The sequence below is a fragment of the Xyrauchen texanus genome, chromosome 26, assembly GCF_025860055.1.
Source record: "Xyrauchen texanus isolate HMW12.3.18 chromosome 26, RBS_HiC_50CHRs, whole genome shotgun sequence".
Taxonomy (NCBI): domain Eukaryota; kingdom Metazoa; phylum Chordata; class Actinopteri; order Cypriniformes; family Catostomidae; genus Xyrauchen; species Xyrauchen texanus.
This window is the reverse complement of record NC_068301.1, coordinates 31,718,438-31,790,526: the sequence shown is the minus strand read 5'-3', so window position 1 is coordinate 31,790,526 and position 72,089 is coordinate 31,718,438. Positions and strand designations below refer to the sequence as shown.

Genomic DNA, 72,089 nt, shown 5'->3' with positions numbered 1-72,089 from the left:
TCCGAGGACTGGTTTGTCACGATAGATCTAAAAGACGCCTATTTTCATGTATCCATCCTTCCATGTCACAGGAGGTTCCTGAGGTTCGCTTCGGGGCGAAGCTTACCAATATCGGGTTCTTCCGTTCGGCCTAGCACTATCTCCCCGCACATTCACCAAATGTATGGATGCAGCTCTTGCTCCACTGAGACTTCAGGGCATCCGTATACTGAATTATATCGACGACTGGCTCATTCTGGCCCAGTCTCGAGAAATGGCGGTTCGGCATCGAGATGTCGTTCTTGGCCACATTCGAAGTTTGGGGTTGAGACTCAACACAAAAAAGAGTGTGTTACAACCATCCCAGTGCACAACGTTTCTGGGCGTTGTGTGGAACTCTGTTACGATGCAGGCACGCATATTTCCTGCACGTATCGAGTCCCTTATGGCGATGGTGTCCGGGTTAAAGCTAGGCCAGGCCATCACTGTAAAGCAATTTCAAAGACTGCTGGGCCTCATGGCAGCGGCATCCAACATTGTACCGTTGGGCCTTCTACACATGAGGCCCCTCCAGTGGTGGCTGAAAGCCAAGGGGTTTTCCCCCAGCGGGAATCCATTTCGTATAATCAGAGTAACGCGCAGGTGCCTTCGTTCTCTGCTAATATGGAAGAAACCTTGGTTCCTGTCCCAAGGGCCAGTGTTGGGAGCGTCATGTCGCCGGAAAACCGTTTCGACAGACGCCTCCCTCACTGGCTGGGGCGTGGTCATGGACGGCCGCTTTGCCAGGGGTCTGTGGCAGGACCATCATCATTCTTGGCACATAAACTGTCTAGAGATGTTGGCTGTGTTCAGGGCTCTGAGGAGCTTCCTTCCAGACATCAAGGGTTACCATGTCCTAGTACGTTCGGACAATACATCAGTGGTAGCTTATCTGAACCGACAAGGAGGACTCAGATCGTGCCCTCTGTGCAGACTGGCGCATCAGATAATTCTTTGGTCCCAAGGGAAAATACTGTCTATCAGAGCAATGTATATTCCGGGGGTTCCGAATCAGGGAGCAGACATCCTGTCGAGGCAGGGGCTGAGGCCCGGGGAATGGAGACTTCATCCAGAGGTGGTGAAGTTGATATGGGACAAATTTGGACCATCAGAAGTGGATCTGTTCGCGTCTCGAGAGACGTCCCACTGTCCACTTTGGTTCTCCCTCTCACATCCAGCCCCACTGGGGTTGGACGCCATGGTACAGGCTTGGCCGAGGCTTCGCCTGTACGCATTTCCCCCGATCGCTCTGCTCCCGGGAGTCCTGGAAAGGGTCCGCCAAGAGGGCATCAGTCCACTTCTGGTTGCCCCCATGTGGCCGGCCCGAGTATGGTTCTCAGACATAATTTCACTCCTGATAGCTCCGCCATGGCAGATTCCTCTGAGGAGGGATCTGTTGTCTCAGGCGGGGGGCACAGTCTTCCACCCTCGTCCAGAGCTGTGGAAACTGTGGGTCTGGTCCCTGAGGGGGTTCAGTACCTAAATGCTGGTCTATCAGCGGGGGTGGTTGAAACCATACTTAGCTATAGGGCTCCGTCTACTAGGAGATTATATGGCCTCAAGTGGAATGTGTTCTCCACTTGGTGTAGAGAACATGAAGTAGATCCAGTTAACTGCCCGGTGGCTTCAGTTCTGGAGTTTCTTCAAGATCGTTTCTCTGCGGGTCTCTCCCCTTCCACACTCAAGGTGTACGTGGCTGCCATTTCGGCGTTCCATGCACCACTGAGTGATGGGCCTCTGGGGAGGCACCAGCTGGTCATTCGTTTTCTCCGTGGTACATGGAGGATGAGACCGACAACCAGGTCCAGGGTTCCTGCCTGGGACCTGGCGGTGGTTCTCGAAGGGTTATCCCTGGCCCCCTTCGAACCCCTTCAGTCGGCTTCGCCCAAGGACCTGACGTTCAAGATGGCTTTTCTCTTAGCTATTACCTCTCTAAAGAGGGTGGGTGATCTTCAAGCCCTGGCAGTGATGTCAGCTTGCTTGGAGTTTGCCCCTGGCGGAGTTAAAGCCATTTTACACCCGAGACCTGGCTATATGCCTAAGGTGCCGTCTAACACGGCACGGTCTACGGTCCTGCAGGCTTTTCATCCTCCACCTCATGTGTCGGCAGAAGAAGAGAGGCTCCATTTGCTCTGCCCTGTCAGAGCTTTGAGCGTTTACCTCGAGAGGTCCTCTTCTTGGAGGAGGTCGGACCCACTGTTAGTGTGTTTTGGGTCACCTAAGAAGGGGCTCCCTGCCTCGAAACAAACCATTAGTAATTGGATTGTTCAGGCTATTATCTCGGCCTACAAGGTGCGCAATTTGCCTTCACCTTTGGCCGTGAGGGCTCATTCAACTAGAGGCATGGCGTCCTCTAGGGCTCTCTTATCGGGAGTACCCCTCCAGGAGATCTGTGAGGCAGCCGGTTGGGCTACCCCGCACACTTTCATCAGGTTTTACAGTCTGCACCTCCCTAGTACGCCTGGCGCACGTGTGCTCTCGTCCTAGCTGAGTGCCTGAGTTCAGTTTCACCCTAGGGCAGGCCTTTTTTCGGTGCGTGGCCTAGTGGGCATTCGTTCCCCAAAGAGTCGTTTTCAACGACGCAGTGCGAAGTTCCCTCGGAAGGGAACGTCTCGGGTTATGACTATAACCCTTGTTCCCTGAGAAGGGAACGAGACACTGCGTCGTCCTGCCACGCCCCTCAAGGCCTGAGAGCGGCTTGCTTCATCGCTAGGCTAATGTGTATGTGTGCCGGCGTCACTTTTATGCATCCGGTTATGCCGTCACATGTTACGTCATGACGCAACACCAATCAAGATTGGAATAGTTTCATTCATACTTCAGAGGCGCACGCTAAGGAGCGTTCCCCAAAGAGTCGTTTTCAACGACGCAGTGTCTCGTTCCCTTCTCAGGGAACAAGGGTTATAGTCATAACCCGAGACGTTTCTTCTATTCATCATAATGAGACAATAATGCACTTGTACCAATTATGTTATGCAATGGACATATAGTAACATTAACTACTGCATGCCATTAGTATTTTTAAATGTATTCAAGGCATTCTTTAGTGTTATACATTTTTGTGTGTATTTGGTTTAGATTAGCAACTTAATGAAATTATTATTAGATAAACAACATCTTTTTAGTTCTTTTTGATTTAAAGAAAATAATATTTTGGATTCTGAGGGAACCATACAAAATACATATTCCTAAATTTCATAAAAAATAACTTCATTTGAAAACACACCTGATAAATACTTTGTGGCAGCATGTCAGAATCATAACTCAAATGACTAATTTCTTAAAAGGAAAGCAAGAATAAACTCCTTATTTTAATGGGAAGCAGGTCACATGTTGTGACTTTGAACAGAATATGGAAATGTTCTGGCCTGATTTTAATATTTCAAATCAAATAAAATAAAATCCCTTTATTGTCACACAACCATATGCACAAGTGTAACAGTGGGTGAAAGTCTTGTGTGCAGTTCCGAGCAACATAGCAGTCATGACAGTGACGAGACATATACCAATTACAATAAACAACATACACAAAACAATTTACAAATCAAATGTACACATACTTACACAACACAATAATAATATACAATGTACAGTAAACAATACACACAATACAGAATACACGTACAATTAAAAAAAATATATATATAAAGTGTATAAAAAATATACTGTAGGTTGTATTGCAAGAGAATATAATTTATATAATTTATGACAGTCCAGTATGAGATTAATAAAATGCAGTGCTGATTATTGATCATGAGAGATCAATCGTTCAAAAGTCTGATTGCTTGGGGGAAGAAGCTGTCATGGAGTCGGCTGGTGCGGGTCCTGATGCTGTGATACCGCCTGCCTGATGGTAGCAGAGAGCAGACCATGGCTAAGGTGGCTGGAGTCTCCGATGATCCTCCAAGCTTTTTTCACACACCACCTGGTATATATATCCTGGAGGGAGGGAAGCTCACCTCCGATGATGTTCCTGGCAGTTCGCACCCCCCTTTGCAGGGCTTTGCGGTTGTGGGCGGTGCTATTGCCGTACCAGGCAGTGATGCAGCCAGTCAGGATGCTCTCTACAGTGCTGGTGTAGAACCGTGTGAGGATGTGGTGGTTCATTTCAAACTTCCTCAGCCGTCTCAGGAAGAAGAGGCTCTGGTGAGCCTTCTTCACAACGGCCTCAGTGTGGATGGACCACGTGAGTTCCTCAGTGATGTGGACACCGAGGAACTTGAAGCTGCTGACTCTCTCCACCAGTGCTCCATTAATGGTGATGGGGCTGTGTTCTCTGTCTTTCTTCCTGAAATCCACCACAAGCTCCTTGGTTTTACTGACGTTGAGGGAGATGTTGTGCTCCTGACACCAGCGTGTCAGAGTGTGCACCTCCTCTCTGTAGGCTTTTTCATCATTGTCAGTGATCAGACCTACCACCGTCGTATCGTCAGCAAATGTAATGATGGCATTGGAGCTATGTGTTGCCACACAGCCATGTGTGTACAAGAAATACAATCAGAGTGTGCTGAGAACACGGCCCTGCGGTGCTCTAGTGTTGAGGGTCAGTGATGAGGAGATGTTGCTGCCCATTCTGACCACCTGACTTCTGCCTGACAGGAAGTCCAGGATCCAGCTGCACAGCGAGCTGTTTAAGTCCAGATTCTGGAGTTTCTCATCAAGCTTGGAGGGCACTATGGTGTTGAATGCTGAGCTGTAGTCTACAAACAGCATTCTCGCATATGTGTTCCTTTTTTCCAGGTGGAAGAGAGCAGTGTGTATTGTAGATGCAATGGCATCATCAGTGGAGCTGTCATGGCGGTACACAAACTGCAATGGGTCCAGTGAGGTGGGCAGCACAGAGCAGATGTGATCTCTGATTAGCCTCTCAAAGCATTTGCTGATGATGGGGGTCAGAGCAACATGACGGCAGTCATTTAAGCAAGTGATTTTGGCTTGCTTCGGTACAGGCACAATGGTTGACGTTTTGAAGCATGTGGGGACTACAGATAAGGAGAGGGACAGGTTGAAAATGTCCGTAAATACACCAGCCAGTTGGTTCGCGCACACTCTGATTACGTGGCCCGGAATGCCGTCTGGACCTGCTGCTTTACGGATGTTCACCATTCGGAAGGATTGGGTTACATCTGCAACAGAGACGGAGAGTGAACTAACTTCTGTTGCGTCGGCCGCGAGTGCTCTCTCAGCGAGGGCAGTGTTGTTTCCCTCGAAACGAGCATAAAAGTTATTTAGCTCATCCGGGTGAGAGGCAGTAGTGTTCACGGCGGATTTTTGATTCCCTTTGTAGTCCGTGATGATAATAATTCCCTGCCTCATGCTTCTAGAATCGGTGGTGTTGAACTGTCTTTCAATATTGTGCCTGTACTGGCGTTTAGCTGCACTGATAGTCTTGCGGAGGGCATAACTGGCTTGTTTACGCTCCTCCGTATTCCCGGAATTAAAAGCAGAGTGCCGCACATTAAGTGCCGCGCAAACATCGCCGTTAACCCATGGTTTCTGGTTGGGGTAGATCCGTATTGTTTTGGTCGGGACAATGTCCTCTACGCACTTCCTGATGAAACACATTACACTATCAGCGTAAACCTTGATGTCTTCATAAGAGGCGGACCTGAACATCTCCCAGTCCGCGTGATAAAAACAGTCTTGTAGCGTAGAGTCTGATTGGTCCGACCAGCACTGGATCGTTCTGAGGGTGGGTGCTTCCTTTTTTAGTTTCTGCCTGTAAGCGGGCAGAAGCAGAACGGAAGAGTGGTCTGATTTGCCAAATGGTGGGTGGGGGAGGGATTTGTAGCCATCATGGAAAGGAGAATAGCAATGGTCCAAAACCCAGTCCCCTCATTTGTTGAAGCTGATGTGTTGGTGGTATTTTGGTGCGATTGTTTTCAAATTGGCTTTGTTAAAGTCCCGGTTACAATGAACGTGGCCTCAGGGTGCGGCCTCTGAGTTTCCAGCTCACTTATACTCCCATACAGTTCCTTGAGAGCCCGGTCTGTGTTGGCTTGTGGGGGGGATGTACACAGCTGTGATAATGACCACTGTGAATTCCCTCGGTAGCCAGAATGGTCAACACGGAAGCATGAGAATTACCAGATCAGGAGAGCAGAAAGACTTGATAAAATGTACGTTCCTCTGATCACACCAGGATTAATTTGACATAGATAATAACTGATATCAAATATGTTTGATGCAAAATTACAGAACTTTGTTTATTAACATTGTGATAAAACTTGATATTATTTGATATATTATATTATTTAATCAAGAACGGCCACTCAAAGAAAACTATTCTCATCTTGAATCTGATCTGCGGCTCTTTTGGCAGTCCCTGTTTTCGAATATGTAAACTAAATATATTTGCTCTTTGGTGCTTTGAACTAAAAGTTGATAAAGATAAAGATAATTGTGAAGAGAGTCTGTTATAATATTTAGATCAGAAAATTTCAAATGGACCTGCTCTTCCTGATCAGTTTGTTCATGGTTTTTGGAATTGCTTGAGCTACAATTGCTCCATCAGCAGACCCCAGTGCTACAACAAAGAACATTACAATACAAATTGTGACAGGTTATTTTTTATGTTGGTTGGAAAATACCTTTCCTTTATAGGTGGCAGAATAGGCTGCAAACTAGACCAAACTGTATGTCATAACAAATTGGCTATGCAAGTTTAGTATCCAACAATAGCATTTTTATGAAATGAGCCCAACTGAAAAATCCAGCTTAAACCAGCATGGAATTCCTTGCTGGTCCCGACTGGTTTATGCTAGTAAGTACTGGTCATGTGCTGGTCTAGCTGTTAGACCAGTATAGTCAAGCTGTTTTCCAGGACAGCCTAGCTGGTAAAGCTGTTCAACCAGTGCACCAGCATTCAAACCACCACATTTGCTGGGCAACCAGCACATCAGCATCCCATGCTGGTCAACCAGTACATTAGCTTTCAAAACACAGCATATTCTTGTCAACCAACATACCAGCATTCCATGCTGGTCATTCAGCTCATCAGCATTCAAAACACATCATATGTTGGTCATCCAGCACATAAGCATCCAATGCTGGTCAACCAGTACACAAACTGTAACAAAGCTGGCAATGACAGGCAGACGAAGATGATGATGATGATGATGATGATGATGTGAAGAACCCAAGTAGAGTTTATTTACAAAGTGCTATCTAACAAATGTGAATCCAAAACATACTAAACAAAAAATAAACATAAACATGAACATGAACTTGACTTTACTAGACTAGACTAGACTAGACTAGACTAGACTGACTACATTACACTAAACAATACCTGACCCTAAACAATGGCAAACATTGGGGCTAAATACACAGACATGGGTGACAAGTAATCAAGGCAACCAATCACAAGACCGAATTAATAAAAAGACAATGAAACATGAAAAAATAACATAACAGAACTGATAACAAGCTCGGTGACCATGACGGGGAACTCTGGCACGGCGGACATGACGGGGAACTATGGCACGGCGGACATGATGGGGAACTATGGCACGGCGGACATGACGGTGGATTTTTCTGACATGGCAGTCACTGTAGGAGTGCATAGTTCCTCCTCAGCCACTCCTACAGTGAAATATGAACCTCTCAATTGCAGGACTAAATCAATGAACTGAGCCAGATTTAGGGTAATTCAACCATCAGGCATCAGGGAGAAGACCAGCTCATTCAGCCCAAAATGGAAAAAGTCCTTGAGGGCAATATCATTAAAGTCAACCCTACAGGCCAGAGTACAGAATTCCTCTACATATTCTTCCAAGGGACAGCTCCCCTGACGTAGGCAAAGGAGCTGAACTGCTGGGTTCAGAGTTGGTAAGGTACTCTATAACAAAGCTGGCAAGATGGTGATGATGTGAAGAAGTTTATATACAAAGTTCTGTGCAACAAACTTGAATCCAAAACATAACAAACAAAACATGAACTTGCCTTGCCTTGACTACATTACACAAAACAATATCTGACCCTAAACAATGGCAAACATCAGCGTACCATGCTGGACAACCAGCTCACCATCATTCAAAACACAACATATGCTGTCAACCAGTACACCAGTATTCCAAACAAAACATGTTATTGTCAACCAGCAAACCAGCAATCCATACTGGTCAACCAGCTAATCGGCATTCAGATCACAACATATGCTGTTCATACAGAATATCAGCATCCAACGCTGGCCAACCAGTGCACCTGCATTCAAAACACAATATATTCTGATCAACCATCAAATCAGCATCCCATGCTGGTCAACCAGTACACCAGCATTCAAAACACAACATATTCTGGTCAACCAGCAAACCAGCATTTAAAACACAATATGTACTGGACAGCCAGCACAACAGCATTTAAACACAAGTACTGTCTCTTTTCTTGCCAACCAACAAATCAGCAATCCATGTTGGGGACTAGCACACCAGCAACCTGTGCCGGGGACCAGAAAGCAGCATCTCATGCTGGGGACCAGCAAACCAGCTTACCATGCTGGGACCAACACGTAAAACTCAATTAAATCTTGTGACCAGCAATGTGTTTTTTTCCCCAGCAGATATATATAGCTGATAACTTATGCAAATTGGCATACCCCCGTCTGTCTGGGGAAAAAAGTTGTGTTTACAAATGAAAAAAATTGCTTTTTAGGAAGAAATGTTTACTGCATTTTACCAATATTTTCAGGTTAGATGTGCTTAGTACCCAGTAACAAGAATTTATTTAAGCAGAATTGTATGTAACATGTCTGTGAGGGACCACTAGCAAATGGACCCTACCATGCTGGGATCAACATGTAAAACATATCTGTAGAGAGCAGGGCGTGGCCAAGCGTGGGGGGGGGGGTTATCTCAATCAGCCGGTAGAGAGCTAAAGACGAGCCAGAGCCACAGTTGGAGAGAGAGATAGATGGAGCTGTGTGTATGTGTGTCTGTGTTAACAGGACTTAAAGCAAACCTTTAAAGTAACTGCTGAAAAGTGAAACTGTGAGTATTTATTTAATGAGCTGAAAAGACAATTAGTTTTGTATATGTTAGACTTGTTTGTTGCACTGAAAATTGCTGGCATTAAAAGAGACTTACGTTTGGGTTGTTCACCCAGCTCCCGCTTCCTCCTTCAACAAGAAAGACAGAGGTCTGTTACAATACTTTACCTACCTTCACCAGGACCAACAATGCAGTTCAGCATGGTGGTGTGTCTTTATCATTTGTTTTATTTTTTATGTTTTTAATATAGACAGATGTTCTCTGTCCTATTTCTACTCAAGAGGACAATTGCAGATGGAGTACCTAGCACTTCAGACCAAAATAAACAGTCAGTTAATTGTGCTTTAGTGATTTTTTTTGTTGGTTGTGTGGTCTAAGACAGGATTATACAAAGAAATATGAAAAATGTACTTTCATTTGATGCCTTTAAACAAACTAACTATGAAGCGTTAGCCATTCAAGTGACATATTAACAGTTTAAAAGCTTCTTAGTTCTTAAGAGGCTGTGAACACATTGTGTTCAAGCAGAAGGGGTGTCAGCAGACAAAAATGAATAACATCATGTAGTGTAATTATGATACACTGGATGGAAACAATATTACACACTAATGGAACCATCAATTCTGCAGGCCTGGAACAAAAAGCTACACTTTTCCGCATAATCTCTCTGATATCTGCAATCGGATCTTGGAAATTATCTGGCTATTTAGCACACCCCAACAATTTCACTAGGTTTTTCAAAGATGTGGCCCAAGCTATAAAACTAATTCAACAATATATTTTGATTGGGTTCGGATGCACTGACATTTGTTTTTTCTCATTAAGTGAACTGACATCCCTTGTTCAAATATGAAAGCCTTACAGCCACAGTCTGCCATGTAAATAAATGACAAAAACCATTAAGAGGATCTACAGTATGTAACCAGTACTTGATCTGATGCTTATAAGTTGCTAGTCTTGCACCAAGGAGTTGTAATGACTATCTTCATTGCATATGTGATGTCTGCATTAGGTTATGAGAATTCTATCTACTCCCCAGCAATGTGCACCTTATTTTTCTAACCAAGGACCATCACAGTTATAATTTACACTGCACAAATCACATGAAGAGATGGATACACAAACGCTCATCATAAATGTGAGATGGGTTGGGAGAATTAAATTACGTAGAAGCTCAGCAGCAAACTGGATTAAATGCAGAAGGTCATTACGTGACTAAATCACAGTGCTTAGACTTAACAAATAAGGCTGTAACCCGTACAGAAATAATATCTGTTAAGGCCCTAGTAAAAAGTGTAGAGTAAAAAGAAATGTACAGCTTTCAATGCCTCTGCTCATTGATAGCCCATTTCATCTTCTAACTGAATTTAATGCTGCTCAAAATGTGAAATCTCTTGAGAAGGATAAGGACATGATAATTTAAAGTGCGTCAAAAGGTTTCCCACTTCCTGTCCAATCTATCACTGACATATGCTGTGCATATCTCTGCATCCCTCCTCTCAAGCACAAGCCAAAGAAAATCGTGATTTACAACCGTGATTTATCAGAGCAGCCATGTTAATTAACAAACAAGGTGATGTGTGGTCAAGGTTGCATTCACTTGGCATTATTTTAACCTGCTGATTCCAGGAAGAGAAATGTGACAGATTCATTATTTGGAAAGTGTTTTTTATACCCCTGACAAACTAAGACTCAAAGACGGGGTGCTGTTACATACCTTTATAAACAGAGTAGCCTATGGACAGGTTTGGGGAGTAATGAAATACATGAAACGGGATTACGTATTTAAAATACAAAATATAAGTAACTGTATTCCACTACAGTTACAATTTAAATCGTTGGTAATTAAAATACAGTTACATTCAAAAAGTATTTTGATTACTGAACAGATTACTTTGCATTTTATTTAAAATGTAGTCGTTTCAAATGGAAAACATTTATACATATAAATGATGCGATCCAAAGTGCATTTGAACAGCGGTGAAACACTTTCTTATGATGTTACATTCATACGAGCAGACAGAGAAGTACATTTGGAGTAAGTTTGGAGCAGAAGAAATAGAAATAAACTTTGTGTAAATTGTCAGCTTTATGCTAAGCTAAAATGCTATTTCTAGCCATTTTACATGCACATGTTACAGACATGATCATATTTTTTTAGACAGAGAACTACTGGCCTTGATCTGAGATGTAAATAGGTAAGAGGTTGATCAGCGTTCATAGTCTGTGTTCATCACAACGCATACACCACCACATACTTACGATAATGTTAGGAAATGGAAACTGAGTATTCAACCCAATACATATTAGTGTGGATGTGGCCTTGTTCAAGAACGTACTGTTATATTATTTGTAAGCTTTTATTTGGTGTTGATCCACCTAAATGTGTGGATAATGGGTAAACTGGGGACTGAGTGTGTCCAAACTGTCATTGTATCTCTATATTATAGTTTTAATAGTTGCTTGAGTCCCGAGTCAACACTTACACTATTTTTCTCATAATAACTGTGAGTGCACCTTGTTCTTTTTGGCTGCACATAACATCCCATTGGATGCATTTCAACAGACATAATGAGGAGTAGATCTAATCAAATAGCTTAGATAAATAGTTCATTTTGACATTTAGAACACTTTATTCCACAATATTCCACTTTATAGTCAAATTTTCCTTTTTAGGTGAACTATCCCTTTGAATTCTAAGTACTTCACTAATTGTTTCCAGCAGCCCAACTCTTAATAGCAGATCTCAGATATTTCACAGTATGTCTGAAGATACATTCCAAGGACTTGCCAAAGTGCCAATCAATGTTATTGCAACATCAATACTCAGTGCTTCATTTGTCCAATTTGTTTGCATCCTAATTATCACCAACAACAGCATGATAAACACAATTACTTTTGATTGTTTAATAGATGCCTTTTGTGCCTTTCATGCCTTTTGAGTGGATCGAATCTCAAATCTGATATGAAGTTGACTTAAACCGCACTTTTACCCCTGACTGTAGTAATTCATAGACTTTTACCCCTGAGTGAGATAATACATAAATATATTTTGCAGCCCTTAACAGGAAGAAAGGGCCTCCTCTTACATGTAACATTAATGGGGCATTCAGTGGTTCTCTAGCTATTTTTTGCATTTATTTTCTTTGTGTACTTTAAGTACTGATACAACAGTGGTGTTAGACACTGTCCTGCCTTCTATCAATGTGGATCAGCATGATCATCTCTGCTGCCCACTCCAGCTCTGGAATATCATTTGCATCTGGAAAATGTGGGAATTGAGTTTTCTGTAAATTCCACTGATACTATTTGAGAGAGTGGTCTAAACAATTAATAATTTCTTACCTGTCCTACAAAAAAGAAGCAACATCGGCATCACTACACATTTTTCTCCATCATAAAATCTTTCCACCTTGTGTATTCCATACCGATGTTAACTCTTTATTTGCCTTTGCTGGCCTTTCTGTCTTCTTGCTTCGGACCTTTTTCGCTTCTTCGGCAGTACAGCTACTGAATCTCTTGTTGTCTCCGCTGGTAAAGCAAGATAATAAGTATGTTTCCTTGTATTATTTTTGCTCTTCTCATCACGAAACAACACAAATCTAAGCATAGCCATGTGTTTCACCATAGGCAGCAGCCAATGAGCACGATGGCTTTCTTCTTCAACGTTAAGTGAAACATACCAGGCCATGTCATTTCAACATGGTGAAACACATTGAAGGTGTGACCCACACCATGTCTAATAAAAACACTTTTTAGAGAAAACTATTATGAGTACAGTCTTTATCTCATGTGAGTGTATACCATTCAGATCACTTCACAAACATTTTAAATGCATTTTTCTCAAAAGCTAATAGACGGGGACTAAAAGCCACATAACTTAAATTTTGTTGGGGCCTTCAAAATACAATGTTAAATGGCTTAATTTTTATAGTGATGCTAATCAAATCAAGTAATAAACAATACATTTATGACTAAATTAGCAACTATGGAATATAAAACAAACCACTTCAACAGAATGGTTTAAATAATCAGAATGTATTCAGTCATGACACCATAAGCCTTGCGCTGGGTCATTAGATTCTTGAGCAAAAGCTTATGTTTCAATTCGCTCTTTAGCATATGTCTAAAACTGTATCTCCTCTCCATCTAAAGCCCTGGACTTCTTCTCTTTTCCATATGTCAAAAGTGGTATTTCATTAAAGACGCACGTGAATAATAACCCATAATATATATTTGTAATATATTTGTCACTTTAAACAAGCAATTATCTTCTGCTTCAGTTGTCTCTGCTTCGTGACCAGTAAATTGCACTGCAATTATATGTTGCATAAGTAGCCCTGGTTGCCACTTTGACAGAATGTGATTTTGTTGAAGTTAGAGTCACCCACTGATCCCCATCTTCTTTAGACTACAGTACAACTCAGTGTCCACCTCTCCTTTGATATATTTCTCTCTCTCACACACAATGTATGTTAAAAACCTAGAAATCCAAATAAGCAATAGTGCAAACTTTCTCCTTTTCATGTTGCTCTTCTGATGAAAGGCTATCAGGTATATTTGCAGCTAAGATGTTCAGGCAATGCCTCAGCAAACCAAAATACTTTTCTAAATAAAAACTTTGTAGATTATATATTTTATTTTCCACATACGAGGGGCATTTTTAGCCTTTCATAATTCACCATCAAGTCAAATAAATTACCCCTTATTTTTGGTGGAAATTTAATGGAATTTGGATATATACCATAATATCTACATGATACTCTAAGGCACGCCACAAAAAATATGATGGTACTTTCTGGTACATGCATTTGTGTAATGTACTTGTTGCTCAACCCCAAATGTTTTGCTCTAGAGACACCCCCCCCTCCCTAACCCTAAACATAAAACATAAGTTTTAGTGATACTACAAGAATGTGCTTTATTAACTCTTCTTATTATAAGATGGGGTTAAAATAATGTAGTGCTTTAGGGTTAGGCTTAGGATTAGTAACATTCAAAAACTATTGGTACCTTGAAAGGCAGTGTAACCACATATTTAGAACTGGGGGTGATATTTCAGACTGATCACACTGTGAATTTAACAACAGTAGGTAGACATTTTTGCTGCTGAAATCAGTCTGTGCTTACCGAAATCACTGCACCAAGTGGCAGAAACTGGAAGTGTTGTTGAACGTATGGGCATCTGTCAGCTCCAGTTTACAGGTGAAATGTCCACAGGGTGGCGCCAATGATGTAAGACAGTCAACAGGAAGGAATATTTTATTAACTCTAACCCCTAACCCAAACCTCACCATCGTTGGAGGAAAAATGTCATTTGGAAGTGAAAATGCTACCTCCAAATCGCACTTGGCATTACTTCCTGGATCCTACCAGATCAGAACCCATGCGTCATGTCTAGATGTGTTTTTGTTCATGTTTTGTTTATATGTCTTTTATTTAGAAATGTTTGTTCCTGTTTCATGTCATGTGGTTCCCTTGTCATGTGTTTTTATTGGTTTATTGTCTTATCAGTTCTAGTTTGTCATTGGTTTAAGGTTATTAGTCTTGTTATCTTGTTTATAGTTCTGTCTGTTTATTGGTTTTCATGTTATTGTTTTACCCAATGTCTGTGTATTTAAGCCCTCATATGTACCATTGTCTCTTGTCAAGTATCAAGACCATGGATGTCGTTTCCAGGTCTCTGCCCATGTTCACAACCATGGAGGTCGTTTCCTAGTCTCTGCCCACGTATAAGATCACGGAGGTTATTTCCAAGTCTCTGTCAATGTTCACGACCGCATAGGTCATCTCCACGTCTCTGTCTATGCCCACGACCACAGAGGTCGCACCCAAGACTCTGCTCATGTTCATGACCACTGAGGTCTGTTCCCAGTCATCTAGGGCACTTAGTTTTAAGCCTCCCACAGCTCCGCCTTCCATGACTTGGCCCCATGTCATGGCTGCCAAGCCCGAGTTCCACTTCATGGCTGCCAAGCCCGAGTTCCATGTCATGGCCGCCAATCCCGAGTTCCACGTCATGGTCGCCAATCCTGATTTCCACGTCATGGCAGCCAAGCCTAATTTCCACGTCATGGCAGCCATGCCAGAGTCAGCTCCAAGCCATGTCACAGCCACGCTGTGGCTTGGCAGCCATGACGTGGAACTCGGGTCAGCTCTAGGCCATGTCACAGCCACGCCAGAGTCAGCTCCAGGCTATGTCACAGCCACTTCTCTGTCTGCTCCATACCATGCCACGCATCAGCCTGCTTCATGCTATGTCACAGCAATGCCTCAGACTGCTCCATGCCATGTCACAGCCAAGCCCCAGACTGCTCCATGCCATGTCACAACCAAGCCCCAGACTGCTCCATGACATGTCATAAGCCTGCTTCAGCTCCATGGTCCAGGCCTGCCTCTGCTCAATGGTCCACAGATCCACATCGACGCCTGCTACATCAAGCCACCACAACTGCTCTTGGGTATTTCATCTTCACGTCATCGTCTTCGTCATTGCCAGTGCCAGCACATCGTTACACCATATCTCGCACAATGCTCGCACAGTCTGGTATCAGTAGTGCTAGAGGGAAAGGGGTTCACACTTAAATTGATGTATAAATGTCTGAAGGAGGATACAACTTGTCAGTAATTTGGCTGAGTGGGCTTGATTTTATGAATTGACATATTGAGAGTTTAGTCTGGTATTGCACTGGTACCAGCCTTTGTTTTGGTAAATCAAATTTGTAGTCCTAGACTACAATTATTGCAAAATGTAATGCTATCACAACTTTCAGCTGATGCTGTAGAGAACAAACCATGCAAGTATCTTTATGGGTACAAAATGCTAAAAGGTTCATGTGGGAAAGCAACAGCTTTAAGTGATTATTTGAAAGGATACAACATTTATATAAAATATCAAGGTTGCTGTTATTGTCCATTTCCTGAGAGGCCAGTAATCAGGCACTTGAATGCAAAGAATGAACTGAATTGTAAGTTACACTCCACTTTCACCTTGTAAAGAAATAGAAAAGATAAACAATTCCATGAATGTTTATTAATATGAAGCCTTGACAGAAGGTTTTAACTCACCTCTAAAGGACTATGTCTCTCACAAAATGTTTTTAGTGCTTTTTAAATCCCAAGGTGAAATTCCCTTTAAAAATTATTTTAAGAAAATAAAGAGACACTTTAAAGCCAGCATAAAAGACATTTCATAACAGATATGATAGATATTCATGGACATCCCAAGAAATGAAGTTCTAGGTCATTTAAACTCAAATTGTGTAATATTTTCTCAACAACATGTCATTTCAAACCCATATGACTTTCTTTCTTCAATGTAACATACTGTCAGAAGACATTTTGAAAAATAGATGAGAAGACAGTTAAACTCCAAAAAGTACAATAAAACACCATAAAAGCACCATTACATTCATTCATATGACTTATGCGCTATGTTCCAAGTGATCCGAAGTTGTACAATAGCTATCTGTGAATAACCTAACCACTTAAATTTCATTATTTTCCTCACTCTAAAATATTGTATGGATTCAGAAGATTTCAAACACAAAGCACAGGTCATATGGACTTTTAAAGTGATGTTTTGTCTTTTTTTAAGCAAAGAAGAGTGTGAACATTCAGCATTGTGTTCCATGGAAGAAATTAAGTCAAGAGGATGAGTAAGTGATGCCAGAAATTTCACTTCTGGGTGAACTATTCTTTTAAAAACACTATATATGCACTGGTTTCAGGTCTGATCCCAATTATCAGTAAGCACTTCCAGACAACTTTATATTCAACTCCCCAACAACCAAAGAAATCAATGGTTTCAACAGCACTAAAAGGCGGCCGGACAGATCTTGACCTTCAGTCCAAATATCATGTCACAAAGAATGGTAAAGCAAGGTATAGGCTTTGTCTTTCTAGTAGATATACCTATTGTGACATACTGATATACACTGAAGATACCTCGAACATAAGAGGGGCCTCGTTTTCACCTTTAACCGCAAGACAGGTGCCCAGCCGTGATTCCACAATGTGGACAGAAGCCTGTGAAAAATGAAAATGTCACTGATGGTTTTTCACAGTGTGGATAATTGGGGGTTGGGTGACGCCCAAACTTCAGTGACTGCCACCCCCTGTGACGCAAGTGAAAGCTATGAACCAGCCCACTGCAGGGACAGCATTTGAAAGAGGTGCGTAATGTGCCCTCCTACATGCCCACACCGAGTCAACACCCTCCACTTACATACACAGGGTATGTTTCCGAATAGCACTATTTCTGCGATATATTCAGCATGCATGGTGAAAACAGGACACTATCATATTATTTGTCATTTGTGTTGTTTTTAAAAATATCAAAATGGCTAGTTTCACCCCATTATTACTGGTTTAGAATTAACTATATGCTGGTTTTTAAAAACTGAAGAATATATACATAATAATCGATAATTAAGCTTAACTGTCCCACTTTACCCGTTTTCTCCCTATATTGTGCACAGAATGCAAATTTTTAGCATGCATGGAATACCTATGATGATAGAAGAGGATGCTACAGTATATGCAATTTTGCATTTGACCTTCCATTTCCAGCAGCCACAACTATTTTAAACATCTTTCTTAATTCATTATTTGATTGGAGTGATAGATGTTAAAGGGTTAGTTCACAAATTGAAAATCTATCATTATTTACTCACTCTCATGTCACTCCAAATGCATACCCATTCCTAACCAGACACAACGCAACCTGTTATTCAGAGTTTTGTCCTAAAGGCCTTCAGAGGTCCCTTTGTCTTTCACTCCGCTTCCCTGTCATGTGAGGTTCTGCAAAACAACAACAGAAGTACCGCTTGAATGTAAACAATGGTTGAATTTGGATAAGATTCATAAAGGACCTTTGACCTGTGAATGTGTGTGGTTGTCTATTTATCCCCTCTGGGTTTGCAGTAGAAAACATATGTCCATTTGCAGCTTCAGTGAGAAAAATAGTCATGTTTAATAAACTGACAGACTGTTCTGATTACTGATTTTATTGTCATTTATCATTATTTTAGTGCAGCCTGATCTCATGAAAGTTACATGAAAATGGCAACATTTTTGCAAACAAAAATCATGTGCAACATTATGGAGTTTCATTTAACAAGGTTCTGGAGATACTGCCAGAGTAAGAGTATATACTTAAAAATCTCTCAACGACTGCTCATATGTTCTCTGACTTAAACTTTCCACCCTGACTTAGCAGTCCATCGTGTAAACCTGCCTCCGTGAACGGGCACTGTTCCGACTTTATGCCACTTGTGCTCTATCACAGCTTCACTTGAACGTGAAGGAAACAAAAGATTAACTATTTAATTCAAGCATCATTCCTACACTACTCAGTGTTTCAATCTGGTTCTTCCACACAGTTGATCCTGTCAGCCTCATTACCTCGCCGCACAGTTCGTTTAGGGCGTGCTCCATTCAGTGATTTGATTTCTTCCAATGATTGTTATCCCTTCAATGCGCCTTTCGGAGTGTGATTTATTCAATTCAGAACACAGGGGCATTATGCAACCAGCAAACTCCTTCCAAACGACCGCTACTTCATTACATCCTCGCTGCCGCAGCTACCTCTCTGACCATTTTACAGATCACTAACCGACACCAGATGATTCAGCTTTGCACTTGCTTCATACTCACAATATTTCAGTTTCTCTGTGGAATTTATAACAAGTCATCAATATACAGTAAACAAGTAATTTATATTAATGACCTGCTTTTACAGGGGATCCCCTTTTACAATCCTGGCTCAACTATTCGTCTGTTACCCCAATCGCTAGCGCCATGTAATGCTAGGCATTTATGCAAATGTATGTTTTACATATTACTGTTTAATTATTTGTAAATGTTATATTATCATAACCCATCCCTAAAGGAAGCAGCAGGTATTGATACCGCTGCTTCCAATGTTTCCAACAATGTACACCCACTATCAAAGTGCTGGGCTAGATGCCTGCCCAACACTGAGCCCTGGCTAGCGCAATGTTAGCTGCGGACCAGTGGATCATGTTAATTTAATCCAACCAATCACATCTCCATATTAAGCGTATGTAAACTGCTGCTTACATCCATGCTGCGATGATTCCTCCAGCATCCCTCAAACATTTGGAGGGCGTACTTGAGCTCAGGTCAAGTCTTGAGCCTTTCTCCAAACACATTTACACTATCCTTACGGCAGTATTACATTAACTTGCGAACTACTAAAACCAGAGGTAACTTTGTAGGCAAACGCTATCTGTTAAGTCATTGACTGATAGGTAGGCGAGGCAACAAAGCAGATACTTTAGGATTCAGACGCAGCCACTAGTGACGGCACATGTATTGTTCGTTATAATTCCCTTTTCACTTTCTCCTGATTGTAATTGGCCAGTGGAAATGTATTGCTTAATCTTGTTTTGAGTGTTGTTTTTGAGTTTTTTCAAAACCCTTAATCCTATATAATATTCTTTGGCATGAACTCATCCCAGATTATTGAATGATGCCTCAAATCCTAAGGCTTGTTTAGGAGAGGTGTGCTATAACTTTTTTGATTAATAAAAATTAAGATTTTCACCTAGTGGATGATAAAACTTGTGAAAATTATCCCAGATACTCTTACATTAAAGGATGGACCCAAGATATCTAGGGACCAGAATATCATAGAGACTTGGTTGTGGGCTTGTTTGACCTGGGCCAGTAAGCAAACACCTAACCACCCAGAACATCCTAGCAACCACCCAAAACATCCTAGCTACCACCCAGAACATCCTAGCTACCACCCAGAACATCCTAGCAACCACCCAGAACATCCTAGCTACCACCCAGAACATCCTAGCAACCACCCAGAACATCCTAGCTACCACCCAGAACATCCTAGCAACCACCCAAAACATCCTAGCTACCACCCAGAACATCCTAGCAACCACCCAGAACATCCTAGCTACCACCCAGAACATCCTAGCTACCACCCAGAACATCCTAGCAACCACCCAGAACATCCTAGCAACCACCCAAAACATCCTAGCAACCACCCAAAACATCCTAGCTACCACCCAGAACATCCTAGCAACCACCCAGAACATCCTAGCTACCACCCAGAACATCCTAGCAACCACCCAGAACATCCTAGCTACCACCCAGAACATCCTAGCAACCACCCAAAACATCCTAGCTACCACCCAGAACATCCTAGCAACCACCCAGAACATCCTAGCTACCACCCAGAACATCCTAGCTACCACCCAGAACATCCTAGCAACCACCCAGAACATCCTAGCAACCACCCAAAACATCCTAGCTACCACCCAGAACATCCTAGCAACCACCCAGAACATCCTAGCTACCACCCAGAACATCCTAGCAACCACCCAAAACATAGCTACCACCCAGAACATCCTAGCAACCACCCAGAACATCATAGCTACCACCCAGGTAGTTCTATCAGATATTCATCCTGTTGTTAAGTGAAGTACTGTACTTGTAAATGTTATTGACAATTCAAGACACACTTAAGCAATATTGCAAATGCTAGAAATTAATTAAAAACTCAAACAATCAGGCAAAGTTACTCCATCTGTTCTCCCCATCAGAGCTATCCTGTCAATTGCCAACTAGCTTCCTTCTTATTTTACATGTCCTCTGGATGCTTTTTATCCATTTCAGCAGCATAGTCATTCCCATTTAGAGAGGCTTTAATTAAGGTAGTATACTTTTGCTGCAATCCCTATGGAAGCTGAATAAGGCTGACCCTGCCAAGTGCAATGAAGGGGGATGGGGTGGGATTGGCAAAACTCTGTCACCCTAAACCATATTTATTACAGCCAGATTTGGATGCAATGATTATGAACATAGAGAAGGTTAATGAATTCTCTTAAGTTCTTTTGAAATGCTTGTGTGCAGTATGGAATTTTTGTTTGCAATTTTGTTTACTGCATGCAAAAGAAACATTTGTCTGAATTGCCAGTATTTACCTGACTACTAGTTAATGTACTTCTAAAGTAATTCTTACTTTGGGCCTAGTAGTTAAAAAGTACAAATATTCCATTCCAAATATTCTCAATGAATAAGATGCCATAAAATCCACATGCATAATAATTGTGAAAATGATCAATATGCTTTTTTAATTATTTTAGAAGGAATATGGCATATAACACTGCTGAACATGTCAATTTCATAAAAGTATTTCATGTCAACTACCTTAAACAGTATTGTATTTATTGTAAAACACAAAAACAAAAAAAGATTACTGTTAAATCTTGATAACCCTTTGCAATATTTTACAGTGATGATGTATTTGTTTATGAAAATGAGATCTGGTGTATTTGCCTTTTATCTGCCAAGTTTTGTCTTAAGCTCTTGGAGCACTCCAATGCCGTTTTCTTAATTTGATGTCATATAGGACACTAGCAGCAACCTTCTTAATATTGACCGGCTCTACCAGGCTGCGCTTCTAACTTGCTTCCATGAATCAAATAAAATTTGACGTCTTTAATTTGAGCAGTTTGATTGATAAGGTTGCCATGGACTATATAATATGATGTCATTGTCCCCATCCCTAAGTGAAGGGACGCATGACTAAATGGAGTCCCTGTCTACTAATGCAGTCGAGAATTGTTCTACTGTCCTACACTGAGAACACCATCAATCAGAAACAGACAGACTGAGTAGATATCCGCTTGGCAACTGGAAGAAAGAGTGGTGGAGAAAATGTTTGTGAATGAGTGTCCCTGTGTTCAGGATGGAATTCTAGCCAACTACATACTTACTGTACATATTGTATGCTGCCTCTTATTTAAAAAAAATAAATAAATAGTAGGACCAACTTTATATTAGGTGGCCTTAACTTCTATGTACTTAACCATTTGATACAATGTACATATTTTTTACATACATGTTGCATTGTAATTACATTTAAACTGCTTGCCTTTAATTGCATCTGTAGTTACACTGTTAACTTTACCCCTAACCCAACCCTTACCCCAAAACCTAACTCTAACTAGAGCTCTGCACTGGCCTTGAAATGAAATGAACCTGTGACGAACACTGGACGAGATGGATTCAATTGCAGAAAACAGCTTTATTAGCAGACAGGCAAAAGTACAAAGGGGCAAATCCAGAGGAGCGTAGTTAAGAGGAGAGCGTGAAGTTGAAGCCAGGAGATCAGTTAAACAAAACAAAACACCAGAATCAACAAACTGGAAAAGGCAAGCGAAACACTAGAGTTGGCAAAGCAGAGTGAGTGACAAAACAATAACCAACAACGGTAGGGAGAAAGGGCAGGGTATAAATAGAGAAAATAAACAGTGCAGGTGAAACTAATATTCTGGTGATTGGGAACGAGTGTGAGAGCTGGAAGGGGTGGAGTGGACTTGGGAACTGGAGTTCGTGACAGAACCGTACCCAAGACCGTGTAGCCTAACCCTACCCGGCCCGATTGATACCGTCAGATTTTTAAGCCAGAACCCGACCCAAACCCGAAATTGCTTACTATCTAATTTATTCTCCTAGCAAATACATACATACATAGCAGACATCATACATAATGGTGGCACGTGCACAACGCGTGGCTCAGCATCTATCCAGTTTTGCAAATTAGTTATTATTTACCTAGTTATTTTCAGCTTTCAGTTGTTCGTCACAATTCTCCACAATTAAATTAAAAACAATTAAAACATACCCCAATCAGAAACCCTGGATGAACAAGGAAGTCCGACTCCTGCTGAAGGCACATGAGATCAGATCTGGTGACTGGGAAGCCTACGCTTTATCCAGGGCCAATCTGAAGAGGGGAATTAAAGCAACTAAATACAACTACAAACTGCGGATTGAGGACAATTTTACGAAAAATGAACCCCGACTTATGTGGACAGGCATCCATGCCCTCACAAACTACAAATCAGCGAACAACATCCAAGCTGATCTCCAAGCTCACTGATCTTGGCATCAGCCCCTCCCTCTGCAACTGGACCTTAGACATTCTCACTAACAGACCACAGTCTGTTAGGATCAGCAACCACAAATCCTCCACCCTCACTTTGAACACTGGTGCACCACAGGGCTGTGTGCAATCCTCTACTCCCTCTTCACCCTCGACTGCATAGCTGAGCATGGCTCCAACTCCATAATCAAGTTTACAGATGACACCACGGTGGTAGGCCTGATCAGCGGCGATGATGAGATGGCCTACAGGGAAGAGCTACAGCACCTGGCAGTGTGGTGTGCCAACAACAATCTTACACTCAACACCCAGAAGATCAAGGAACTGATTGTGGACTACCGGCGGACTAGGAAAGGACACACACACTCCCATCTACATTGATGTGCCCGATACATCACTGGTGTCCAGCTACCCTCCATCAAAGACATTCACAATAAACTCTGCCTAAGGAGGGTGAGAAGAATTATCAAAGACACCTCTCACCCTAACCACGGTCTGTTTACTCCTCTCCCATCTGGGAGACGCTGTCACACCTGCACACTCAGAAACAGTTTCTTTCCCTCAGCTGTCAGCCTACTGAACTCTAAACTCAGGCGCTGAACACTACATCCCACCCGAACTACATATTTGTATTTTTTTATTAATTTATATATATTTTTTCCACACATTCCCTTGCACATTTCTTGCACATAACTTCTACCTCCTGATATTTACACATTTACATATTTATACCTCATTCTGTACAATTCACCTTCAGTTTATGCTTCTTCATTTGCACCTTGTACTGTATTCATAGACATTTGCATTGAGCTGGTCTCTGCTTCTCTACATCATAACTTTGCACTCAAAAACCCATATTGTATATTGTATATACTCACACACATATATATATATATATATATATATATATATATATATATATATATATATATATATATACATATTGCTATTTGCACTTCTGGTTGGATGCTAACTGCATTTCATTGGCTCTGTACTTGTATTTTGCACAATGACAATAAAGTTGAATCTAATCTAACATTTTATGTGAGCATATAGGCAAAAACAGTAAACATACACAGTTTTAACAAGACATGGCAGCCTCTTATGGCACTTATCCACTGCACGTTACGGTTCGACTCGACTCTACTCGCTTTACTTTTCTGAGCTTGCTTTTCCACTGCTGTTTAGTGCCTTATCTTAAACGCGACACAAAACAATAAACAATAACATGATTGCTAGCTGTTAGCTACTAGCTTATTGTGCTGTATAAAGCAGTTGTTGCATGGTGATTTTACATAAGTGTAACAGTTCAATTGGCCTGGTGTTTTCAGAAGCAAGCTTCTAGTACTGGTCAACTAAATAAAGTGAAGCTTTCAAGCAGAGTATAGAGTTAACATAACAAAACATACCATCCTCCATCGTGGATTCCAGCCGTGGCTGAGTCCAGGGCACTCTCCCTCCCATTGCTCGCTGATCTAGATAGCATCCATTTGGTCGAACCACTTCCACATTTCCTTGATGGTTCTGTAGTCACTTTTAAGTTTTTTTTTACTTTTCCCTACACAATTGGTAGCCGTGTCTCAGCTATGCGGCCAACAGCTGAGACACTTCCTGAAAGACTTTTTCGTTTTGCATCATTTTGTTCGACGTTTATTTACCACAAAGTGGTTTTGTGCACAGCCATTTCTTTTTACAATTCAAAAGTTGTGTGGACAAATGATACTGCTTTCGCTGTAGCTAACTTTAAAACTTGCGGGTTGATGTCCTGTGTCGAAAATCCATTGACGCTGGTAGTAATGATTCTCTCTGACCAATCAGTGATCTGCAAGGTTTAGACGTCACATTGAGTATCGGCTCGGCTTGTTTGGAACCTCGACCGAGGTGGTACAAAAAAAGTATCAGGTACCAGGTTCTATCCACAGTGGAAAACCCCCAAAAAGCGAGCAAAGTTGAGTCGAGTTGTAGAGTGCAGTGGAAAAGCCCCATTAGTACACTAGCGCAGAAGGGAAAAAAAGCATTGCCTTACCATTTATGCGCTGAAACTTTGCTTAGTGTAGAACAATTTGGAATAATATGAAACAATGCAACAGTCCCCTCTATGCAGCCTGAACTTGTTTAGAATGTTGAATCTTTGTGACAACTGTGAATGAATCAGAGCGCAGGTGTCTCAACATGCATTTTTAAAAATTTGAAGTTCTTTTGAATGATGTTTAAATTATGCCTGTCCTGCACGAGATGCTGAAGAAAATGCGAGACGTTGTGCAAATGTCTAAGACATTCATCCAGCATGTGTTTACATAGGAAAACAATGGGAAAACAGAACAGACGTGCGCAAGAACATGTTTGGCATGAACCCTAACTCGTCCATTCGTGTATGTCTGTGAGTGAGAGCGTATGCGTGAAACAAGTTCAGTAAGCATTTTATCATTAATTTCAAACCTGAACCCGACCCCAATCCGAAGTCCTACTTGAAAAACTGACCTGAACACGGTTCTCGGGTCCCATCGGGCCTGGGTCGGGTTCCCGACTTCTAATTCTAAACCCTAACCTTAACCCTACCCTTACTCTTAAATCTACCCGTACCTGAACCTCAGTAGCAGCATATGTGGGAATTTTGCTGAACAACATGTAGTTACACAGTAAATACATAGTCTTGTATGTATTTAATTTGAGTACATAGTAGTTAAAGACACCTAATATAAAGTATGTCCAAATAGTATGTGAAACATGTTAGGAATAGAATACTAGCTTACTACTTATGTACCTACTTACAGTGCAGTTCATACTGTAGACAGCCAACTATTTAAAAAAAGAAACAAAACTATGTTGAGTTTGGGATGAAATACTATCTTTCTATCAACAGTATCTACTTACAGTGCAGTACACAATACCACCGCTCCCATATGCATATTACACAGTCTGCGTAGAGCACCAACTTCCTGTGGGGGCACCATCTTAGCCTAGGGGGGCACCAGAAACTCCCCTTGCTGACCTTACTGCACATTATACGTTATTCAAGGACCCGCTAGCAGTCACGGAACACAGATAGTTGCATTGCTCTCACACTTCCGCACCCTGCCTAATGCACCTCTGCATAGGGCATCAGTTGTGCCAGCAGTACATTTTGTATAAGGCCTACAATTGTTTTATAATAATATGGTGTAATAATGTATATGACAGTGTGTTTATGAGTAGAACTCATTGTGCAATGATATCATCACTATTGGTTAGGTTTAGGTGTACTGTAGGTTTAGGGTAAGGATGTCTGTTTTGTTCACCTCTCATTTATCGTTTTGAACACTATTGGTTAGGTTTAGGTGCTGGTTTAGGGTTAGGATGTCTGTTTTGTTCACCTCTCATTTATCTTTTTGAACACTATTGGTTAGGTTTAGGTGCTTAGGTACTTTTTCAATTAAGTAATTAGTAAAGTAATTGGATTATAGTTTTAGATAAATAATTAGTAATTTGTAGTGGATTACTATTTTTAAATAACTTACCCAACACTGATGCTCTGTCAAGATTGAAATAAAAACACTACCTCCCAACCCTAAACCTAAATCTAACTGATTGTTCTATAAAAAGCTCATTGGAGATGAAAAAAGCAAATGCTGAAGCAACCACATCATTTTGTGGTGCTTCTATGTCACTTTCTGCTCATGTGTTGACTTGTATGCTCTCTAGGGCTTGTATCCCAGTCCTTTGCATCACAAGAGCAATGCTCTATCAGTTGAGCAATAGCGAACAAGCTTGTGAATATAGTTGGGTATGTAATGCAAATGTTAAAATGTATTACCTTACAAGTCATGCGCTGTAGTAATAGTGTTTTGATGTCATACTGTAAGATAGCATTGTGTGAGGAACAGGGCAGAAGTGTTTATGAATGGATAATCTGCCGTTTTACACTGGATTTTTATGAAAGTGTAAAAAGTCTTTGTTGTTTTAGCGCCTCTGGTGTTCATTTCAAAAGGAAACTGACACTATACATACAACAACCCATGTAAACAAATTTACTACCTTTTATTGATATCTAGAATTCTGAGCTTTGCTTTGAGAGATTTTTCCAGGTTAAATAAAAGTTAAGCTATGTCATTTACCACAGACAATAATTTAGACTCGTACTACAGACATATGTTCTTTGATTTACAATGGAAATCTATAGTGCAAACGTACAATTGTTGCTCCATATACATCCATTCTAAGTGTAATACAGTATTCATGATATATGCTAGCTTTTACAAACTGAGGGGCAAGTCAAAATTATTTTCTGTAGTAATCGACAGCATGCCACATATGCTTAACATTGAACTATGAAAAAAAACTTGTTTGATAGGCTGCACATTAAATGAGGTCAGGACAAGCCAGCAGTCTTTATCTTACAAGGTGAAAAGACTTGTGTTGTATTCATACGGTATGGCATGGCAAAACAAGAAAATACAAGGCTAGATATCAATGAAAAAGATTGCAAGAGCTTCACACATGAAAGGATCAGACCTCCCACACACTGTTAGCTTAAAGACTCCATCAATAAAGCTTGGACAAATAAAGGATCCAAAGCACCCAGACCTTAAAATTATCATTTTAATCAACAATGTTTGATGTGGTGGTTATTACTTATTAGTATACAGTTTTGTATTTGGAACAGTACATTTCATATCATGAATAAACTTATAAAATATAAATGTATTTGACCAGCAAGGCAAATGAAATATTCAACTATGCTTTGGACTCATGGGCAGGGCTGTAGCTAATGGGGTGAAAGGTGCTAATGATTCTAGGGGGCCACAGGTCCAGGGGCCATCAACAAATTTGAGATTGTATTTTTTTAATTAAAGAAGCCCAGAGCAATTTATAGTCAGGTGGCCCAGAATTCTTTGCTATGCCCTTGCTTAAAGGCCACATTTGTGTAATATTTTTACCTTATTTTATTGTGTAGTGTCATAAATTAACTTTTAAAATAAGTGGCAATACTTTCCCCCTGGATTTGATATTCAGGGGCATTTTTACCTTTATGGGGGCATATTTCTTTTCTAACCAAATAAAACAAATGTGTCTCATCCCTTTATGTCAATAGCCAAACTCAAAATCAATCAATTAATTAATACAAATTCTCAAGACTAAGAATTTATTACCTCTAACCTTTAATATTAAATCAACATGAGCTCATATTTTATGCAATAATATCTCTAACTAGGCGTACAATAAAATATTGAGAACTTTATTAGATGCCCGCAAACAGTTTGCTGAAGACAAGCAGACTAAGGACATGGATTACTGGAACCATGTCCTGTGGTCTGATGACACCAAGATAAACTTAATTGGTTCAGATTGTGTCAAGCCTGTGGTGGCAACCAGGTGAGGAGTACAAAGACAAGTGTGTCTTGCCTACAGTCAAGAATGTTGATGGGAGTGTCATGGTCTGGGGCTGCATGAGTGCTGCCGGCACTGGGGAGCTACAGTTCATGGAAGGAACCATGAATGCCAACATGTACTGTGACATACTGAAGCAGAGCATGATCCCCTCCCTTTGGAGACTGGGCCGCAGGGCAGTAATCCAGCATGATAACGACCCCAAACACACCTCCAAGACGACCACTGCCTTGCTAAAGAAGCTGAGGGTGAAGGTGATGGACTGGCCAAGCATGTCTCCAGACCTAAACCCTATTAAGCATCTGTGGGGCATCCTCAAATGGAAGGTGGAGGAGCACAAGGTCTCTAACATCCACCAGCTCCGTGATATTGTCATGGAGGAGTGGAAGAGGACTCCAGTGGCAACTTGTGAAGCTCTGGTGAACTCCATGCCCAAGAGGGTTAAAGCAGTGCTGGAAAATAATGGTGGCCACACAAAATATTGACACTTTGGGCCCAATTTGGACATTTTCACTTAGGGGTGTACTCACTTTTGTTGCCAGCGGTTTAGACATTAATGGCTGTGTGTTGAGTTATTTTGAGGGGACAGCAAATGTACACTGTTATACAAGCTGTACACTCACTACTTTACATTGTAGCAAAGTGTCATTTCTTCAGTGTTGTCACATGAAAAGATATAATCAAATATTTACAAAAATGTGAGGGGTGTACACACTTTTGTGAGATACTGTATATATATATATATATATATATATATATATATATATATATATATATATATATATATATATCACACACACACATTTAGTTCCGGTCCTCGAATCTGATTGGATGAGAGACAGTACATGAGTACTGATGGTCTGACACATCAGCACTCTGACGATTCACTGTGTGTATCACTCCGCTTGTGTCTAAACTAAAATGTAAGAGCAGTGCAGATGTGTTAAGAGCCATCTGTCGCTTTACATTTAATTTTGTGGCATTACATATTTTAGCCAGCAGGTGGAGGCAAAATAAAAATGTTGTGTGTAATATGAGCCAGCTGGTAAACGTGAAGTGAGTCAGCGTCACTCAGTGTTTATATTCAACTACTAAATTTATATTCAACTTACTACTAATAAAGCTGGAAATAACTTTAAACAGCTTTAAACTAACAACTTCAGCATTACGGCTCATCACAGCTGAGAAACACAACAGACTGATTAATTACACAAACTCAAGGTGCTTACCTCTTACTGGACTTTCCACATTGGAGAGGAAAAAACGCCAGAGGAGATTGCGGTTTCTATACTGAAAGACTATTGTGCACCTGCTACCGCGAAATAGGGAGGAATACCCCCGCTTGGACGGATATATTAAAGGATTCATTTTACCAAAATTACATTATCTTCAGAAAGCTGACTAACAGACTACAGCATCATCAACAGGTGATCGCACATGCTCCTTCTCTCTCTCTCTCTCTCTCTCTACACACACACACACACACAAATCCTTGTTTCTCCAATAACATGTTAGAAACACCCCAAGCCGTGATATTAGTAGTTCTGAAGTGATGTTTTTGAGAGGCTTGGAAGCAATTTCAGGGGCATTATTGTCACGTTCGTTGGCACGTTCACCTCACTGGCAACCTGTAGATGCCTGCATCAAATTCAAGGCATTAACTCTGGCCTTCAGGACAGCCAATGGAAGCGCACCCTCTTACTTCAATTCACTTCTTCGGGTCTATGCTCCAATTCGCACTCTTGCTCTCGGTCTATGAACGAGTGGTGCCTGGTGGTCCCATCACAAAGAGGCTCGAAGTCTGTTTCATGATATTTCACTTTCTCTGTTCCACCTGTACTCCAGCCACTTTGAGAGCTTGGCAGTATGACACTGCAGATGTTGTTGAACTTTGTATGATACATTGCTTGCTTTGTTCCTCATTTGTAAGTCACTTTGGATACAAGTGTCTGCTAAATGACTAATAAGAACCTATTATAAACCAAAATTGATAACACGCTGAACTGTCTTTCTTGAAAATTGTTTCTTTAGTAATGTCTGTGATCTCAGAGACCCCAGATATAAAACAAGAACAACTGTAGCCGTACACTCGACTCAGTATTTTTGTAAAACAGGTTTTTGCTGGGTTCAAACTGACCCCGAACAGAAACAACATTACCAGAGTGTATACCAGTCACATTTCAAAAAATTGCATGCCTATTTTGTGGTAAAGCAGAAGGGTAAAGCTAAAATTATATCTTTCTACCTGGTTTTGACAAGGTCAGAGGAACAAGTGAAAATACAAGTTTTATTTTCTAAATTAACATTATTATTTTTACATATACATTACTGGGGTCTCAGGGGCCCTAAAACATAAAAAAGCAAAGTCAATTTCAACATGAGAACTGAACAGGAGTCATAACCATTGTATGTATAATCTAACAGATCTTATCTTATTCAAAACAACAGCAGCTTTTATCTGAAAGTAAATTATGTTGACTGTAATGCCTGGACTGTTGTTGTTACCTGCCAAGGATGTGAAAGATAACGTACAAAGTATCAGCAATACTCAGAATAAACATGGCTCAATATAAACATAGGTGCAAATATTATCCATGCGGCGACTGTGATAAAGTAATTGCTCTCTGCATGCTTCAGTGCCCAGACTGCAGTCTGTTTCTTGTGTACTCAATTCTTACGCTGACTAGGTTTTATTTACAATATACCATTCTAATTAGAGGGGATGATTCTTAGAATGAAGTCAACAATAAAGATTTGAAAATAAATCAGTTCTACTGATAATTAGAAGTAATAAAATCAAAATCATTCACAATATTACATTTGGAGCTTAAAGTGCATATTCTAGATCGCTCTCTGTTCCCATTCTCCTCTGTCATTTGGCAACAGAAAGACTCTAGTGACTTTAAAGCATGGAATGTGTCTCCAAACAAACATTTGCACTATGTGGGACTCGTTTTCAACAGATATTTGGGGCTGTTTGGTGCTTTGAAATGATTTGTTTTCCATCCTCTGTCTGTTTTTATGATGCTTGTATACTCTTATTGCTAAAATTGCATGTGAGGGTCGTATACATTTATATAAAAAAAGAAATAAAGGCCACCTCTAATTCAGAGTAATTTAACCTGCAATCATCTAGAACATATATGGTAAGGGGCACAAAAAGATTGTCGCTGATATAAAATACAGGGATTGACTTAAAAACAAATCATGTTCGAAGAAAAACTGTATACTCAATCTTTTAGTTTTCTGGTGAACACAGACCATTAGTACTATAATTGTCTTCATAGATTGTGTTCTTTTTTAAGTCAGAGTTATAGAGTCGTCTGACTTCAAATGCATTATGGGGGTCAGACTATGGAACCATGTGCTCTTGAAAATAAGAGAAAATGTATATAAATGACGTCTACCTTCTAAGAAACATTCTTTTTTCATACTTTTTTTTTACTGATGCATGCATCTAGCTATTGTCTCTGTCTCTCTCAATCTGAAAATATTAAATTAATCAATCTCATTGTTTCTCCACATTCATTCATCATTTCACTCCTTCACAATGACTTCGTCTTTATTCAATCTTCTGTCTAACCCTCCGTCATCTGTATGAAAGTGATTTAGTGGTCCAGTTTCTGATTAAACAGAACTGATATAATATGTCATTGAAACAAGTGTTCAATTTCTGTGTTGCATTTACACAATAAGTAGCCCCTCCAACTTAAGGTCAGAACAAGGATATCTGTGCAATGTTACCGCTTTACTTGGTTAATCCGGACTAAAAGAAAAGTAGTGAAATGGATTCATTTTCTTGACAGGTCTAACACCGTTTTACCATATTTGGTGTCTTTAAATCAACATGATTACATGGAAAAATTGGTGCATAAGTTCCAAATGTTTTTTCACCTAAAGTTGGACGAATATCTGACGAGCTGCACCATGCGGCCAGTGTTTATGCCCTGAAAATTGCCTGTGCCGTGTCTTTAGCATCAAATCCCTTTTGAATGGAAAGAAACTATATTTGCAAGTATGGTGGGTGCACTTCCCTGAAGATCAAATATTTATGACAACTCTCCTTTGGCTGCCGGTTTGTGCTTGCCTAATAATATTTAGTATGGATAGTATTGGAATAGAGACCTTGTTCATTGTATTTTCCGACTTTTTGCCATTGATGCTCAAGTGCCAGCTTCACAGGTCACACACAGAGGTTGCTACAAAAATCTGACAGACAGTTGTAAAATTTCCATCATGGTCTATTTTTATGTGTCATATTAAATTTAATTTACATTTTAATTTCTGTGATACATACTGTAGTATATTTGATCTTGTCTCAATATAGTCAACATTTTCATTTAAAAATGACGATGTGTAGTAAGCTTGAGTCTGCAAATTATTAAATAGAACGGCTATTTCATCAGAGTTGGGGAACATTTTAATTTTCTCCCCTTTTGCCATTGGGATGGCTCTAAGTCCTCGTGGTGGCGTAGTGACTCAATCCTCAATCCGTGAGGCTAAGGGAGAATCTCAGTTGCCTCCGCATCTGAGACTGTCAACCCACGCATTTATCATGTGGCTTGTTGAGCACGTTACCGTGGAGACATAGCACGTGTGGAGGCTTCACGCTATTCTCCGTGGCATCCATGCACAAATAACCACGTGCCACACTGAGAGCAAGAACCACATTATAGCATCCATGAGGAGGTTACCTCATGTGACTCTACCCTCCCTAGCAACCGGGCCAATTTGGTTGCTTAGGAGACCTGGCTGGAGTCACTCAGCACGCCCTGGATTCAAACTCACTTCTCCAGGGGTGGTAGTCAGTGTCAATACTTGCTGAGCTTCTCAGGCCCCTAGGGAACATACTTTTAAAAGTTAGTGATTTTCTGGCTGAGAGTGGCAGAACTTGTCTGCTGATCTCTTTCGGGTGGGTGAGTGAGAGAAAGAGAGTGTAAAAATGTACTTTGAAAGAGTGTGCGCTCTGCCGCTCTCAGACAGAATAATCACATAAGGACATGTGAAAACTGATGCACAGTAACAAATACACAGAGTGTATGATAGTCCTAACTGTAGAGAGTGCATCAATATTAACACAAAGCCAAATCCCTGCCAGATGCTTTTTCCAGGTCCAAAATAGAGGACATGTCCGCAGAAAAGAGGACACATGGTCATCCTACTTTTACAACACATTAATTCAAGTGAAAGGATGCAGCTTTGCTCTCAGTACAGTTGCACATGTGCTCAACTGTAGGTCCAGCTTCATCAACTAGGTGCAGTAAAGACATTTGTAAAGCAAAGAGCGATTTTAGCAGACAAAACTTTAGACCTCTTGTCTCCAATTTTACCGTAAACTGCAGATAGTACCAAAAGTTTGGTTAAAAATTAACGTTCTTCAAAACATCATTTGACTGAAGAGGACAATATGTCATCTGTATACATTTTCAACACTAAAATAAACAATCAAGGACATCACACAAAAAGCAGAATGTTGACATCTCTCACGCTGCTGCTGGGGTCGTTTTGTTTGTATTAGGCACTCTTACCAAGAAGTAAAATTTGCATTTAATATTAACACATGATTAAATAAAGAGACATCATTGTCGCTGATAAAAGCACTTGAGGTATGAAGTGATGTTAGTGCTGTAAAGACTGTGTCTGTGTGCTGAAACAAGAGTCCTTTCTCATGGAAATCAGCCCTGTCCCCACATCCTCCATGGGTCATCCATCTCCAGATGTCCTCTTCCAACTTCTCATTAAAGCCAGAATTTAACCCTGTACTGATTTCATGGTCTCTATGAGAGACTCACCATAAATGGCACAAAAATGGCATGCAAGCTTTGTGGACTGTGTGAAACTCACTCTTTAAAATAAAGGTTCCAATTAATACCAAAAGGGTTTTACATCATGATGCCGCTGGAAACTAATACCTTGTGCGACCCCGCGGACATGTGGCTTCGCTATACACAATGCGTAATTTAACTTTATTTAATCCGACAGAACTCAGTTCAGAAGATTCTGTGCTGTCAGTAAAGTACAAGGCGTCATGTGACAACACAACATGGTGTTGATCACTCTGTTTAAGTCAAAAGAGTCTATAGAGATATATATCCAATATGCCATTTATAACATTTTAGTGATTTATCGCAAAACGCCATGCTGCTAAACACAATGTACACTACAGTGTACAATAGCACTAAGTTTTCATTACAAATCCTATTTTATTTTACTGTGAATTTTCACATTGAGGGGTAAAAATTGCTTTCTGATGCTTTATATGGAGTTATGGATGAAAATAAGGTGCATTCTGAACTGTTCTTTGACCAGTGCAGACAGACAGCACAATGGAGGTTAAGTCATTCACTAGATAGGGAGCATCATATAGCTCTCTATGCAGCTAAGTGCATTAAATCCAAACTTCCTATTTATAGTTCAGAATCAGGCTGCAGATGATGTTTGGACCACTCAACATGTTTGGCAGATATGGGACAATGATAATCAATACATAGATTCAGAATATATAATGTTTAATTTTATTTGAACATCCTTGGCAGTGATTGGACGATGCAGTGGTGATCACTTGTTTGTTTGACCTTGAGATTTTGTTGCCAAAGATGAAAAAAAAAAACTCAAATTATTTTTATTTGTATAGTTTTATTTGTGCTTTTCCCAATACACATTGTTCCAAAGCAGCTTTACAGAAAAAACAGCTGTAATGTCCGTAACGTCTCAAAAACATGAATATCCAACATTCCTGGAAACATAATGACAACATTTTGATAGAAAAAAATCTATCAAATGTGGACATACATTTTTAGCAAAACTATTTGCTCTAGAATTGTATTTATTTATTTTTTGCATGTTTATTATGTGCCACTAGTTACAAATCAAAAAAGAAAATGGAAAATGCAAACAGCAGTCACAAGGATAAAGCAACAACGAGAAAATAAAAAAATATTCTAAAGAACCATATTGTCAATCAAAGAAATGTATACAGCAAAAAATAATAATAATAAAAAAAATTAAAAAAAATCTATATTATCATTTGGACCCTTTTAAGAAGAAACCCTGTGTTTTCAGTTTTTCTGAAATTCTTGATAAAAAAAAGTGATGTTGTGTTTTGTTAAAACATCTTAGACCTGCCTAAACTGGCTTGCTGGTTTTAGCTGGTTTCACAACCAGACCAGATGGAAAGACCTAAAACCCCTCTATAACCAGACCAGCAAACCATCTAAACCAGCTGATTCAAGCTGTGGTTTTCCCCCGACAGTGTTAGCTAGTTGAGGAGAACACAAAAACATTTTTATCCTCTAAATTTCTTTTCCTGTCATATGTACATTTCCAAAAAGTGCCATTTACAAGAATCACATGAAGTTCTTAAAGTAAATGACGCAAAAGAAGCTCAATTGCAGACGGAACTTCGTAATACGAATTATCAAATCATAACGTGACATGTCTTCTGCCTCCACACGGATGAGGACAGGTCCACAAAGATGAGACGAGGACCATTTCAACTTTAGATCCTTCTCATCGCAATGCGAGCAACATATTAAAGAGGAGTATTAGTCACTGGGAGTTTTTAAAGGATTCTGACTAATAAATATATTTGTTTTATCGATTTAAGCGTCGGAAGGAAGCCGTCACCTCCCTGTTGCTTTGCTATAAAGCCGAGCGCGCGACAGCGGTCACGGAGACGCGCAACGGAGGCGCGCAGTGAACAGCTGAATTATATGTGGAGGAAACTGTTCACACAGAAAACAGAGAGAGCACTGAAAAACATACACAACTTTCAATCGACGGTTTAGCTTACATTTTAGACTTTCAGAAAAAGAAAAGGAAAGTTACTGGGTGCAAAATGAAGTTTCTATTACCGGTTGTTGTAATCTTTCTTGTTTTGTGCCAAGTCTATGGAGAGGAATTGGGTCCAAAAGAAGACCCTGATTATTGGACAGGCAGCAATCAAATACAGGTGAGTTTGACCCTTTCTACAGTTATCTGATAGTTATATGGTTATCAAGCCAAATGAAAGCTATTCTAACAAATTAACATTTTCTTCTGACTTCTTTAAAGGACCTTTCATTACACTGTAAAAAGTGGTAACCTATCATTGTTAATAGTTAATAGGTTTTATTGATGTAACATAATGCATTAAGGTTGATTCCGACATGATAAATAATATTTTTCACTTGAATCAAACCAGTTAATTTTTAAGTTGTTGCACATCTGCCAAAAAGCATCTTTTACTATCAAGTGGCCTCATCGCATTTAATAGAATGTAACAATGCATTATTTTTGAGGAAAGATCTCATTAACAGGTATTATTAGAGTAAAATGTATTATTTAATATGATTAAATCAACCTGAATACATTGTACCAATAAAAGTAATTTTTAAGGGTCAAATCAAGTAGAAACAGCCATTTAAGTTAACAACTGGCGGTAACCCCTTTTGTCCTTTGTATAAAGGGAAGTCAAATCATTAGAATAATTTTTATTGTTTATAACAAAAATGTGCGATGGACTGGCGACCTGTCCAGGGTGTCCCCTGCCTTTCGCCCAATGTTAGCTGGGATAGGCTCCAGCCTCCCGCGACCCTGTACACAGGATAAGCGGTTGACGATGGATGGATGGATGGATATAACAAAAATGTATTATATTAGTGTTCATATGAGGTTGTAATTGTATTACAATGCAATTGTTTTGTTTTGCTACTGTATGCAGTTGCACACTTTTCTTATTCATATAATAATTAATTATATTAAGTATTAAATATTTCTAAAAGTTCTAATCAGACATAACTGTGTAGTTAATAAGGACTCAAGCTGAAACAGGCAGGTCGCTGTCCAGTGCTGAATTACTGAATGATCTTATTGCATGCTTTGAATGTAGTGCACGTCCCCAGTTTGACATTGCGGGTTGGAAGAAAGCCAAGCACTTACATTTCCAATCTGGCTTTGCAACCATAAACTGCATCTTTGTTAAAAATTGTCCACTTGTAAAGTGTTGTTTTATAAACAAACAAACAAACAACAAAACATTACATTTATTTAAGAAACTTTAAAAGGGAAGCATGGGAAAAAAAGCATTTAAAATAATTTTTGTGCTTTTATATAAGTGCATTGTATAAGAATAGCCCTTTTCCTATTGCCTTCATTACAGTAATTATGTTTAAATGTGGAAATATGTATTGGTATTAATAGGAGGATTATAAAAACAATGAGTGGTATCAAAAACTGCAAGAGAGGGTACCAGTGGTCTTATTCAGTTCATGATTGATTACATCGGAGGTCTAATGTCCCGCTAATCAAATCTTCTTCTGCAGGATGAGTGGCTGCAGTCCGATCCATTCAGAGAGATACTTAGACGCATGACGAGGAAACCTCGACCTCATCAGTTCATTGGTCTGATGGGGAAACGGTCCTCTGGTAAGACCACTCTCCTTTACTCCCTAAAGCGCTCTCTTTCTGTCTCTCTTTCACTTACTGTGTCTGTCTCTCTCAACATGTCTCTCTCTCCTTCATGTTGTGTAACTTTCCTATATGACTTTACATTTTAAAATCTCTTACTTCCATTTTCCCCCTAGCAGCAAACGCACAGATCACACGAAAAAGTAAGTAATTTCAGCAAAACACTATGCGCACTATGCTAATATTACTTAATATAAGCTTATATAAGCACAGATACCTGAGAGACCGAGAGACTTAAACATTTTTGCAAAGCAGGATATAATCGTAAGAAAAAAGTTTTTTGTAAAGTTAAATGTGGAGCTAATTTTTACCGTTTTAACATGGTCACACATACACACACATTCTTATTACACTGAATCTTAGAGATGAAAGATTCCCCTTAATGGAAGCCAACATTCTCAAGTTCTCTATTTTCCAAGTAGAAGAAAACAATTATAAGCACATAAAAACCCTTAGACTGCATTCAGCTTTACTTTGCCAATCTTCACCAAAAACTGGATTTGATAAAGAGGCACTTCAAATTGTAATATACAATATATACTATATATTTATATATACACACACAGATCAGCCATAACATTAAAACCACTTCCCTAATATTGTGTAGGTCCCCCTCATGCTGCCAAAACAGCACCAACCAACATCTCGGAATAACATTCTGAGATTATATTATTTTTACCACAATTGTACAGAGCGATTATCTGAGTTACCGTAGAGCCTTTGTTGGTACGAACCAGTCTGGCAATTCTCTGTTGTCCTCTCTCATCAACAAGGCATTTCCGTCCGCAGAACTGCCCTTCACTGGACGTTTTTTGTTTTTGGCACCATTCAGAGTAAATTCTAGAGACTGTTGTGTGTGAAAATCCCAGAAGATCAGCAGTTACAGAAATACTCAAACCAGCTCATCTGGCACCAACAAACATCCATGCGATTATCTAATCAGCCAATCATGTGACAGCAGTGCAGTGCATAAAATCATGCAGATACGTGTCAGGAGCTTCAGTTAATGTTCACATCAACCATCAGAATGGGGAAACAATGTGATCTCAATGATTTGGGGCATGGCATGAATGTTGGTGCCAGATGGGCTGGTTTTAGAAATTGGAAAATTTTATACATATAAATGATGTGATCCAAAGTGCATTTGAACAGCGGTGAAACACTTTCTTATGATGTGTTACATTCATACGAGCAGACAGAGAAGAAAGTTTGAAGTAAGTTTGGAGCAGAAGAAAAATAAATAAACCTTGTGTAAATTGTCAGATTTACGCTAAGCTAAAATGTTATTTCTAGCCATTTTACTTGCACATGTTACAGACATGATCATATTTATTATCAAGGAAATTCACGTTGGGTCATAATTTCTTTTTTCTAGTAATACTTTTGATATTAGGGCAAAAATCAATTTCTTGATAATAATATTGTATTGCTTTCATGTAAAAATATCTAAAAATCCTTAAAACAAGATCAATTTGATTAATCTTGTTTTAGAAACAACACTGCATAAGATATTTGGGTTTTTCAGAGAATGTTTTTTCAACATGTGTATTTTGTCTAGTCAAAACAAGTGAAAAAATCTATCCAAAGTATTTAGAATATGTTACTGACCTTGAGTAAAATAACGGAATATGTTACAAATTACATTTTACAGCATGTATTCTGTAATCTGTAGTGGAATACATTTCAAATGTAACCCTCCCAACCCTGTATATATACATACATATATATATATATATATATAGGATAGATAGATAGATAGATAGATAGATAGATAGATAGATAGATAGATAGATAGATAGATATGTCCTATGTAGACTGAAATAGCTGACTTGCATAATGATACATTGCACCACTGTAAAGGGTATCAGCATTAATTTCTTCCTTTAATTATCTTACAGGGCATAAAATAAATTCTTTTGTGGGGCTGATGGGTAAAAGAAGCCAAGAGGAACCAGGTGAGACTGCATGGTTCCTTTAAACCATTTTATAACATTAACAATAACATTAAGCTTATTATTGAAATAAACCAGCAGTGTTTTTATTTATTTATTTATTTTTAATAGAGACATACAGACCAAATTGTCCACCATCGAGACTCATTTGAAAACCTGACCTTTTCTCTTCACAGAGTCCTATGATTGGGGAACAGTACAGATCTATGACAAAAGGCGTTAACAGATAAAACTGGTCACCGCCACATCGGCTTCCAAGGATCATTTCATTCTCATTTATAATTTATTTTTTTAATTAAAGTCAGAATTCCAATTAAAATTCAACTTTCACATTGTGGTGATATAACAGAACTGCACCTGTGCCCGTTTATTTAACTCATTTAGAAAGGAGCAGACATTTTAATACTGTCCAGCTGTGATCTAACATGTTTATTTTCACAACATCTCTCCAGGTGTTGTGGACCACTGAAGCAAAACTGTGTGCTTTCAGTGGTACGCAGAGATTTGCGCTGACAATGTCACACTACATAGTGCCTCGTAGTGTTTTAACCTGATTGTGTGGTAAAAATGACTTCAAATACTGACAGTCTGGGTGTGTTCTCATCCTCATAGACTGTGCCTGTCCTGTCTCTGCTATGTGTAAGGGTTTTGGTATCTTGATATCTCTGTGTGATTGTAGCTTGATATTAAAAATATTTTCTTTATTGGTAGAACTTTTAATTCCTTGTTGCATCGTTGAATGTGTGGCATATTGTGGGTTAATCGTGCACAACAGTGGTACACTCACTCCTCCTATTGGCTATTGGAGCAATATCAACTTTAACACTAAACATCTAAACAAGCATTTCCACAATCAAAAAATCTTGAGGTTTTAAGAAAAAAAAATAAAAATCTTAAGACCAGCTCTACAATACAATACCATCAACGCCTGTAGCATATGTTAAAATCTCTAAACAAGGTCATTCAAAAACCTCTTACACCAGTGAGGGGTGTACACTACAAAACTCTGTATTTTTGTTTTGTTTTCAAACATTCTAAAATGTAAAATAACGTAAAATATACATTTACTTTAGTAAACTGGTGAAAATGCCAACAGGGTAAGAAAAATATGTTTATTAACAAATCTTTTTTTTTTTGGTCTACTATATTCTCATAAAAAGTTGAGAATTAGACATAAAAAAAATTATATTTAAATTGTAAAGTATTTACACATAGTTGTATTCTCTTGATTCTGCATTTCATTTTCGCAGTTTTTAATTCCAGTATATATATTTATTTGCATTTACAGAATTTTGGGGATAAAGACAAGGACATTTTTGTGAGAATCATCAATGTCTAAGCAAAAGAGATTTCAAAAGAGAGCTACGGCAGATGGGCAAGAGATACTGAAATTCACTGAATAATGATTTCAGATTGTTGTTCACACAAAGATACCGTATGTCTTCAGAAGACTTGGAATATAACACTAAATTAACATGGATTGCTTTTATGGTGATTTTGTCCTTTCTCAAAACCCCTTGGTACCTGTATGCTTTATTAGGTCTGGGTATTGATACAGATTTCTGATACAGCTTTTGATTTGATACTGATTTGAATGCCCATTATGCTTAAATATTAAATACATTCTCTCTCAGCTAATGCTCTTAATTATAAAGGAACATTCTAGGCACAATTAAAAAAATATAAATTTACCAATTATATTTTATCATTAGTTTTTCATGAAACTGCTCACATTTTAGCTTTTGAACGCAGTTCAAATTCAGTGTATTCCATCATCAATGAATATCTTGAAATTGCACATATTATGATGCATATATATTTTTGTTACATTTGTATTGTTTACTTGCATAATTTGTGCTAGTTACAAATATTAACATTGATATGTAGAACACCTGCTTATTCGGTACTGTCTCTTTAAGACTAGCATCATCAGACAGTAAGCCCATATAATGAGAGAACAATTTCATTAGCGCATCCATGGGTGATAAGAATTAATGTTTTGTTTGTTTTTATCAACAACTGACTAAAAAAACAAAGGGTTTTAAGAGACATTTTTCAATGAGATCTATGGTTCCGTGGATCTCTTCACACAGAACGAATTAAACCAAACTTTTACTCTCAATACGCAGTGAAAGGACATCTGTGCTAATCAGTTCTTCTACACTATACTACTCAGTCATTGGTGAGTGAAATCTGAACATTTACCAGCCAGTGGCTAATCATGGACATTTTTAATCACAAAGCGTGATATTTGTTCAGACATGCGAGTGATTCACTTGCACTTTAGAGGGTTGCCACATGAATCGGGAAAATGTATATTTTTAGCCAGCCCTACGCTTTATGCTTACATTGTATGGAAAAGAACACTGGACAAATTCTTCAAAACTCCTTTCTGTTCCAAGGAACAGAGAAAATCATACAGGTTTGGAACGATGTGCGAATAAAAGTCAGTGATAAAATAATTTTCATTTTTTTGGGCAAACTATCCCTTTAATACATGTAGTCAGTCATCAGAGCTAGCAAAGCAGCTTGAACGGTTGGAGTGTTGCAAATCCAACATTGTTATAAAATTCCATGGCACAGGCAGAAAGGATTTAAGTCCAATTTGAAAGAAATTGCCCAACAACAATTCTGATTTGCAAAACACAAGAATTTGTAAAATTACAGCATAGTAATATTTATACCAACTCGGACATAAGAGCTGGAACATGCAGTTCCCACAGCAGCCCATTCAATTTCTCTTTTTGTTAAAAGTTACACTACCGTCAAAAGTTTTGAAACACTTACTCGTTCTTACACATACACACACACACACACACACACACACACACACACACACACACACACACACACACACACACACACACACACACACACACACACACAAATAATAGTAAAGTCATCAAAACTAAGGAATAACAAATGGAACTATGGGAATTATGCTGTGACTAAACAAAATCTAAAATAAATGAAAACAGTGTTATATTTTAGCATCTTCAAAGTTTTCACCCTTTGTCTAGAATGTGCAGACATGAACTCTTGACATTTTCTCAAACAACTTCTTGAGGAATCACCCTGGGATGCTTTTTTTAACAGTACTGAAGGAGTTCCCATCTGTGTTGTTTTTTTTTTTTTTTTTTTAAATTTTAAGATATATTAACCATAAATTAATATGGTGGCACAATTATATTTTTGTCTATGAAACTAATTTAAACATTTAAGTATTCACCTTCAGATCAAAAGATTTTTAAAATCATGAGAAACATTTCAGTCAAGTGTTTCAAAACTTTTGACCGGTAGTGTATTTTTCGATGCTCCATAAGCTGCAAAATCATAGTGTGCATTGTGTAGTTGAAGAGAACATAATGTTAAATCAAGCACTGGAATTCAGGCATGATTGTTGATCTTTATCAGGCTTGTAGATGGACAGGGTTCTGGCCGAAGGGTCTGTGGCCTTGATCCAGCGGGGCATCCAGTAATGTGGCGTCCACTCACAGCGGCCAGGGTAGAGCTTCTCAAAGATCTGCCTTATGAAATAACCCTCTTTGGTTGTAGGGGGGTTAAAGGGGAATAGCTTTGCTGCTTTCTCTAATTGGGAGTCGTTCACCTGAACGGAAAGAGGTTTGATTAGTGCCATATTCACTCACGAGTGAATTTTCATGATTTTTATGTGAACATGTGCAATACCTCAGACTCGATGTGCTCCTGTAGGCTTGTGTACCAGGATTTCTTCAAGGATGTCATCCCGTCACTGAAGGCCTCTTTTCTTCTCCAGAGAATCTCATCTGGGATAAGATTAATTCCTTTAAACGCTTCCCTCAGGAGATGCTTCTCCACTCCATCCTGCGCCGATCAAACAAGTTATTCATCTGGTTACCAATACACTAAAACATACTAAGACATTCTAAAACTAATAAAAGATATTAAGCAAATCGAGAAACCTTTGCCTTTAAAACAGCACCAATTATCCTTGGTACACCTGGACACAGTTTTTCTTGGTTGTTGGCAGATAGGATGTTCCAAGCTTCTTGGAGAATTCACCACAGTTCTTCTATCTACTTTGGCTGTCTCATTTGCTTCTGTCTCTTTATGTAATCTCAGACTGACACAATGTTCACTGGGGGTTTTGTGGTGGCCAAGACATATGTTCATGACAGCAGGGCTCCCTGTTCTTCTATTCTAATCTTTTCTATTTTCAAAAGATTATATTTCCTATTGACACACTAAAGCTGAAGATATAAATATCCATCTTAAGACAAATGCACAGTGCTGTACATATAAGCGAACCCCCCCAAAAAAAGTAAACCATGTGAAGACTTTTTATTTAATTCACCTTATTTTTCCCCTTAAATGGGTTTGGAGCAACATTATAATGACAGCAAATATATGACAGGATATATAAATAATGATAGTGATAATATCATTTTTGGTAAACTATCCTTTTAACTGCAGCATGTGGAACTCTTTTCCTTAATTGTAATGAAACAAAAAGGTAAGTGCACAAGTTATAGCTTTCTTTCAATATTCAGGAGGAACAAAAAAATGGGCTATACTACAAAAACATCAGAACTGGCAGTAAAAAACAGTGATTGCATATTCTGCATTTTTAATTTGACTAATTTTACTTTATTTAAAAAATCCGGAAAAATCTGGTTCCCTACAATAATGACTTCTGTTCGGTTGTTTCATATGTTTTGACATCTGATCCAGAGCTGATTTAAATGCACATGGTAAACAAGAAATGCTTCAGTTGGACTGGATTTTAGACTTGAGATTTAGTCAGAATTAGTCATTGAAGTGCAAGGTGTAAGGAAAGCCCACCTTTGGCACTCTCATTTCTTCAGGAAGAGAGAGGTAGTATGCTGTGAACCTGTGGTCCAGGAAAGGCACTCTCAACTCCAGTCTAATGAGAAACAAAGTTCTGGTGTCAGGAATACAATGGAGATCATCAAGCATATGTGTGGATTGATATACAAGCAGATATTTTTCATTCCATTCACCCATGAGCAGCTGTGGTTCTGTCTGCTCTCAGCACATCAAACCAATACAACTCTTTCAGCAGACGCACACTTTCCTCAGCACCAGCTTTAGGTGATGGAGCCTAAATCAAAATGGACATATTCAGTGGAGCGCAGTTAAATGGCCATAAAAATACAACTCACAATACATGACAGTATTTTCATATACAATGGCCATAAAAATGCATGCATTTCCCTGAATATTGCACTGAGTTTGAAGGTATGCCTTAAAATACATCCACAGGTCCACCTCCTATCACAAGCTAATTGGCTAATTGCCTAAAGACTTGACATAATTTACTGGAATTTTTCAAGCTGCTTAAAAGGCACACTTAACTTAGTGTATGTAAACTGCTGACCCTCTGGAATTGTGATATAGTCAATTAAAAGTGAAACAATCTGTCTGTAAACAATTGTTGGAAAAATGAACAAAGAAGTTGTCCTGAACTACTTGCCATCTGTGGAGTGGTTAAAAATTTGTTTTAATGACTTCAACCTAAGTGTATGTATAAACTTCTGTTCCCCGTCTGTCGCTCACTTCGACGTTGTGTTGAAGCGACACTAGGGGTCTCTCGAGATCCTCGCGCATCTCTGAACTTGAGAAAAGGCCAATGAGAAATTGCCAACCAGAATTTGCATGTCCTGCCCCTGGACATACGAGTATAAAGGGAGGGAAATGCGTCTGTCTATTCAGAAATTTTCTTCGGAGCCGACCGGTTGTGTGATCAGCGAGCAGCTATTCACAAGACTGTTCACGTTCATCTCTAAGAGCGTATGCTGTTGGATCTATGGTGCATATCAGCGGCTTTCTCCTTCTCTGCACAGCAGTGCAACTTGCCCCTGGGAGCTTTGACAGCGCTTTTAAAAGGGAATGTTTTCCTAAAAGAGTTTATTTCTCTAAAAGCAATACACAAATGGCGTTGAACGGCCCTTTCAGGATGCGTCTTTTTAAAAGATGTTTTTCCGCCCCTGTGTAGTTCCTGGATGCGGTCGAATTTCTCTCCACTTCTGATGGTCATAAGAGCTGCCTCATGTGCCTGGGCTGCAATCACATGCAGGCAGCGTTTTATGAATGGTTCATGTTCTCAGTGCGAGAACATAGCCATGGCAACGTTGCAGTCGCGGCTTTCTTCCCTCAAAACGAGAGAAAGCCACTTCCTACGGGATTGGGGCTGGCACAGCTGGCGATGAAGGAGATTTGGGGCATACAGCGGGCTCGGTTTCGCCGGGTAAATCCCCACGAACCACCCGCTCCCCAGCATGCTCGTTTTGCTTCCATCTGGGCTCGAGGTGAGAGCAGCTCGCCTCACGGCCAGTCTGTTTACTCCCTCAGACCCCGTGAGCTGGATGATGATTTCGTCACAGCATCGGAAAGCATTACAGCAGCGTCTGATGCTGATGACTCAACTGGGCTGCCACCTCCGGGTCTGCTCATCCAGTGTGAGACTGAAGCGCAGATGTCTGCTATGCTTGCCCGGACTGCCGTGAGCACGGGGCGGGACTGGAACCCTCTGTCCCCCCTCACCACTTACAACCAGACGATTGGTTCCAGTGTTGCTCCGTCTGCTCGCCGAGGGCGTCCCCCTGCAGCTTCCAAACATCAGGCAGCTCTGCTTCAACCTGGGCCCAGCTCAGGCTGTCCCCCTCCACCTTGAAGGTGTATGTAGGTTGAAGGTGTATGATTATCAGGTTCCTTGGAGGCGCCGGAAGTTGAATCGTCCCCGGGCAAGCCTGTTCCCCTCCTGGGTTCTCTCAGTGGTCCTCTCTGGCCTTCAGAGACCCCCCCCCTTCGAGCCACTTGACTCCATTGAGCTCGAGGCCCTCTCCTTGAAGACGGCCATCCTGATCGCACTCGCCTCCATCAAGAGGGTTGGGGACCTGCAAGCGTTCTCTGTCTGCCTGTAGTTTGGTCCGGCAGACACCCATCTCGTCCGAAGACCGAGACCGGGCTACGTGCCCAAGGTTCCCCCTTCAGGGACCAAGTAAGTGAACCTGCAAGCAAAGCTGCCCCGGGAGGAGGCAGTCCCAGCCATTTTCATCACGGTGTCCGGTGTGTGCTTTGCGTACTTATGTGGACTGCAAGCAGCGCTTTAAATGTTCTGAACAGCTCTTTTGTCTGCTTTGTTTGGAGACAGCATTCCATTTTACATTTACATTTATGCATTTGGCAGACGCTTTTATCCAAAGCGACTTACAGTGCACTTATTACAGGGACAATCCCCCCTGTAATAAGTGGAGTTAAGTGCCTTGCTCAAGGCCCAACAGTGGCATCTTGGTGGTGCTGGGGCTTGAACCCCCAACCTTCTGGTCAGTAACCCTGAGCCTCAACCACTGAGCCACCACTGCACCCACTGCATTCCCTTTCCGCTGTCAACCAGAGGCTTTCCCACTGGGTTGTTGATGCCATAGCATTGGCCTATCACACCCAGGCCGTGCTAGGCCCTTTATGGGTTCGAGCACACTCGACAAGAAGTGTGGCATCCTCGTGGGCACTGGCCAACAGCACCTCCCTAGCAGAAATATGCAGAGCAGTGGGCTGGGCAACATCCAATAACTTAACGAGATTTTACAATCTCAGGGCCGGTCTCGTCCTGCGTTTTCTAAGGTCCGAGCCGGTAGAACTCGGTAACACGGAACAACTGACCGGGTGTACCGCTTGCACCTAGCGCCTTTCCCTCCACTGAGGCGATCACATGCACTCTTATCCCAGGAAGGGTACGTGCAGTCTGACACAGCCTGTCGCTTTGGCATGCAACTGCCTGCCCACACCTGCATCAGCAGCGCATGTACATGGTTCAGCGCATGGCGTGATTAAAAATGGACCCCTAGTGTTGCCTCTTCGACACAACATCGAAGTGAGCGACAGACGGGAAACATCTAGGTTACTATTGTAACCTCCATTCCCTGATGGAGGGAACGAGACGTTGTGTCCTCCCGGCCACGTTGCTGAACCAAGCCACTGTTACGGCCGAACCTCATTTTTGGATCCTCGGGCAAAATCCTGAGGAGAGACCCCTAGTGTCGCCTCTTTGACACAACGTCTCAATCCCTCCATCAGGGAACGGAGGTTACAATAGTAACCTAGAAGACTTCAACTGTATATGTCTTCATTTTGTATAATGTATGTTTTCTTTTATTTAAAAACTTTTGTTTTTAGATGTTTTGCTTATAAACTATGCATGTGCGGTCTTTCTTTAAAATAAACACCATTTGGTATATTTTGTTGTTATATCTAATGCAATGAAATTCATACATTTTTAAGAGAGGTTTAAAGTGAGAGTTCACCCAAATATTAAAATTCTCTCAACGTTTACTCACCTTCATGCCATCCCAGATGTGTTAAGACTTCCTTTCTTCTGCAGAACACAAGCGAAGATTTTTAGAAGAATATTTCAGCTCTGTAGGTCCACACAATTCAAGTGGATGGTGACCAGAACTTTGAAGCTCCAAAAAGCACATAAAGGAAACATAAAACTAACGCATAATACTCCAGTTGTTAAATCCATATCTTAAGATGTGTTATGATAGGTGTGTGTGTGTGTGAGAGAGAGAAACAGATCAATATCAAAGTCCTTTTTAACTATAACTCTCCACTTTTACTTCCTTCTTCCTTCATTTTTTGGCGATTCGCATTCTTCGTGCACATCACAACATACTGGTTGGGGCTTGTCAAAGGTAGAGAATTTATAGTAAAAATTTACTTAAATATTTATCTGTTTCTCACCCACACCTATCAAATTGCGATTTAACCACTGGAGTCTTATGAATTACTTTAATGCTTCCTTTTCTTTTTGCAACATCAAAGTTCACTATTAACTTGCATTGTATGGACCATTGAGATATTCTTCTAAAAATCTTAATTTGTGTTATGCAGAAGAAAAACAAATCATATAAATCTGGGATTGCATGTGGGTGAGTAAATGATGAGAGAATTTTCATGTTTGGGTGAAATATCCCTTTAAATGTCCAAATACATTTTGGGACCATCGTATGGAAGAAAAAAATTACTCAATTAAATAATTAAATGAATATTTAAACACTTAAAAATCATTCAATGCATAATAAAAATATTTAAACAAAACAAAAATACAGCAGTATGAATTAAATAACTAAAAAGATCCATAAATGTCTCTTGTATTTCATTTTAGCATTATCTTTGGGTTGATTGTTCATTCAAGCATGAGCTTAGTGCCTTTAAATTTTTTTTTTCAGGGTTACGGCACGTCACTCAGTTAAGTGATTGGCAATGTTTTGGTTAGCAACTTCACAAGTAAGAGTTAACAAGAAATCTCTTATCGTACCAAGCTCAGACATAGTTGCGAAGCCCAAATAAATCGATTTTGAAATGTGACATCATCTGTCGGTGAGTGACGTGCTGATAACTGTAACCCTGTCAATGAAAACACATGAACCTTGTGCTTAAATGAAAAATTGTTTAAGTTTCATAAGCACAAGCTTTGTGTCTTCATTTTCAGGGTTACCAAAGATATGGCTAAAATAAAAATGGATGCCAACTAGTGCTTAAATTAAATACAAATGGCATTTATAGTGATTTATTTAATGGTAAATAATTGTATAGTTTTTATTTATATTTAATTATGTATTTATTTACATATTTATATAAAGAATTAATTTAAGAGTAATTTGGTCCTCCGTACCATTGAAGAGATCATCAAATAAATAAAAAAAAACAATATACTTTCAAAATATAAGCTTATACAATTTGAGCAACACCGAGAAGATAAGAATATCTTGTGCTTAATATATGCAGTAATCGCCAAACATTATTATAATATATAATCAACTGAAATGACACAATGACATGTACCATGTGGAAATAGATGTATCCTTGTGTAAGCTCATCAGAGCCTTCACCTGAAAAAATTACAACGCTGTCCGTCTTCTCATGGATGTACTTTGATATCAGGTACATACCTGCAAAAAAGACAGAATGAACATTGCACATTGTTCCTTTTTCTGTTAAACACTGCTGCCATCTAGTGCTTATGTGCATACAGTCAATATATGATAGCCTAAAAGCCTATTTAGTCATTTTAATTTCAATTGTAGGGCAAGAGCACACTTTATATCACTTGGCCACATACTGTGAGAAAATGTGTGTACTGAAAACTTTAGCAATTTTGTCTAGTCCCACAGTAAAACCTTTTGTCCTCACTTTCCGTGCAGTACAATGCTGATGCCGCATTTTAAAAGCCGGTCACGAATTCACATCAATTCACTTGTCCAAATGAGTAGGACGGAGGAATGCTAACTAAACAAAATTGTTTGAGGTCAGTGGGCACAGTGAAAGAAGAAGAAAAACAGTGTGGTGTTAAACAACACTTTGCAAATGTTAGGGGACCTTTTTTCCCCTAACATTTTTAATGAGTTAAAAACATTTACCTTAGATATAAAATAAATATATATATATATATATATATATATATATATATATATATATATATATATATATATATATATATATATATATATATATATATATATATATATATCAATCCTCAATGCAAAGCAGAGGGAGTTTTTCATGTTTCCATTAATTTTCATGTACACGCTTGCGGTGACTGTACTCACCTACAGAGGCACGCACAGTGGTGATGTCATAGCTCTCAAGGTGAACAATGACTTCCTTCAGTGCACGAATCCCCTCCTCTGGAGTGAAGCTCACCTCATGGTGCTCACTGCCTATGTGAGCTGCCACCTTCGACAAACAAAAACCAGTTAAAACCCAACTAATCTGCTACTAACAGCTTAAAACCACAAATATGTTTGGTCTGTTAAGACATACAGTGTTAAACATGTTATACTGATTGAATGTCACTTGCCTTGCGAGCAGCTGCAATATCGGGGCTGTCTTCAGCACCAATGGCAAAGGTCTGAATGGGATACACGAGCTGCTCTTCTTTGGCCAGTTTCACAAGGGTTGCAGCAACCAGACTAGAATCTAGACCACCTGGGAAATGTTATATTAACCTTTAGTTATTTACAGTGCATTCATTGTATACTTGTTATTAGTATGCATTTTCCCTGGGAATTGTACCCATGACGTTGGCATTGACCTAAAAAGCCAAAATGCAGTACCTATGCAAACACTGAAACAGAGACATAGCCTCAAAGTTTATTGATTGTCCAGCCAAATGTGGTTTATAAAGTAGTCTCACTCCATTTTCTCTGAATCTGAGTTTAGCCAAACCATCTATCTTAGGACAGATCGTAGTCTAAGAGACTCCAATTCACTCGTAACTCGACTTTGACAAAATGTGTAGTTACTGCAATTTGCCTTTGCAGGGTAGGCCAGTGGTGGTACAGGGACAATTAAGTATCATAGGCAGCTTAAATGCAAAAAGGTTAGACTAACTAATTCACTGAATCAATACCAATAAAGAAGTAAAGCACATGCACCTGAGAGAAGGCAACCGATTCTTCTGTGAGCCATCAAGCGTTTCCTGACAGCGTTTTCAAACAGCATTCTAATGTTGCTCTTGACTGTCTCCAATGCAAAGCCTGATGAAAAGGGGAGAAATACTTTTTGCTTTACTGGTGGTACAACATAAACAAAAAATGTATACAAGGATTGGGATTAAACTGTACATGGAACATAGTTCAGCAATTGTTCAAGAATTCTCTCTTTGGTATTAATTATGATATAAGACTTAGGATGAATTAAAGAAAAGTTAAAGTAAAGCTAAATAAATTGGGTGATTTTTACATTAAAGCTAAAGTATGCAATTTCTGCGACACTAGCACCACTGAAAGGAATTACAAAAATAAACAATGCTTTCAAAACATAATTTCTGAATACACCCCTCATCTACCCTTAATAAAAACAAAGAGATAGTCCCACCCCCAACTCGCGCCATTAGCTGAGTAATGTTTCTGGAGCGGGTCTAAACTATAAGACTGTTAGGATTTGTTTAGTTAAAGTGTTAATTACTTTCAGTAATTAAAAAAAACAAAAAAAAACAACAAGGGGCAAGTGTTTGGTATCACTGTAAAGAATTTTTTTTATTTTTTATGTTTTAATGATATAGATTATGATACATTCTGAGACTCTCAGCCTAAGAAACTGATGAAAAACAAAAATCACAAAGAGTTGAGCCAAAAATATACTACTTTTTACCCCTTGTTTATTTATTTTTATATTATACATCTCTGGATGAAATTAAGGTGGCTCCAGAAACCTGCTTTTGTTCTGTTCCTAATCAAGTCATCTGTATCTGAGGAACATTTTGTGTTAATATGACAAAGCAATGAAAAGATATAGTATTACAAACATAACTGATCATAGTGTCCAAAAGCCTCTCCAACCAAATTAATCAAAATAACTGTACATAAGAACTAATTACACATGCAAACGCAACAATGACTAAAGGTTTGCACAGCATGCAGATGTGCTATTAGTAATGAGAGTTCACAGAATAAGTGCCTTTTGACTCAGGGAGTCTGCATCGAGTCATTTACTTGGTGCCATCTCCTGGTGGCCATATGTAACATTGTGCTTGGTGTGGATTATCTAATGATCTATGCATCCGATTACCTTGTGTGTGTGTGGGCTCGTTTGACATGTTCTCCAAGTAATGGTATGTGATATTTTATGTTCCGAAAACGTGGCACATAAGCAACACCAACATAATTGGCAAAGACATATAATTGGCTATTACTTGCTATATTTTTGGAATTTCTGGTTTTATTCTACACTGAGAGATTTCCAACAACATATGACACATGGATATTTCATGAAAATTTCAAAGCACTTGTTAAGTTTTGGTCATAATCCTTACATGCATTGGAAATTAGAGCTTCTTAGCTTTAAGAGATACCCATTTTGTGTTGGTCAAGACTGTAGTTATTAATATTTTGACAAAAAAAACTAATTCTCTTGTGGTGGGCCCATCCTAGCTTAAAGGGTTAAGTTAGTATTTAAGGACTGTCCAAGTTAATGCATTAAGTGATATAATTTAAATAACGTTTAGTAATCTAAATGAACATTGTTAATTTCTCTTGCCGTCTGTTGTTAATCTAGGCAGTTTCATGTTTAATGACCGCTGGTGGTAAAGGTTTTTAATTTTATAAATGTACAGTGTGTCAAAAACTGAAAGTAAAATTAATTTGAGGTCATTTTTATTTTAGTTCGATTTGGAGTCATGAAAATGTTCACTTAGTAATTTTTTTCCTCATTAAATACTACTCGCTTAATCTCAATAACTGCCCTGTTAATGGACACTTTCATACATGGCTTAAATGAATCCTGGATTATTGTGCAAAGTGAATTTCTACAATGGCATTGGTAAATGAAAACTATTGATTGAATGATGCAGCATCCAGGCCGCTAGGTGTCAGTGTAAGCCACTTCTACATACTCGAAAAAACTGGAACTTAAGTGTACTCAGTCATTTTTTGGAGTTATATTCGTTATATTTTTATTTCAATAAACAAATATGTTTTCATGTGTTTGCATGTCCCATGCGTATGACATCTACCTGTGCCAAGTCCCTCCACGTTGTCATAGGTGGTGTGTTTGGGTTCATCTGTGCAGCTGTGGAAGCGGTCTATCTGAACAGACTCCACTTTCCCGGTACTTTTCAAGTCAAACACCTCAAAGTGTCCCGGGGGGAAGGGACTGATCTTTGCAGGAGTGGACATGGAGTGTGTGATCTGTGTTAAACCTGTTTGTATTACAATTATGTGATGCTGTTAGAATCATGTTCTGACTCTTAGGAGAGAGATGTGCTCCTCACACACATATTTTAAGAGAGATATTATTGATTATACCTTTGGCCTCAGAACAGACAGCAAGAAAGCCATCATCAGCCATCAACTTGAACAATGGCCTCACACCATAGGTATCTCTGCCTAGGAAAACCTTTCTGTTAGCAGTGTCCAACAATATAAAGGCAAATACGCCATCTAGCAGCGAGGCCATCTTCTCGATTCCAAAGCGATCATAGAGGTGCAGAAGGATTTCTCCATCAACTTTGGTCTGATGCTCAAACTCAAAGTGATTCTTCAACTATAAGCGAAAACGGAAAGTTAACAAATGTCACTGGTAAACCATTTAGGTGTGTGATATTATGCATTTCAGGCTTTATTATGCATTTAGCACCATGTTTAATTCACAAGATTATAAAGTCAAAGAATAATCAGACCCTTATAAATAGTACATAACCATGGTAATACAGTAATTTTATCAGAGGTCAATACTACAGTATATTTATATAAACCATGGTACTGAATGATTACCATATTAATATTTAATTATATTTATATAGTACTCCAATCCAAAGTAATTCAAGGAAGACCTAATGGTACAATATATCATGGTGCTGAATGATTATTAATACCATGGTATTTACATTGCACTCCTAAGGTGTTTCACAGAAGAATGAGGCATTACATTGGTACCACAATGGAAGTACTATGGTACAGTACTTTTAGTTTCTTTAGTTAGTAAAGCTTAATGCTTATGTCTGTCAAATTCAAATGAGCACGTAAAAATTAACATTAGTTATGAGCTCTATTAGTGCGTACAGTAATAATGGAAAAGTTAAATATTCTGAAACTTTATAAAACTATATATCAGGACAGACTGGAATGGGTCACAAATGTTACCTACCTTGAGGTGGTTGTAAATCTCACCGTTGTAACACAGCCAGAGGTAGGGAAACTTCTTGACACGCAGAGGCTGCATGCCGTACAGCTGGTCCACAATGGCCAGACGGTGAAACCCAAAGCAGCAGTTGGTGAAACCGTTGACATTCTCGAAGCGGAAAGCGTCTGGACCGCGATGTGCGATCTTCATGGCATTAATGCACTGAACCGCAAGACACTCATCACTTCCGAACAAGGCCCATATACCACACATTCTGCTGCAGGAAATTAAGAAGAAATAATTTATTAGAAATTTGAAAATATTACCATATTTTAATGACATGTCATAAAAATGACATAAAATATGTTACATTACCATAAAGTTTAGAATCAGCAATGCGTGCCTTTATTTCACCCAAAAATGAACACTAACAAAGATTTTTAGGAGAATGTTTTAGCTCTTTTGGTGTTCACAATGCACGTCAACATGGTCCAAAACTTTTAAGCTCAAAAAGCACATAAAGGCAGCGTAAATGTAATCCATAAGACTCCAATGGTTTAATCCATGTCTTCAGAAGACATTTGATAGGTGTGGGTGAGAAACAGATCAATATTTAAGTCCTTTTTTACTGTATATTCTCCTCCCTACCCAGTAGGAGGCGATATGCACAAAGAATGTGAAAGAAGAAATCCTAGGAGAAGAGCACATATGAGGGCAGTTCGAAAGTGGAGATTTATAGTAAAATAAGGACTAAAATATTGATCTGTTTCTCACTCACATTTATCATATCGCATCTGAGAACATGGATTTAACCACTGGAGTCGAATGGATTACTTTTATGCTGCCTTTATGTGCTTTTTTGAGCTTCAAATTTTGGACCTTGTTGACGTGCATTGTGAGGTCCAACAGAGCTGAAATATACTTCTAAAAATCTTTGTATGTGTTCAGCAGAAGAAAGAAAGTCATACACATCTGGGATGGAATTAGGGTGAGTAAATGATGAGAGAATTTTCATTTTTGGGTGAACTATTCATTTAAAAGTACACTCAGTAATGTTTTTTTTATGAATGTCGTCTTGGACTTACACTGACACCTAGCCGCATGATGCAGCATCATTTTTAGTTACCAATGCCATTGTAAAAATGCACTAGTGACAGTCAGCCATGAATAATTTTAATCCAGGAGTTAAAATATCAAATAACAGGACGGTTACTGAGATTAAGTGAGTAGTACTCGGTTGGTCATGTGATTCTAACATGGCAGCCCCCATGTGTGGACTCTCTCCGTGTAGAATAAAACAGCTTTTATAAGGTTACTGAAATGACTGGAGTCTACATTTTAATGTGAGTGCTCATGATTTTATACATACGTTTCAAAATTATTGCATTAACTATTCATTTCTTTAGGAGAAAACTTTTTGAATGAGAACAAAAATGACGGAGTGCACCTTTAACTGTTGCCAGTATCCACAAACTGCCAATACACAAACAACAAAAGGACCATAGTTGTACTAATGGTATTCTTTGAAGTACTTTGGAGTACAATTTAAACAATTGGTACCGAATTATTAACATTTTCATGTACCATGGTATTGACATGGTACAAGCCAAGGTGCTTCAAAGAATTACTGTGATACATGTCCAAAGAGCATTTAATTAACATTGTGGACCAGCAATGGACTATAATGCTCTGGTTTGATTTCACAATGTTGCATACTCAAAATTAAATATTGTCTGCATCTTATTACACATTTAAGACATAATGCGATTAATTTTTAGATAAACAGGATTATTATTTTTTGCACTCTAAAAAGTCAATTCAAGATTGTGGAATTCTGCATGCATACTGGAGATACAATATAACCTCATCCTATATCTAAGAACACTTTAGTAAAGGTACAAATATACACAGTGTAGTTGTATTAGACCACAGATCACATCATAGTTATCTAACACTGTACAACCTAAGATAAAGGTTTGCTGAGTGCATTAGTCAAGTGCATGTCTCTGCATGCTTGATCATATCATTAGGTGAATTTAGCCTGTAAATAATGTATCTAACTGGTAAAACGTGTCCACCAACATGGCTGAAATAAACAGGAAAACGGTCCGTACATAAAACACAGCAGGGTTATCTCAAAAGCTGTAACTCGTGCAACTGCTGTATGAAAGGTATTATCTGAAATGGTCGAATAAATAATGTATGACAGTAAATATATCTATGCAAGCTTGCCGGTGAGATCTGTAGTGGTTTAACATTTAGCAACGTAGCACACTAGTCTATAACAGTATAATTAAGAATCACACTGTGGCAAATTAAAAACAGCAATTGTGTAATAGCATGATACATTCGTAATAAATCAAAGGTATAACTGGTAATACCTTTAGTAGATGCTTGATTTGGTCTGTATTAATCTTGGAGAGAGCTGCACCTGTTTTACTTCAGCTGAGTTCGGCTGATGAAACTCATGTGCGATGTTTCTACAGGGAAATCATTCAACTCACTGGGAAGCGTTAAGTATAAAAGGGGCGGAGTCAGCAGGACCGGCAGTCGCTGCTGATTGGTCAAAGCTACCAAATAGACGGTGGGCCGGACCTCGAAATTATGAATTTAATACTTACCTCACAGCTGTGTAAGTCTTTTTTTGCTGAGGTCATGTAATAAAATCGTGTAAGTACTACAGACATTGTTTCCAACTTTGTTGTTTGCACATTTGACGCAAAATGTCCTTACAAACTCTTACTTTTTTAAACCGGCAAATAAGCAGGAGTACTAATCATAACGTTAGAAAACCTCCCGTTTCCTTGACAACCAATGTAAATGAACACAGATCGCAGGAAGCTGCGTTCTTGAAATTACAATTTTGCTGTAAATCATTAAAAATGTAAATTTAGTTCTGTAGTTCAGTAATACTGAGGTAAAAATGAGGTGTTTTATCCATTTAGCCTCAAATGTAAAAAGCCCTGTAACCCCCCTTTCCCAGACAAGTTGGGCAAAGATTGTTTAATGTACAAATTTATGGGTGAACCTGCAAACCACAGAGAGTACAGTAGCTGAAAAAGCCGTATTGGCATTAATTCCGAAGACGTCCAAGATGTGCCGGCTAATGTTGGATTTCACAGAGAATGCTACATGCTCTTCACCAACAAAGAACACATAAGAAGAGCACGTAAGAAGATAGAAAATACAGCCAACAACAGTGAAGGTTTGTATCAAATGTATAATTTTTATATAAAACGTTTCATTTATATACGTTTAACCCCTTACTAGTCAGCCTCAATTTTGGCAAGTGATGCATTCATGACATCCCCAAAATAAAAAGGTTGCTGCTCAGAAGTCATTCTGAATATACACATAACCAACATATATTTAGAAAGCCAACCCTTGAGAGTTTACATTTCAAGACTCAAAATTAACCAGACTGTTATTAATATTGAGATATATAAGCTCAAACATAGAAACAAAAACAACAAATATTAAGAATACATTTATAAAATGTATAAAAATATTATGTGAATTTAGGATTGCAACTTATAACCACAACTAAAACATAGGGATTTTTTAAAGACAATCATCCCGCACATCCTATTCAATATTCTATAATAAAATCAACTAATCGAATATTCGAAAATCGCGACTCATCCCTAATTAATATAGTATTTCAGTGCAAGTGGATGACATGACAAGTAGCAAAAGGCAGTGCAATATGTGTGTAAGTGGGGTCAAATGTTCATAGCAAATTTAAAAATAAAAAAATAAACCAATGTAGCAGCATCATAGTGTAAACTACCAGTGTATTTGTGCAAGAGTCAATCAGCTGCCCTTAGGTTATTGGAGGGTGGGGGTGGAAGGAAGAGGCTCTCTATGATTCCCCTATAGAAAGTTAAGAGGATGGATTTGTGGGAGATGAGCCTTCCTCAACTGTGGGAGGAAGTGCAGAGGTTTTGGACTTTCTTGGCCAGGTTCTGTTGGTGGTGTCGATAGATCAAGATGGGTCATCTGTGATGTGGATACTAAGCAACTCCGTGATCTTGACCTGCTCCATTCATGGTGCTGTTGATGTGATGATTGTCAACGATCACCTCTGTAGTCATTTGGGTGTGGAGAGATATGATGTTGTCCTGTCCGTGTCTGTGTGTTAGATAAACAACTGAATTATATTCAGATAAATAAACACCGAAAGCACACATTACTAGATCATTTTAAATCACATTTTTCATCTTGACATTTGTATTAAGATGCTAACCATCTTAAACGAGCTTGACAAGACTACTGCAGTTCTGACCACAAATAATTTTGTTAAATAGCTTAAAAACAGCCATCTTTAAATAAAATATTTTTCCACCATATGTGCATAAGCTACCATGCACAGAATTGTGTCATTGTATAAACTGTGACGATCAACCATAAATGGCTTATATAACTCCATGACTACCACTATAAAGTTGATTTGAAATCATTTCTTTGTTTTGCACTCTTTTTAGCTGATAATTAGTCTAGCTTACTTGTAGCCTAGGTAGCTTGCTGTAAACAAATCCAACCTTGACATACCTGTCAAATTATTTCCTACTGTCTTCCCGTTTAAATATTTACCCGTAATTATCCCGTATTTGAATAATCTTTGCTTAGTTCATTGTGTATGTACCGAATGATTTGGATTAGCCTAAGCAACATACCGTTAGACCTAGCTTTACTGCTCCACTACCAACATTCTTTCGTGGCTACTGTTCTCATCAACGACAACGCATATATTCACGACGAAGTATAGCTTGCAGTCTTAAATACAACTTATATGAAAAGCATTAAGATATAGGGGTGTATAATCATTGTAAAACAAATCTTACCTTGACGTTGTCTTGCCGAGACACACCGGTCTCTCCAGGTTGGGTTGTAGACTCATTTGGCTTCAGACTGACGCGAGTCACGCGACGCCGGTTCAACGAATAACGTGATTGGCCAATTCAATTCAACAAGGTAACAACACAAGCGTTGATTTGATCTCACTCCGGCCAACGTTTGTGATCAGCTAGCGAAATTAAATCTATTTTTATACTTTAATGTGCAACAATTGGCATTGGAAACAATCGGTAATCTTTTTGTGAATTATTCATACAGACAAATAAAAAAAATGAGCCAGACAGCTGCTGGGTAACTATCAAATCAAAAACTAAACGAGATAGACGGACTCGGCCCACCGCCTAACTGTACGTTCACACCAGAAGCGGTGAGAGCGTCAAAATTCGCTCTGGCTGCCCTGCCTTCGACGCTCAAGGACGCTCGTTGACGCTCTGACGTAGTTGAAATAGGCGGCAACGTTTGTTCAGAATGCTTTGTTTTGTGAACTATATTTAAAGGGGACGCAATTTAAACATCCAGACATGTCGACCATTTACTTTTTGCCGACCTATCACAAGTAGCGTATATCCTCATGTACTCTTTAAAATGTGAAAATAATTAATCGATCGATGGCAGTAAGTAATTAAAATTATAGTTGTTTGTTATAAAAAATAGAATACATTTGTAGTAATAACTGTGGTCTTGGTCATATATTACAGGGAAACCCGTCACGGCAATAATTCGTTTCTCCTCCATTTTATCTTCGAACGAATGCTTGGTGGGAACCAAAGTTTACACGGTTGTGTTCTCTAGACTTCGCTAGAGCGGAGCACTTCTATATTCCAATAGGTTGCCGCCGAAACGCGTCACAGCTCATTACCATAATGTTGACTGCACTTGAACTTCCATCTGACGCCCACGCCGCCCAAGACTCGCCGCGCCGCTTCTCGCCGCGGAGAGACGCTGGCTGTCATTGAAAATGAATGACTTCCGGTCGATTTGACGCTCTCGCCGCCTCTGGTGTGAACGTACGGTAAAAGTTGCCATTGCGTTTCAAGGCCACATGACTATTCAGTTTGACGTTTGGGATGTCCGATCAGAGACTGTTTAGGCCGAAATTGACCACTTATATTCAAATTAATGGACCAATATCGAACGTGCAAGATTGCAGATATCCCGCCTTACAGGAAAAAGAGTCAATACATTTTCAGATACAGACATCGCCTGTCAGTCAACTTCGAGAACGCGCATGCGTATTAGCTGGACCAGCTTTTTGTGTGCGTGAGATTTGAGCTAAAGAAGCACAATTTACGATAACAATTGTTATCAGATTCAACTGTCGAATTGAAATATGTTCTTTGGTCGAATTCTTGACCAACCGTTTTGGAGATTTCGGTCTTTCCCCATTCAAGTAGATAGGAGCTGTACTTGTATGCCGCTTGACTAGTATGGATAGACATTTATTCACAACAGCATTTTCCGTGGACAAAAGTTGAAAAAAAAAAAAAAAACATCTTCAATATTCAGTTGAAAACAAAGTTGTAGAAAATCAAATGTGATGAGTTTTTGATTTGTTTGTTTGTTTTTTACAGCTTTATACCGTACCTGCCATTGAATAGATGGTCTAATCCTCACAGCCTCACTGTCATTCCCATTAAAATCATAAAGATGGCGCTACCGTGAATAAATAGCTACGCGGGAACGTTCCAAAAATGGCCGTCGAGTTGGCTGACTTGCCTTGAAAGGGACTTTGGTTCAATTCACTTTATCACCCATTCCACCGAATGGGTGACATTTCTGTCCCCAGGACATTATATGTATAAAAATGCACGAAAATTAACTCTAAAATCCATTTTATTATTAAGCAAAGTGTCCCGCACATTAAGCTAAATGCAAATTTAAAATTTTAATTAAAAACATTAATAAATCCTACCTAGAACACTACAAATATTGCATTTGTTGCATATCCCCACTCTCTGTCTATATTTTACCATGAAATATAATGATTAAAATCCTTCAGAAATCTTATTTCTTTTGCATTGTTGTGTGACTTTATATCCAATCTATGCTTTTATTAAAAATAAAATCCTGAGAAAACAATATTTTATCTAATATTTTAAATAAAATAAACATTTTAGTCATGTCCCCGGGTTTTCACTCAGTCCTGTTACGCTAACACATTCCCCCCTCTAAAAAACTTGGAACATTCCACAAGACACATTTCCAACAGGAAGTTGCATCATCTAGATCTTCTGAAGGCAATGGGAAGACAAAAAGTAAGTCCTCTCATTTTATTTTCTGTATATTTGATGATATTGCAGATATTTCCGAGAAGTATCCTCATGCTATTAGCATGTATGCTATGTGGCTATATTTCATGTGTTTGCTAATTCTATGCTAAAAACTCAGTCCTGTTACCTTCAGTCCTGTTACTCATATAAACCATAACAGGACTGAGTAACAGTAACAGGAGTGAGTAGCATCCTCCTGTGCATTGATTTATTAGTGTAAGTATTAGTTTATGTAATACAATTTACTTGATTATTTTTTAATTTTACAGTTACCGTTAATTAAGTTGTAGACGTATAAGTTTTACAATGTGAATACCATGCTTACAGGGAGCCAATCCACCACTAAGTGCTGCAGAAAGGCAGCGACTCCATCGCGCCCAACGCGATGCAGACCCAGAGAGGAGACAGAAATATTTAGAGAAGGAAGGTGAAAAATACAGGAAGGACCTTGAGTCAGGCAGGAAGAAACTAATCAATGACCTCAGTAAGAGAGAAAAGGGCAGACGTCGAAGAAAGTGGAGGGAGAATTATCACACATTTAACATCAACAATCAGTTCAAACACTACAGGGCATTGAGACAAAACTTAAAAGTTCATGAATGCTTAATTCATGTTGACTTTTCAGAAAATTACCTCTGCAAGTACAGCACAGAAATACAGGCAGTCCACTTCGGAGCATCACATCAGCAGGCAACACTGCACACAGGTGTGCTTTATGTGCATGCAACCCCTCGCCCGATGTCCTTCTGCACATTGTCACCCTCAAGAATAAAGGGCCCACCAGCAATCTGGCAACACATGTCACCAGTGCTTGATTATTACACTGTCCATTTTTACAGCGATGGCCCCTGCACTCAGTACAAACAATGAGGTAATTTATTCTTGTTTTGTACTGAGCTGTTCAAGCGGGGATTCACTGCCGGGACGTGGAACTTTTTCGAGGCGAGCCACGGGAAGGGTGCCCCGGATGGTGTGGGAGGGGCTCTGAAGAGGAGGGCTGACAATCTAGTCAGCCAAGGAAGAGATATTCCGGATGCTGCAGAGCTGTTTGCTGTGTTGAAAGAGACAAACACAAAAATCCAGTTGTTTTTTGTCAGCGAGGAAGCAGTTGATGATGTGCCAGTTCCGTCCATTATGAGGATCCATCAGGTAGTGTCCCTAGCCCATGGAGAATTGATATACAGGGACGTCAGCTGCTTGTGCACGACAACACAAAATCTGAACTGTGGGTGCTTGAATGCAAAGCATTTCAAGTTTAGCAATCAGCAGACAGCTCCCATGGCCCCCACAGAGACAGAAGTTCAGTGGCAAAGTCTTGAGGTTGTTGGCAAATGGTGTGTGCTGAAGTACGATGGTGATCTTTTCCCTGGTGTCATCACTGATACAAGTGAAACACATGTTGAGGTCCGTTGTATGCAAAAGATTGGGGTGAACCGTTTTTTCTGGCCAGCCCGTGAAGACATCCTTTGGTACTTGTTTGTGGACATTGTGTGTATTATCCCACCCCCGAGGCCAGTCACAGGTCGTCACATGGAAATCGAGAGCGAAGTCTGGGCCAAACTAAAAACTTTTTAGAAAAGGGCCAGGCAAGTTTGTGTTCTTTAATATAGCGCAATTCTAGCTAAAACACTGTTGGATGTAGTTTTTGCAACTGAACATGTTTTGTTTTGTACATGAAGATGGAGAGGACCCAGGGGCCAGAAACACCCACCATGGCATGCTGATGGGGAAGGAGATACACCCGCCACACTCTCTATCTCCGTTCTCTTTCTCTCTGTCTTTCACTCCTTTGTTCTCTTTTCATCATCTTTGCTGACAAACCAGTACATTCCTTCAGAAATCTCTCACTCACTCAGTCCGGATACATTCCTGTTATGTTCATTCCTGTTACGTTCATTCCTCCATCTCCATCTTCAACCGCTTATCCGAAGTCGGGTTGCGGGGGCAGCTGCTCCAGCAGGGGGCCCCAAACTTCCCTATCCCGAGCCACATTAACCAGCTCTGACTGGGGGACCCCGAGGCGTTCCCAGGCCAGTTTGGAGACCTAATCCTGGGTCTTCCCCGAGGCCTCCTCCCAGCTGGACGTGCCTGAAACACCTCCCTAGGGAGGCGGCCAGGGGTCATCCTTACCAGATGCCCAAACCACCTCAACTGACTCCTTTCGACACAAAGGAGCAGCGGCTCTACTCTGAGCTCCTCACGGATGACTGAGCTCCTCACCCTATCTCTAAGGGAGAAGCCCACCACCCTTCTGAGGAAGCCCATTTCGGCCGCTTGTACTCGCGACCTAGTTCTTTCGGTCATGACCCAACCTTCATGACCATAGGTGAGGGTAGGAACAAAAATTGACCGGTAGATCGAGAGCTTTGCCTTTCGGCTCAGCTCTCTTTTCGTGACAACGGTGCGATAGAGCGAGTGCAATACCGCCCCCGCTGCCCCGATTCTCCGGCCAACCTCCCGCTCCATTGTCCCCTCACTTGTGAACAAGACCCCGAGGTACTTGAACTCCTTCACTTGGGGCATTCATTCCTGTTACGGATTTTCATTCCTGTTATTAAATTGTTTTTCTCTAAAAAATTAAATTAAACCACTGATTTTCTCAATTGTGTTATGTTCATCATTTATCCAATAGTTTAATTAATTACATGATAAAAACATTTATAAATGTAAGGTTTGGGTCTCCTTTAAAATGAAAAAATGGCTTTGCAACTTGTGTGCATATATAGTGATTTTTTTGTGACAAATGTCAATTATTTAAACATGCAACCTACCATTTATTTAAAATAAACAATTTTGTGAGAGGAAAACAAAGAAATTAGTTGAATTTTTTTTTAAACATGGTTTTTAAAAGACACACGATTTTTGGTAACAGGACTGAGAAAAATGCATCCATCTCCCACTTTGAAACCTTGTAAAAAATGAAATAAAGTTACCTGAGATTGACCAATATACATTTTGAATAGTGAAATATGTGTGTTATTAGATTCAGTGTTGAAAAAAGATTTAAAATTAGTTACATTTTTTAAAGTTACAACAGGCAAATGTCACCCTTTCGGTGGAATGGCTCTTATCCAATCGGTCCAGGCTTTAATGACGGTTGAATCTGTTCAAATAGCCGATTCAACTTTTTTCTTTTCTAAAATAACTGTTTACAGCATTTTACATTTAAATTTGTACGGTGAATTAGCTGTTTATGACTATGTGACATAGATTATAAAATATAGATTGCAGAAATGTTGTGTTGTTTATTGTTCAACAGTTCCTACACCATTGTTAACAACATAATTACCTTGTAATGTATTATACATTTCAAATTTATAATATATTACCAAATTTCACAGTTTTTTGGCCCTGGCACAAAATGACCAGCTAACATAATTTCACAAATCATATCAGCAGCACCTGGGAAAATGTGAACAAGTACAAGTCAGGTGAAATCACTCTATCATTCTGATTGGATTATAAGATCAGACTGATTGCTATACAGGGAGGGAAGAAGTGCTTCCAATCATTGTGTTCAAGTTCGCAATGGCTACCTCTAAAGAAATATGTGCAGCCATCATCGCTTTGCATCAAAATGGCCTCACATGCAAGGAAATTGCTGCAAATAATATTGCACCTGAAAGAACCATTTACTGGATCATCATAAACTTCAAGGAGAGAGGTTCAACTGCAGTGAAGAAGGCTTCAGGACGTCCCAGTGTCCAGCAAGCACCAGGACCGTCTGCTCCTGAGGAGTCAGCTACAGAATCGTGTCACCACCAGTGCAGAGCTTGTTCAATATTTGCAGCAGGTTGTGTGAGTGCATCTGCATGCACAGTGAGGCAAAGACTTTTGGACAATGGCCTGGTGTCAAGAAGGGCAGCAAAGTAGCCACTTCTCTCCAAGAAAAACATCAAGGACAGACTGAAATTCTGCAGGAAATACAAGGATTGGACAGCAGAAGACTGGTGCAAAGTTATCTTCTCTGATGAATCTCCCTTCCGACTGTTTGGGACATCTGTAAAATCTATAGTCCGTAGAAGCTGAACGGTACCATGAGTCCTGTGTCGTGCCAACAGTGAAGCATCCTGAGACCATCCATGTGTGGGGTTCCTTTTCATCCAAGGGAGTGGGCTCTCTCACAATTCTGCCCAAAAACACTGCCATGAATAAAGAATGGTATCAAAACGTCCTGCAAGTGCAACTAATCCTAACGATCCAGGAGCAATTTGGTGATGATCCGTGCACTTTCCAGCATGATGGAGCACCATGTCACAAGGCAAGAGTGATAATGAAGTGGCTCAGAGATCATTACATTACATAAAAATGTGGGATCTTAATCCCATTGAGAACCTGTGGTCAATCCTCAAAAGGCGAGTGGGCAAGCAGAAGCCCACAAATTGTGATCAACTCCAAGCACTAATAAGGCAAGAATGGATCACCATCAGTCAGGATTTGGCCCAGAAGCTGAAATCCAGCATGCCAGAGCAAACTGCAGAAGTTATTAAGAACAAGGGCCTACACTGTAAATATTGACTCTTTACATATATTTAATGTTTTTGCCAATAAAAGCCTTTAAAACTCATGAAATGCTTATCATTGTTTTCAAAATGTATGTCACTCCCAAAGCTTTTGGCCAAGGTTGAGTTATTTTACAACTCGGTTCCACCGACTCATTAAAAAAAAGAACCGGTTCAACCGAATGATTCATTTGCTAATCGTACATCATCACAGGTCACATTACAGGATTTTTTAAATGTCGCTTGAAATAGAAATTATTGTTAACTTGAGGGTAAACTTATCCAAAGTACATCAACTGCTCAATGACAAGCGAACACCTTTTGGATATAATGGTCCAAACTAAAGCCAAATAAAGATGAAAAGTGAATGGGCAACACTTAAAATTGTTCTAGAACTTTCTTTGCCTTCAAAACTGGCATCCTGGAAAGTAAATGGATGTTTCTGTTTTTAAATCATACAACATTCTCAACTTAGATCTCAAATACAGAACTTTCAAGAAAATTCCAGGTCAGACAGGGATAGTTTTTCAGTTCACTTAAAGTATGATAACTGTTCAGAACAAAATAGAGATATAAGTGAAAAGCCATTCTTTATGTTTGCCATTACTGATCAATATTGGGAGTAAAAATTAGTAACTGCTCAAAGCTACATTTGTAAATGTACAAATAGGCAATCATTAGTTACAAATATAATCATGTAACACATTTAGCATAACATAAGTATCAATGGACATTTCAATATAAAAGCAAATGGTCCATGACTAACTAGATTTGTTGTGGTGACATTGTTTTGCTGAGGAAAGTGGCACTAAATGCTACATAATAAACCAGAGTAATTTACACTGGCTTCATTAAGAATAAAATATCCATTGTCAGCATATGTCAGACACTGATATTAAACCTCGATATGATAAATAGCTTGTTAAAGCAACAGTGAAACTAGTGCAAAGATCTCAAGCATTGGAAGAAAATGCCAAGGGCAAAAAAATTATAAAGATGTAAAATTATGTACAAGTTTGAGTGAAAATAAAAATCATACAAACATTTCAACAAATGTTCATACATTTTACAAGCATGTTTTCTCAGTTTTAAGAAACAACATCAAACTTCCTGGTGAGGCACTTTGAAAAAAAATTAAAAAAAATAAAACCAAAGCTTCTGTTGGTTATAAAACTAGCTGCCTTTTACTGGTCTACTAAAATAATACTTCGCTTTGATCAAGTTTCATTCAAATAATTGGAAGCTAAAGTGACCGAAATGTTTCGTTTTTGCAATCCCAGGAAAGTGTATCTGAGATGTGTATCTGGTTATCATCGCCCAGTCAGCATTTCTGATGTTGAAGATCCCTGGTGTTGGTAAGTACTTAATAAAGTCAATACAGGAGTCTCTCTTCTACTGCTCGGACTGAGATTTAAAGTAATCTTCTGTTCTAAATACACTGGGAAGCTCTTGATGTCTTTGTGTTTGCCTTCTTGGGCTAGCACGTTTCTGAAAAAGAAGAGAAAGCAAAAAGATGTTCCCAGTTCTGCAATTGTTCATTGTCAAAACGTTACCAAATAACATGACAATATGAAAAGTGCTCACATTTAAAAATCCTGGCACGCTCATTGTGCGAAAGATCTTTTTGAAGGCGCCTGGTAGAGTTCCAACTTCACCTTCAACTTCAACTTGAGTGACTTGTTCTTCCATGGCACTAACATTGGCTCCAACCATTTTGACAAAGGCCTGAAAATAAGACATTACACTTAGAATAACAAAAGAAATAGGATTCAATTAACTCTAAATCAGCCAACGTTTAGTTAGTACCTCCAATTTGTCGATTTTTCTGTATATCTCTCTCATCTCTTCAGATTGTCTTTGTATCTGTGGCAGGTTCTCATTGACCACCTGAGAAGTGTCATTTCTAATCTGTGATGATAAAAAAAAAATAATTATTAATGTCAAACAAGCATTGAGTAATTTTTTGGTGTATGTAGAGATACATACATGATATATGGCCAAAGAGAGTGAGATATTTAAAACATGATTTAGCAGCTGAACCATGAAAAGTGCGTGCAAACAAAAATGTGAAAAATGAAAAATACTTGATTTCTATCACAAGTTGCATCTGGGCTTGTTTTGTACAACAAATAGCATTAAGAGCTCCTTTCTCCGTCCTTTTATCAATGACACTGAAACACTGCTGTGTGTTTGTGACGTGTGCGACAGTGTAATGACTCCGGGCTGGCACTTCAACACATTACATTAATGTTAATTTTTTATGTTTTTTTTAATCAACATCTAACTGTAAAGACCAAAGAGGGAATTATAAGAGACATCAATGACAAATGGGTTACGTGGATCTCATCTTTGGACACACATTACAAGGCAAAGCAAACTTTTACTCAACAGGCAGTGAAAGGATGCTGAACTCAGTGCTGAACTGGTGATATCTGAAATATTACCAGGCAGTGGCTAATTACAGACATTTTAAATCACGTATGCAAGTGATGCAACTCTCATTGTAAAGGGCTGCGTATAGAGTAAAAGATCGGTTTTGGGATTTTAAGAATCTATATCGATATAATCAAATGAAGATTGTGGTTAGTCGAAAAATCTATATTTTTGCACGGCCCTAGTGCCAATGAGTGAGAGAAGACCAGTGTGTCAGCGAGAGAAATTGGCTCAATTTCAGTCTCTCTCGTGAGTTTGCACTTATTTAAATGACCTGCTTTGTCTATATTGAACTGTTGGACATGATAAGAATACACAAATAGTTGAATAAAAATATAAATAAAGAGATCTAAAGTATTGATACAATACTTTGAGGAAAAATGTTGCGATATATCGATATCCCAATATGTTTCCGTGATTATTTATTAGAACTGTCAAAATTTACAAAACTTATAAGAAGAAAACCCAATTAGAGATTCTTTATTAACCCTCCTAATGCGACCTGGTCATTTTTAAAGAGCTAGAGGTAAATCATCATTTTTAAATACCACAATACCACACAGTTTTTCAGACGGAACACAAACTGAGCCAAAATGAACATATGTGTTTTTTCCCGATTTTTTTGAATACATTATTTAAGAGATATAACAATTTTTATAAAATGGTTACATCCGGCATCAATTGTGGCTTTACAGATGATATTATGTAGATATTTTTGCACATTTATGAATGAGATTTTTCTTTAAAATATTTTACTTTCATTTAGCCTCTTTCCCATACTATCACACAGACTTTTTTGTCTCAAAATTCTCACATTAAATGTTTATATAAATATAATACAATAGTATATTCATATGAAATTTCATATACACCTTGATAAATATATATTTTTTATTTATTTTTTTCCCCTTCTCTTCTCTCAGCTGTAGTTAGTGTATTTTGAAATGTAATAGAATTTCCAAAAAAAAAAATTGCAAAAAAATTAATCTGACATCAGACATATTAAAGTTTATATTTTTCAGTTAACCTGCACAAAATATAGATCTTTTTACATGTATGAACAGATAAGAAGTTAACAATGAGCTACAATATGGTTTTTGATGAAAACAATTGGATTATGAATGATTCATAAGCTTAAAAGTCCACGGGGTGAAAACTGACCTGCGAATGCTAAAGGTGTATGCAGATTTAAATGGAATATTCCTTTTAAACGGTTTTCAAAACACTTTTCTATGCATGCAAAGTCACATGTATTGATCTTACCATATCAAGCATTCCCACAAACTCATCTACTCTTGTAAGCATTTCCTCCAGACTTCTCTCCAAGCACAGGGCCTGTAATATAAACAGATAACATGTTCTGTGGTTAAAATAGGTTATTTGCTTTACGTACTGACTTATACAATTACACATAACCACCATAAAGCATTAATACAGCAAACGGGTTCTGACTGGGAATTTAACATACCTCAGTCAGAAGTGCAGAGAACAAGTGGGTCTTTATGTAGCCTATGTCACGCTTAACAACTTAGGCTCGTTAACTACACAGCACTGACTACAAGACGAGCATACAGAAGCGTCAATATAAGACTGAATAAATCTATGATTCCTCACCTCTTCTTCGGCATTTGCTCTCATATAGGAGGAGTATGCTATCGCTGTGTGTCTCAGTAGCTCGTCGTCTTGTGTCTGCTCCGGCTCGCTGTGTTCCTGGGTTTCTCCCGCAGCAGAGCTCGGGTCCTGGGCCACTGCAGCGCCGAAGCTCGAGCTCTGAGACACGGAACCGCTGCTCAGGGCCTCGCTAACCATAGACAAGCTGCTGGCGCTCTGCGACACGATGCCGCTGTCTCTGCTCACCTCGGCGCTGGACTCCTCCAGCGGTGACAGCACCGCCGCTGCCCTGTCAAAACGATGCTCCATGATCCACTCACCAGTTCACTGCTCTTGTTTATGTGGAAGTGAACGCACAGCAGCATGTGCGCATGCGTGGGTTTAAGAACCAATCAAAAAAGGGCTCGAACCACTGATCGACACATGCTGATCATGTGACGTTAAGGGGTGTGTTCGACTTGAACTGCATCACAACGCGAGATTTGCCCGTTTCAGTCGGGGGAGAGAGTTGAAAACACGGAGCCTCTAAAGGTCCAAGGTGAATCTAAAAGGAGGTAAAATAGTGGGTATAAGAAGACTAAGTATAAGAAGAATAAGTTTTAAAACAATGCGGGACAGCGGCAAGAGAGCTTGAGTATATTGTTGGCATTTGAAGGAAGAATTCCGGATAAAGTTCAAATGGAATTTATGTGCCTAAACCTTTGAGATACTTCACATGTCAACGTGTGACATGTGCCAGCAGTTTGCAAGGGAAAAATGAGATGTGTAAAATACAGAGGGGAGCATGATTATGATAAGTGTCCTGAAACGGATACTTTAAATTTAGTAATTGTGGAGGTACTCACAGTGCAGCAAATGGAGGGTCTGGGGTGTAAATAAAAGCCAGAGAAGTTCAAAGATATAAAGTTTGACATAAAGTGACTTATGAGGAAGCAGTAAAGGCTTGTGGGAATATTGAAAGCAGAGAAAAGGAGATGGTAAGAATAAACCATTAGAATCACTGACCATGGAGACAGAAAATCAAATGAAGGAAAATTGTAATCACCAATGTTCACTACTAAAAGATAATTAATTGGTAATGACAAATACATTTTCAGGGTTATTAATGTTACAGCAATGCTGTCAAGCAGATCAGCGTAGATTAAAACAATTTTGGTTGCTGCATCGGAATTTTTAGGAATTTCAGCCAACATGATGCATGATATACTTACTCGATCAACTTCACAGGAAACACAGTTTTACAGTTTTTTGACTAGCTCGATGGTAATTAGTGTATTGCAATGGAATGGAATACAAGAAGTCTGATAGCGAATGGTCAAGAGTTCAAGAAATATGTATTAAGAGTTACATCATAAACCAAATATAGTATGCACACAAGAATAATGGTTGAAGCCAAACCTGATATTTATTTTGCCAGGATATAACTCTGTACGAAAGGATAGATTGGGAACACAAGGTGCGGGAGTAGTTATATTTAAACGAGAAGGAATAGCATATAGGGCAATTCCTAAAGTTAAAGAAACAGAATGTGTTATGGTAGAAATGTATTATCAAGGGTGATACTTATTGTATATACATTTTATAATGCATGTACAAAAATTGCACAATGTATGCTTGAGATGGTTGGAGGGAAAAGGGGAAAAAAGGAGTTATGGTGCAGAGATTTTAATGCAATTGGTTATGGGGTAGTTGGAAAATAGATTCCAATGGGGAAATAGTTGAACAGTTCAGGTCTTTTAGTTTGTTTAAATACAGGGCAAGGCACTAGATTTAATGTAACGAGGAATACAACATCATGTATAGATTTGACATTAATCTCAATTGAAACTGCTGAGATATGTGAATGGAATGTGGTTAGTGATACAACCATTGGAAGTGATCATTTTCCAATAGTATGTGAACTAAATATTAATAACTGGGGCAGTGCACTGCATACAAGGAAAGTGGATGTATGATAAAGCGGACTGGTCTTCATTTCATAATTATTGTGAGATAAATAGAGATAAAGTGATAAAAGACTATGTGGAAACCTTCTGCAGATCTCTTTCTAATATGATATTAGAAGCCGCAACATATATATACCTCAA

The 72,089-nt window shown here is 39.2% G+C and overlaps 3 protein-coding genes across 5 annotated transcripts; 1 reads left to right on the top strand and 2 right to left on the bottom strand.

The window, feature by feature from the left end:
* Nucleotides 1–36,000: 36,000 nt before the first annotated feature.
* On the top strand, nt 36,001–40,612 carry LOC127620233 (protachykinin). 2 transcript variants are annotated; one of them, XM_052093385.1, is made up of 5 exons: nt 36,001–36,256; nt 37,608–37,710; nt 37,872–37,895; nt 39,651–39,707; nt 39,881–40,612. In XM_052093385.1, the coding sequence occupies exons 1-5, from the start codon at nt 36,143–36,145 to the stop codon at nt 39,925–39,927; spliced, it is 345 nt and encodes a 114-aa protein (XP_051949345.1). In that variant the 5' UTR covers nt 36,001–36,142; the 3' UTR covers nt 39,928–40,612. The 2 variants fall into 2 exon arrangements, with proteins under 2 accessions (XP_051949345.1, XP_051949343.1); XM_052093383.1 differs by having other exon boundaries at nt 37,869–37,895.
* A 2,211-nt stretch (nt 40,613–42,823) lies between these two features.
* LOC127619937 (asparagine synthetase [glutamine-hydrolyzing]-like) lies at nt 42,824–56,822 on the bottom strand. 2 transcript variants are annotated; one of them, XM_052092971.1, is made up of 12 exons: nt 56,711–56,822; nt 54,354–54,606; nt 53,513–53,750; nt 53,221–53,406; nt 51,143–51,244; nt 50,566–50,693; nt 50,315–50,441; nt 49,551–49,657; nt 44,705–44,805; nt 44,526–44,607; nt 43,392–43,547; nt 42,824–43,311 (listed from the first exon to the last, which is right to left on the bottom strand). In XM_052092971.1, exons 2-12 carry the CDS (start codon nt 54,600–54,602, stop codon nt 43,078–43,080), a joined length of 1,710 nt encoding a protein of 569 aa, XP_051948931.1. In that variant the 5' UTR covers nt 54,603–54,606; nt 56,711–56,822; the 3' UTR covers nt 42,824–43,077. The 2 variants fall into 2 exon arrangements, with proteins under 2 accessions (XP_051948931.1, XP_051948932.1); XM_052092972.1 differs by having other exon boundaries at nt 54,354–54,603; nt 56,711–56,805.
* A 7,882-nt stretch (nt 56,823–64,704) lies between these two features.
* LOC127620035 (biogenesis of lysosome-related organelles complex 1 subunit 4-like) lies at nt 64,705–70,344 on the bottom strand. The gene is made up of 5 exons (XM_052093108.1): nt 70,006–70,344; nt 69,655–69,726; nt 67,765–67,866; nt 67,543–67,683; nt 64,705–67,446 (listed from the first exon to the last, which is right to left on the bottom strand). The coding sequence occupies exons 1-5, from the start codon at nt 70,309–70,311 to the stop codon at nt 67,351–67,353; spliced, it is 717 nt and encodes a 238-aa protein (XP_051949068.1). The 5' UTR covers nt 70,312–70,344; the 3' UTR covers nt 64,705–67,350.
* Between the last annotated feature and the right edge of the window lie 1,745 nt (nt 70,345–72,089).

What these genes read in the sequence shown, in the direction of transcription:
- LOC127620035 (XM_052093108.1), bottom strand. Translation starts at nt 70,311, where the DNA reads ATGGAGCATCGTTTTGACAGGGCAGCGGCGGTGCTGTCACCGCTGGAG. An exon ending in TTGTGGGAATGCTTGATATG is followed by an intron (nt 67,867 to 69,654) that starts GTAAGATCAATA and finishes TTATCATCACAG; the next exon opens with ATTAGAAATGACACTTCTCA. An exon ending in GAAAAATCGACAAATTGGAG is followed by an intron (nt 67,684 to 67,764) that starts GTACTAACTAAA and finishes TCTTATTTTCAG; the next exon opens with GCCTTTGTCAAAATGGTTGG.
- LOC127620233 (XM_052093383.1), top strand. Translation starts at nt 36,143, where the DNA reads ATGAAGTTTCTATTACCGGTTGTTGTAATCTTTCTTGTTTTGTGCCAA. An exon ending in GATGGGGAAACGGTCCTCTG is followed by an intron (nt 37,711 to 37,868) that starts GTAAGACCACTC and finishes TTTTCCCCCTAG; the next exon opens with CAGCAAACGCACAGATCACA. An exon ending in CGCACAGATCACACGAAAAA is followed by an intron (nt 37,896 to 39,650) that starts GTAAGTAATTTC and finishes ATTATCTTACAG; the next exon opens with GGCATAAAATAAATTCTTTT.
- LOC127619937 (XM_052092971.1), bottom strand. Translation starts at nt 54,602, where the DNA reads ATGTGTGGTATATGGGCCTTGTTCGGAAGTGATGAGTGTCTTGCGGTT. An exon ending in TGTCTGTTCTGAGGCCAAAG is followed by an intron (nt 53,407 to 53,512) that starts GTATAATCAATA and finishes TAATACAAACAG; the next exon opens with GTTTAACACAGATCACACAC. An exon ending in ATATTGCAGCTGCTCGCAAG is followed by an intron (nt 50,442 to 50,565) that starts GCAAGTGACATT and finishes TGTTTGTCGAAG; the next exon opens with GTGGCAGCTCACATAGGCAG.